Below are 72,089 nucleotides of genomic sequence, written 5' to 3' on the forward strand. Positions count from 1 at the left end.
CCAATCCATATATGTCATATATGTAAAATAAATGAAAACCTTTCCATAAACACAGAAAGTGCCATGTCGCAACAGACATCTCAGGAACACAATGTTGTGTAACATGGCACTGATTTACGTTTTTTGGTTCTGTAATTGACTGTAGCATGCCAGTACTTGTTTTTTTCTATTTGTGTAGTACTGTAATATAGCATTAACAGTAGTAGTACTAGTTTTATTTCCCACAAGGTAAAATTCCAACACTGAATACCATGGGATATTGTGTAGTATGCCAGTTATTTTTATGTTTTAATGTTTATATTTATGTGGTACTTTGTAGTATTTCTAGAAGTAGTAGTAACAATTGCCTGTATCATTATGTATACATAGTATAGAAAGACACCACAGATTTTTTTTAATAAATTGAAGTCCATAAAGAGTATTCAATCGAGTGACTTACTTTGCAGTTTAGACATTACTTATTTATATACACATGTATCAAATCAAGAAAGCCTCAATGCTCTTTCATATTATTTTAACCAAACAGAAGTTGATACCCCCCAACGAGTTTTTGCATGAATTGTCTAAATTGGTTCTAAATAGAAACTATTTCAAGTTATCTTCAGTGTCAAGGGGTAAGCATGGGAAGTCCCTGCTACCCCAATTATGCAAATCTCTGTATGGGGAAGTTTGAGAAGACTTTGTTTACAATACTAATCCTTTTACTACTCTGTTAAGATGTTAGTTCAGGTTAGTTCATGTTCCCGTTATTATACATTCAAAATAAAGACAATTCAATATGCTGTATTTGACGTAATGTCAACACTAGGGGGAGCCAATTACACAGAAAAACCAATAAATCACACTGAACATGACTAACATGCTATAAATATATGCAGTATAAAACAACGAAAACAACACTCCAACATTTCCTAAATGAACACTAACATGAATCCATACCCCCAATGCAAAAGACATTGGTGCATCAACAATAATAGTATTAAACTGTGATCAATCTTAACAAATACATAATAAGTAATAAGTGTTTCTTTTATCATCATCATCCCAACACATGGATATCATGCCCAGAAGTATGTGGATATCTCAACTCATGTTTACTTAGAACATTTTGAACCTGCACTCCATATTTATTTTACCATATTTCTCATATAAGAACATTTAAAACCAGTTTGTTATTGTTGTTGATCAACTCAGGACAATGAATACCTCATCCCCCTCCATTGTTCTGGAAATGCAATTATGAATAGCCATGGATAGCCAATTACCGTATGCATTACCATGCATCACCTGATGCATGAATTGTTAAACCATTTCCATATCTAGCCTTGTTTGGCCTTGACCTCCCTCTAACGCAACACCTCATGGCAGACTCCTCAAGTCGCCAACAACATCGGTGCGATGAATGCGATGTAGGCAACCACACTTTGCAATTTCCCAGAATTGCCTCTTTCTAGTTCAGCTTACTGTGGAGACACATGCTGGAACTTTTTACTTTGAAATGTTTTGTAGTTTCTGAGTTATTTAACTTTAACGCCCAATGCATTCTCAATGGCAATAGCACAAACTTTGGCATGCTACTAGTCCTACATACTTACACCTAGAAGCCCCATTCAAGCCTACTTAGGTTCATCTTACGGTGGACATGTTTGCCTGAAAAGGAATCTTTGAAATGTTTCATAGTTTTAGAAATATAGTGCTTTCAAATTTGAGAATTTTACAATGGGGCTCAATGGCAGATATTGGCACGTCAAAAAAGCACTTTCACCTAGAAACTCAATTCACACTTTTTATAATTCAGCTTACTGTGGAGACACATGCTGGAACTTTTTACTTTGAAATGTTTTGTAGTTTCTGAGTTATTTAACTTTAACGCCCAATGCATTCTCAATGGCAATAGCACAAACTTTGGCATGCTACTAGTCCTACATACTTACACCTAGAAGCCCCATTCAAGCCTACTTAGGTTCATCTTACGGTGGACATGTTTGCCTGAAAAGGAATCTTTGAAATGTTTCATAGTTTTAGAAATATAGTGCTTTCAAATTTGAGAGTTTTACAAGGGGGCTCAATGGCAGATATTGGCACGTCAAAAAAGCACTTTCACCTAGAAACTCCATTCACACTTTTTATAATTCAGCTTACTGTGGAGACACATGCTGGAACTTTTTACTTTGAAATGTTTTGTAGTTTCTGAGTTATTTAACTTTAACGCCCAATGCATTCTCAATGGCAATAGCACAAACGTTGGCATGCTACTAGTCCTACATACTTACACCTAGAAGCCCCATTCAAGCCTACTTAGGTTCATCTTACGGTGGACATGTTTGCCTGAAAAGGAATCTTTGAAATGTTTCATAGTTTTAGAAATATAGTGCTTTCAAATTTGAGAGTTTTACAATGGGGCTCAATGGCAGATATTGGCACGTCAAAAAAGCACTTTCACCTAGAAACTCCATTCACACTTTTTATAATTCAGCTTACTGTGGAGACACATGCTGGAACTTTTTACTTTGAAATGTTTTGTAGTTTCTGAGTTATTTAACTTTAACGCCCAATGCATTCTCAATGGCAATAGCACAAACTTTGGCATGCTACTAGTCCTACATACTTACACCTAGAAGCCTCATTCAAGCCTACTTAGGTTCATCTTACGGTGGACATGTTTGCCTGAAAAGGAATCTTTGAAATGTTTCATAGTTTTAGAAATATAGTGCTTTCAAATTTGAGAATTTTACAATGGGGCTCAATGGCAGATATTGGCACGTCAAAAAAGCACTTTCACCTAGAAACTCAATTCACACTTTTTATAATTCAGCTTACTGTGGAGACACATGCTAGAACTTTTTACTTTGAAATGTTTTGTAGTTTCTGAGTTATTTAACTTTAACGCCCAATGCATTCTCAATGGCAATAGCACAAACTTTGGCATGCTACTAGTCCTACATACTTACACCTAGAAACCCCATTCAAGCCTACTTAGGTTCATCTTACGGTGGACATGTTTGCCTGAAAAGGAATCTTTGAAATGTTTCATAGTTTTAGAAATATAGTGCTTTCAAATTTGAGAATTTTACAATGGGGCTCAATGGCAGATATTGGCACGTCAAAAAAGCACTTTCACCTAGAAACTCCATTCACACTTTTTATAATTCAGCTTACTGTGGAGACACATGCTGGAACTTTTTTACTTTGAAATGTTTTGTAGTTTCTGAGTTATTTAACTTTAACGCCCAATGCATTCTCAATGGCAATAGCACAAACTTTGGCATGCTACTAGTCCTACATACTTACACCTAGAAGCCCCATTCAAGCCTACTTAGGTTCATCTTATGGTGGACATGTTTGCCTGAAAAGGAATCTTTGAAATGTTTCATAGTTTTAGAAATATAGTGCTTTCAAATTTGAGAATTTTACAATGGGGCTCAATGGCAGATATTGGCACGTCAAAAAAGCACTTTCACCTAGAAACTCCATTCACACTTTTTATAATTCAGCTTACTGTGGAGACACATGCTGGAACTTTTTACTTTGAAATGTTTTGTAGTTTCTGAGTTATTTAACTTTAACGCCCAATGCATTCTCAATGGCAATAGCACAAACTTTGGCATGCTACTAGTCCTACATACTTACACCTAGAAGCCCCATTCAAGCCTACTTAGGTTCATCTTACGGTGGACATGTTTGCCTGAAAAGGAATCTTTGAAATGTTTCATAGTTTTAGAAATATAGTGCTTTCAAATTTGAGAATTTTACAATGGGGCTCAATGGCAGATATTGGCACATCAAAAAAGCACTTTCACCTAGAAACTCCATTCACACTTTTTATAATTCAGCTTACTGTGGAGACACATGCTGGAACTTTTTACTTTGAAATGTTTTGTAGTTTCTGAGTTATTTAACTTTAACGCCCAATGCATTCTCAATGGCAATAGCACAAACTTTGGCATGCTACTAGTCCTACATACTTACACCTAGAAGCCCCATTCAAGCCTACTTAGGTTCATCTTATGGTGGACATGTTTGCCTGAAAAGGAATCTTTGAAATGTTTCATAGTTTTAGAAATATAGTGCTTTCAAATTTGAGAATTTTACAATGGGGCTCAATGGCAGATATTGGCACGTCAAAAAAGCACTTTCACCTAGAAACTCCATTCACACTTTTTATAATTCAGCTTACTGTGGAGACACATGCTGGAACTTTTTACTTTGAAATGTTTTGTAGTTTCTGAGTTATTTAACTTTAACGCCCAATGCATTCTCAATGGCAATAGCACAAACGTTGGCATGCTACTAGTCCTACATACTTACACCTAGAAGCCCCATTCAAGCCTACTTAGGTTCATCTTACGGTGGACATGTTTGCCTGAAAAGGAATCTTTGAAATGTTTCATAGTTTTAGAAATATAGTGCTTTCAAATTTGAGAGTTTTACAATGGGGCTCAATGGCAGATATTGGCACGTCAAAAAAGCACTTTCACCTAGAAACTCCATTCACACTTTTTATAATTCAGCTTACTGTGGAGACACATGCTGGAACTTTTTACTTTGAAATGTTTTGTAGTTTCTGAGTTATTTAACTTTAACGCCCAATGCATTCTCAATGGCAATAGCACAAACTTTGGCATGCTACTAGTCCTACATACTTACACCTAGAAGCCTCATTCAAGCCTACTTAGGTTCATCTTACGGTGGACATGTTTGCCTGAAAAGGAATCTTTGAAATGTTTCATAGTTTTAGAAATATAGTGCTTTCAAATTTGAGAATTTTACAATGGGGCTCAATGGCAGATATTGGCACGTCAAAAAAGCACTTTCACCTAGAAACTCAATTCACACTTTTTATAATTCAGCTTACTGTGGAGACACATGCTAGAACTTTTTACTTTGAAATGTTTTGTAGTTTCTGAGTTATTTAACTTTAACGCCCAATGCATTCTCAATGGCAATAGCACAAACTTTGGCATGCTACTAGTCCTACATACTTACACCTAGAAACCCCATTCAAGCCTACTTAGGTTCATCTTACGGTGGACATGTTTGCCTGAAAAGGAATCTTTGAAATGTTTCATAGTTTTAGAAATATAGTGCTTTCAAATTTGAGAATTTTACAATGGGGCTCAATGGCAGATATTGGCACGTCAAAAAAGCACTTTCACCTAGAAACTCCATTCACACTTTTTATAATTCAGCTTACTGTGGAGACACATGCTGGAACTTTTTTACTTTGAAATGTTTTGTAGTTTCTGAGTTATTTAACTTTAACGCCCAATGCATTCTCAATGGCAATAGCACAAACTTTGGCATGCTACTAGTCCTACATACTTACACCTAGAAGCCCCATTCAAGCCTACTTAGGTTCATCTTATGGTGGACATGTTTGCCTGAAAAGGAATCTTTGAAATGTTTCATAGTTTTAGAAATATAGTGCTTTCAAATTTGAGAATTTTACAATGGGGCTCAATGGCAGATATTGGCACGTCAAAAAAGCACTTTCACCTAGAAACTCCATTCACACTTTTTATAATTCAGCTTACTGTGGAGACACATGCTGGAACTTTTTACTTTGAAATGTTTTGTAGTTTCTGAGTTATTTAACTTTAACGCCCAATGCATTCTCAATGGCAATAGCACAAACTTTGGCATGCTACTAGTCCTACATACTTACACCTAGAAGCCCCATTCAAGCCTACTTAGGTTCATCTTACGGTGGACATGTTTGCCTGAAAAGGAATCTTTGAAATGTTTCATAGTTTTAGAAATATAGTGCTTTCAAATTTGAGAATTTTACAATGGGGCTCAATGGCAGATATTGGCACATCAAAAAAGCACTTTCACCTAGAAACTCCATTCACACTTTTTATAATTCAGCTTACTGTGGAGACACATGCTGGAACTTTTTACTTTGAAATGTTTTGTAGTTTCTGAGTTATTTAACTTTAACGCCCAATGCATTCTCAATGGCAATAGCACAAACTTTGGCATGCTACTAGTCCTACATACTTACACCTAGAAGCCCCATTCAAGCCTACTTAGGTTCATCTTATGGTGGACATGTTTGCCTGAAAAGGAATCTTTGAAATGTTTCATAGTTTTAGAAATATAGTGCTTTCAAATTTGAGAATTTTACAATGGGGCTCAATGGCAGATATTGGCACGTCAAAAAAGCACTTTCACCTAGAAACTCCATTCACACTTTTTATAATTCAGCTTACTGTGGAGACACATGCTGGAACTTTTTACTTTGAAATGTTTTGTAGTTTCTGAGTTATTTAACTTTAACGCCCAATGCATTCTCAATGGCAATAGCACAAACTTTGGCATGCTACTAGTCCTACATACTTACACCTAGAAGCCCCATTCAAGCCTACTTAGGTTCATCTTACGGTGGACATGTTTGCCTGAAAAGGAATCTTTGAAATGTTTCATAGTTTTAGAAATATAGTGCTTTCAAATTTGAGAATTTTACAATGGGGCTCAATGGCAGATATTGGCACGTCAAAAAAGCACTTTCACCTAGAAACTCAATTCACACTTTTTATAATTCAGCTTACTGTGGAGACACATGCTGGAACTTTTTACTTTGAAATGTTTTGTAGTTTCTGAGTTATTTAACTTTAACGCCCAATGCATTCTCAATGGCAATAGCACAAACTTTGGCATGCTACTAGTCCTACATACTTACACCTAGAAGCCCCATTCAAGCCTACTTAGGTTCATCTTACGGTGGACATGTTTGCCTGAAAAGGAATCTTTGAAATGTTTCATAGTTTTAGAAATATAGTGCTTTCAAATTTGAGAGTTTTACAAGGGGGCTCAATGGCAGATATTGGCACGTCAAAAAAGCACTTTCACCTAGAAACTCCATTCACACTTTTTATAATTCAGCTTACTGTGGAGACACATGCTGGAACTTTTTACTTTGAAATGTTTTGTAGTTTCTGAGTTATTTAACTTTAACGCCCAATGCATTCTCAATGGCAATAGCACAAACGTTGGCATGCTACTAGTCCTACATACTTACACCTAGAAGCCCCATTCAAGCCTACTTAGGTTAATCTTACGGTGGACATGTTTGCCTGAAAAGGAATCTTTGAAATGTTTCATAGTTTTAGAAATATAGTGCTTTCAAATTTGAGAGTTTTACAATGGGGCTCAATGGCAGATATTGGCACGTCAAAAAAGCACTTTCACCTAGAAACTCCATTCACACTTTTTATAATTCAGCTTACTGTGGAGACACATGCTGGAACTTTTTACTTTGAAATGTTTTGTAGTTTCTGAGTTATTTAACTTTAACGCCCAATGCATTCTCAATGGCAATAGCACAAACTTTGGCATGCTACTAGTCCTACATACTTACACCTAGAAGCCTCATTCAAGCCTACTTAGGTTCATCTTACGGTGGACATGTTTGCCTGAAAAGGAATCTTTGAAATGTTTCATAGTTTTAGAAATATAGTGCTTTCAAATTTGAGAATTTTACAATGGGGCTCAATGGCAGATATTGGCACGTCAAAAAAGCACTTTCACCTAGAAACTCAATTCACACTTTTTATAATTCAGCTTACTGTGGAGACACATGCTGGAACTTTTTACTTTGAAATGTTTTGTAGTTTCTGAGTTATTTAACTTTAACGCCCAATGCATTCTCAATGGCAATAGCACAAACTTTGGCATGCTACTAGTCCTACATACTTACACCTAGAAACCCCATTCAAGCCTACTTAGGTTCATCTTACGGTGGACATGTTTGCCTGAAAAGGAATCTTTGAAATGTTTCATAGTTTTAGAAATATAGTGCTTTCAAATTTGAGAATTTTACAATGGGGCTCAATGGCAGATATTGGCACGTCAAAAAAGCACTTTCACCTAGAAACTCCATTCACACTTTTTATAATTCAGCTTACTGTGGAGACACATGCTGGAACTTTTTACTTTGAAATGTTTTGTAGTTTCTGAGTTCTTTAACTTTAACGCCCAATGCATTCTCAATGGCATTAGCACAAACTTTGGCATGCTACTAGTCCTACATACTTACACCTAGAAACCCCATTCAAGCCTACTTAGGTTCATCTTACGGTGGACATGTTTGCCTGAAAAGGAATCTTTGAAATGTTTCATAGTTTTAGAAATATAGTGCTTTCAAATTTGAGAATTTTACAATCAACATCAAAAAAACACTTTCACCTAGAAACTCCATTCACACTTTTTATAATTCAGCTTACTGTGGAGACACATGCTGGAACTTTTTACTTTGAAATGTGTTGTAGTTTCTGAGTTATTTAAATGATTTTTAATGCAAGAACAATGGCTTATATTTCAGCATTCTAACTTGCACACTTATTCTACATTTGTATTTATACTTGTTTGTCATTACAGTAATGGTACAGCATTTGTATGTCAATATAGTAGGCCTAATGCTGTTCTCTTCTGTCCTATTTGGGCGTTTACTAAATTGTAGGTATGGTATGATATGATTCAATGTATGCCCTGAAATCCTGAATAAACAAACCTGTGAAAGGAAAACCCTTCTAGGGAGAAAAAGGCTGTAGTTTCTGTTAGCTTGGAATTCCCATTGATGATGACAGGCAGGTTTCTGAACGTCCGTAATCAGTGCCATCTTATAATGAGCACGAGTGACGACCAATTATAAGATATGGTTGAAAATGGGCGAATTGCTCCTCTAAGGCCGGGATGAGCTAAGTCAGGTTAGGTTAGAATCTTTCAAAAGTGCTGTAGGTTGCAAAGCTGGCTTGGTTTCATTGCAACTCAGTGAACAAAGATGTCTTTGAGCCAAGGGGATTTGGGGAATCTGGACTGGCTTATCAGGGATGAAGGAGAGTGAATTGGGAAAGAGAGATGGAGCAGGAGGGGGCAGGAACTGGTGATGAAATAGCCCGTTGCAAGGTAAGATCACATCTCGGGTACTTTTTGGCTGTAATTAAGCGTATGCTGCGCTCTGCAAAGCGATTCTATCACTTCAGTGCCATATATGTCCCAGAGATCATTTCTCTCCCTTCTGTACTGAGCCAGAGCTCCCAGAAGGCCATGGGGTTTTGAACTCCGACTGGTCAAAGCTGTCGGCCCTGATAAAAGAGGACGGGGAAATCATTTCAACACGTCCTGCCCCATTTGTTTGGCTGTTCCCTGAAAAAATAAATGTCAAACGTGAAGGCTGCAAAACGATGGGTATCTATGAACTCTCCCACACTCTGGACTGTAAACAAACCAGATGGCGTAAAGAAGGCATCCTTTGTTTTGTCCTGTCTGCTAATCGAGTTAACGTGCTCCATTAAAGATGTTTTCTAATTCGTGGAATTTGTTTGATTTTACTTTGATTTCTTCGTGAAATTACTGAAATTACATTGAATTTGTTTTTAAGTCATGAAAGAAATTTAAATTTTTATCCCATGATTTTGTAACCCATTTTTTCACCCAGTGTCAATTAGCTAATGTAATCCTGGGCTCTACAATCCCTCTGCCAACCTGGGGAGAGCAACGGACTGACCTCATGCTTCCTTCAATGCATGATGAGTCCAAGCCGCTTCTTTTCACCTGACAGGGAGGAGTTTTCCCGGTTGAACGTAGCGTGTGGAAGGAACACGTTATTCCAACCAGTTCCTTTCCCCTCCATCAGGCACCAGGGGGAGGCAGTTTAGAGACCAGGATTACTGCATGTTTTTTGTGAGGGTACCTACAGTACCCGCCTAGGAGACACAGGGAGAATTATGCAAACTTCACAGAAAGGCCCTTTCGCCAACACCAATTTGCAATTTCCAACACTATTATAACTTTAGTTAGGCCTACTAGTAGTTTTACGCCTGAGGGCGAGAAACCACCCAGTCAAAGGCGAGGTCGCGTGCATGCATCCGCTTGGGCGACAGCAGACTGCTGGGCGAGCGCTGGCGCTTTGGCATGGGGGGTCAGATCAACATATGGAATTAATTCTGTACTGGCCATATATGGAGCGTGTCTTGAGTGTACAGGGTTTGATGAGGTCAGATCAACATATGGAATGTCAGAACAGGTCAGCTCCATATATGGAGACATATGGGTGGCAGCGGGGGCAGTGTCTTGAGTGTACAGGGTTTGATGAGGGCCCAGGTAGGGCCTTAATTTTCTGGCTTGTTGAGAACTAGTTTTCGCCGGCTGCCCCGTCTAGAGTTTGAATGGACAGTTATCAGTCAAAAGGCAACACAATTTGTGTTGCGATGTGACACAAATTGTGAACTTGTAGATCTGCTATTTTCAAAAGATATTTATACATTTGAAAACTTGAAATGGGCATTCTGTACGAGTACGTTTTGAAACCAATAGGCCTACTTTTGTACTCAAGTACATTTTTAACAGCGGACTTTTACTTGTAACAAAGTACTTCTACATTATAGTATTGATACTTTTTCTTAAGTAAGAAATGTGAGTACTTTTTCCATAACTGAATAATTTGTGGTCTCATAAATTGTGTTCTTACGATTCCCACCACAAGGGGGTGCTCAATATGGAATATAGTATAAAGACCATAACTTGATCATTTTGTTGTCTGTTCTATTCTAAGTGGGATGAAAATGTTTACATTTATAGGCAGCTCGGGCAGCTGACATACACTGGGCCTGCCGCCTGGCAACAGAGAGTTAGTTAGAAGTGAACAGAGAGTTAGTTAGAGGCTGTGTTAGTGTGTTAGTAGTAGTGCTATGGTTTAATTGACAGAGCGTGCAGACTTACAACACCAAAGGCGCTATGATTTACCCACTAAGCTAACAGCCTAGTGTATAGGACACATTGGTTTATTCACCGAGAACCAGTACCAGAGCTATTGAACCAGTGCTATGGTATGGTTTAATGATCACTGAGAGGCATATACGACTAACATTGTTTGGCTGGGCCCCTTTGGCCTTGTTCTAATCTACACCATCGACCAAGTGTGAGAGGATTTCAGTAACAAGCTCCAAGTTGTTCTGCCACCACGCCTGCCCTGATTAGACTTGTCATATTAAAACCATGTGCATGGCTGTTCTGGCCTGTTCTGTTCCTTGGGACTGCGCTGAGTGCCCATCAATAACGCTAATGACCCATAGCCCCCAGGGAGAAAAACAAATAGTGTAATGAAACCGCAAGCCTTAAGAAGCTCTGCATGCTCTCTGAAAGGGAAAGGAGGGAGAGCTATCCAATGTCTTGTCTACAGAGAGACTATTCGTCTTGGCTCTTCTACAGACCTCCACCACGCACGCACACACCGTACACATGCACACACACGCACGCACGCACGCACGCACGCACACACACACACACACACACACACACACACACACACACACACACACACACACACACATATAACACAAAAGACATGAGGCCATTGGAGAAGGTGTTGCCATTATTGTAAACTTGATTTGTTGGGTCTGCCCCTCCACCCACTAGCCTATAGCCCTACCCACTTCTCCCCAGTGCGTTGTGCCATGCCAACTGTTAGTTAGCACCATTGCCACCCCCCCCCCCCCCCCCCCCCCTGAAATCCCTCTGTGCCATCTTGTCATCTTGCGCACACACACCCACACACACACCCCCACACCAGTGACCCCACTCGTCCATGCCTCCCTCTGTCAAAAATGTTTCCCCTGGCATCTGAGTCAGCACGGATGCCAAGTCAATCAGTGTGAGAGCTGCCAGCTGTGATGGTGTCTTAGTCTCTTTTTGGAGGTGGTGGTCGTGGTGTTGGGGGGGTGGGAGGAGGTTCCAAATGCAACAGCATAGGTTATGCCACACGGAGATGGCTGCACGGAAGGAAAGGGTGGCAGAGAGGAGAAGAAAGCAGGAGAGGAGAGGAGAGGAGAGGAGAGGAGAGGAGAGGAGAGGTTGCAATAATGAGGCCTGATGGATTCTGAGGCAATGCCAGCTGCCCCATTAGCTGAGTGGCTCCAAGCCCCGAGGAGTGCTGCCCACAACGTGCCCACCCAACCACACACACGCACACGTGCACGCACGATGCGCCCGCACTCACATGCACACGCACACACGCACACACACACACACACACACACACACACACACACACACACACACACACACACACACACACACACACACACACACACACACACACACACACACACACACTAAGGGGATACTTCTCTCTGGGGACCCAGTCTGGCAGTCTCTCAGATACAGACACATGCTGCCATTAAATAAAACACACCATATTAACTAATATACACCCTTTGCTCATTAAACCCATGCAATTGTGAATACACTGTGACTCACACACACCTAGGCCTACTATACACTCACGCACGCACGCGCGCACACTCAGTGTCCCCCTTGGCTTTGCCAGCCCCACTCTAATACACACTGAGGTCTTTATGCAGAAGGCAGAGCTGTGGGATAATGATGTTAATAACTGGTCCCGACGTGTGGATTAAGTGCGAGCGGATACGTGGGCAGCACTGGCATGTGTTAATCCTCACTGATCAAATTAATAGAACATGAGTTATGCTCCCTTGCATGGCGGTGTCGCTCTCCGAAAATAGCAGACGTACAAGCTGAGTCAAGCAGTCACAAGGAGTCACATCCGCGAAGCGTTGTGATTTTTTCGACGCGTCACGCGCGACACCGTCGTTCAACTAAATATGAATGGGGCTAAAGAGCTGCCAAACCGGCCCTGGACTGGTGCCCTCTTCACCCCAGCTTCCCTGCCCACCCTTTCAGTGCCCACACGCACAATGCAATTCATACACACTGACTGCTTTCTATTCATAACATGTTGGAGGCACTTCAATGCCTCTGTATTTTGTAAAGGGAACTTCTCTGTTTAAGTGAGGTAATTACACTGGCAGTTTGTTGTCCAGTGACTCCAGTAGGGGGCGTGGTGGAGCAGGGGTAATGATGGTTGGTGGTGAGGTGACCCACTGTTTGTGTGAGATGCATTGATTGAGCTCAGTTCCCTCCAAGCAGATGCAGTCTGACTGTCTGCCAGCCACTCACTGTAGAGCTAATGCTGTGTTACAGACAATTACCGTAAAGTTGTTACAGTAGCTACTGTAGACTGTTACAGTAGGCCTAACTAACCACTGATCCTGTCAACTTCAAATGGTTTCAAAGGTGAATTTACCACTAATATGATATGAGGTGGTTCTGCCACTGAGGTGATTTGGGTTCTGACTCGGTTATGAGGTATAGGCTAATGGCTAAGGACAGTGGTAATCAAATGAGGTCTGGGGACCCCTAGGGTGTTCCAGGGGGTCCCCAGCCAAAATCAGTTTAGCCACTTTAATGAATTGGAAAAACAAATTGGAAACATTTTGGAGTAATTTCAAAAAGTTTTAACAACAAATTGTCTCTTATGGGGGCCACAGGCACTAATGTAAAATACAATTTAGGGGGTCCTTGACATGAATATGTTTGCGGACCGCTGAGATAGGAAGTACGTTAGGTCTCAGGGACAGAGAGGTCATGATGTTGTTCACTGTCACATGACTACGTACATGTACACTTTACTGTGACCTGAGAGGCAAACGAACCCATGATCACAACTCTTAAGACAACTTGGTGAATACAGCCACTGAAAGGCCCTCCTCAAGACCATTATCACCTCCACTCCATTATGACGGTAGCCTACACCACCACCGCCACCACTCCAGCTGACCTCATCAAAGCTGGACGACCCATGCTGACCTCATCAACATGGCCTGACCCCCCATGACCTCATCAAAGCTGGACGCCCCTCGGAGCCCCGAGGGCCGACGACAGGCCCTAAGAAAACACCCCATCCATTAGGGTGCCAGGAGCACTGTAAGTGTGGAGTGTCCGCGCCAAGCTATCTCCACTGTCATGCCCAATTCTCCAACAGCCCCCCTCATCCCGCCACCCCGCAGTCATTCACCGGACAATAGAACTGCTGAACCTCCATCCCCCCCCCCCTCAGCCATAATGTCCGCCCACGTCGGCTGGCAGCAGTGACAGGGGGGTGGGGGGTGGCGGGCGGTGGGATGGCTGACGGGGAGGCCTGCTGCAGGATGGGACTCTTATTGAGCGTTTGAGCGATGAGCCAGGTCATCACATCTACCCACCTCATCCATCATGCCCCACAAACGGACACAAATAAAGAGGACACATTCCTGCCTCCGCTCCCATTACCACATTCAGGCCCTCTCTGGCTCACTCTCTCTCTCTCTCTCTGTATGTGTGTGCCAGGGCCTGAAGAGAATGGGGGACCAGAGTTCAACGTCTCTCTCTCTCTTGGAGGCCATGGGAGCGCCAGAAGAAAGAGCCAGGTGTCTCTCTGACTCGCGGCCCTGAGCAGAACACTGACTGTCTGGGCTCACCATGGTGGTGGGCAGCCAGAAGGGCTAGTGGGAAGGAGGAGGAGGAGGCTGGCCTGGCCGAGAGAAAGAGAAAGGAGAGAGGAGAGGGTAAGTATGTGTTTGAAGAGGGAGAGGAGAGAAAGAGAGACCGTACTTAATCAGAGCTATTATTTCAGGAAAAAAGGGTGGCAAAAAAGTAGGCCTATGCATATTATTGCACATACATTTCAAAAATAGCAAAAAAATGCCGATCTACCAGCTCCAAACATGTAGTGATGCTATGCGACTGAGGTTTAAAAAATAAAATATATATTTTTGGAAATGCTTGGCTATAGCACATAAGACAAGCCGTCACCCTTCAGGTGTTTAAATCACGCCTCAAGTTTTATCTTTATTCTTTGGCATTTCCAAGCACAGCATGAGTTGGTATGGTATGGTATGGTATGGTATGGTATGGTATGGTATATGGTATGGTATGGTATGGTATGGTATGGTATGGTATGGTATGGTATGGTATGGTATGGTATGGTATGGTATATGGTATGGTATGGTATGGTATGGTATGGTATGGTATGGTATATGGTATATGTTATGGTATGGTATGGTATGGTATGGTATGGTGTATGGTATATGGTATATGGTATGGTATGGTATGGTATGGTATGGTATGGTATGGTATGGTATGGTATGGTATGGTATGGTTTGGTATGGTATATGGTATGGTATGGTATGGTATGGTATGGTATGGTATATGGTATGGTATGGTATGGTATGGTATGGTATGGTATATGGTATGGTATGGTATGGTATGGTATGGTATGGTATATGGTATGGTATGGTATGGTATGATATGGTATGGTATGGTATGGTATGGTATGGTATGGTATATGGTATGGTATGGTATGGTATGGTATGGTATATGGTATGGTATGGTATGGTATGGTATGGTATGGTATGGTATGGTATATGGTATGGTATGGTATATGGTATGGTATGGTATGGTATGGTATGGTATGGTATGGTATGGTATGGTATGGTATATGGTATGGTATGGTACAGGGCCGGATTTAGCCAGCCCCACTCAGGTGGGCAGACAGAATTGTAAGGGGGGCGACTCCGCCGGCACGGGTGGGGTGTCAAACCCACATTGGGTGGGCAGGACGCACGAAATGCCGATCTACCAGCTCCAAACATGTAGTGATGCTATGCGACTGAGGTTTAAAAAATAAAATATATATTTTTGGAAATGCTTGGCTATAGCACATAAGACAAGCCGTCACCCTTCAGGTGTTTAAATCACGCCTCAAGTTTTATCTTTATTCTTTGGCATTTCCAAGCACAGCATGAGTTGGTATGGTATGGTATGGTATGGTATGGTATGGTATGGTATGGTATGGTATATGGTATGGTATGGTATGGTATGGTATGGTATGGTATGGTATGGTATGGTATATGGTATGGTATGGTATGGTATGGTATGGTATGGTATGGTATGGTATATGGTATATGTTATGTTATGTTATGGTATGGTATGGTATGGTATGGTATGGTGTATGGTATATGGTATATGGTATGGTATGGTATGGTATGGTATGGTATGGTATGGTATGGTATGGTATGGTTTGGTATGGTATATGGTATGGTATGGTATGGTATGGTATGGTATGGTATATGGTATGGTATGGTATGGTATGGTATGGTATGGTATGGTATGGTATATGGTATGGTATGGTATGGTATGGTATGGTATGGTATGGTATGGTATATGGTATGGTATGGTATGGTATGATATGGTATGGTATGGTATGGTATATGGTATGGTATGGTATGGTATGGTATGGTATATGGTATGGTATGGTATGGTATGGTATGGTATGGTATATGGTATGGTATGGTATATGGTATGGTATGGTATGGTATGGTATGGTATGGTATGGTATGGTATGGTATGGTATGGTATATGGTATGGTATGGTACAGGGCCGGATTTAGCCAGCCCCACTCAGGTGGGCAGACAGAATTGTAAGGGGGGCGACTCCGCCGGCACGGGTGGGGTGTCAAACCCACATTGGGTGGGCAGGACGCACGTTTGGGTGGGCTATGCCCACCCCTGCCCCCCCCCTAGAACCGGCCCTGGTATGGTATAGTCACAGTGACATGGCCAAAATAGGGATACCGTGGCTAATGCATGCATAATAAAAACATAATATTTGCATGTCAGTGATGTCACATAGCCTAGATGGACGAGCACTGATTGAAATGCACTTAGTGCCGATCCAAAATCGGATTCATCTACAAAATAAATTCAGAGCTATAGATAAAATAATGTTGCATTAAATAACTGAATTTGTGGTTAAATGCAAATGACTAGAAGGATGCAATTGGCAATTGGCATCCCCAGGGACCCCAAAAGACACCTCTGGACTTCATCCACATTGTATTCTTTTATTTCGTAGTTGTTCCTCCCACAGTATTGAATTGAAATGCATTACAGTTACATTGTAGAAAGCATTAAAACAAAGTACCTCAACTTGCTTTGATTACTTTTTTTTCCTTTTTCTTTAAATGGATTATAAACAAAAAACAACAACGACAAAAACAAATAAACAGAAACAAAGAACAATCTGGTCCCTCAAAATGGGAGGATAAATGAAAATGATCTGTTATTTATCATAGGTTTGGCACAAGGGATTAACATGAAACCCAACGTCACACGAGCTTGCAGACAACCGTAGAAAATGTCAGATACAGATCTTTTCAGACCAATCATGCGCATATGAAGAAATTATACCTGGCATTTTTTCCATTGTTTCGTTCTTTATAATGCTTTTTCTTTTCATTTTTTACAATTGAATCAATAAATTGTCATAGAAAAAAACCCTAAGTAATATCTATTTGTCGACCGGTTTCATTAGAAGGATAAGGAGTGAATGGTATGCTTAATACTATCCGGCACTCAAACATAATCTACAAACCCCGTTGAACTCTGGGATAGGCCCAGCAAGGAATTTCCCCTTCACCTGGGCTAAGAGCAGTGCTATTCAGTAAACAAACTACAGTTTGCCAAGAAATAAATACAATTCTCAACATACAACAGCAAATAACAACAACAACACCAACCAAAAAAAAGTAAATAAAATAAAACAAAACAAAATCATGATTGTCTAAAAATGAAAGACACATGAGGATGGAGTAGCTAACGACTAGCATTCAGGCTATTTAGTGGTATCGTTGGCTGACTAGGATGGGTCTCAGGGGTTTTGGAGAAACGGATGCCCTTTACAGAACAACGATAAACTTCAGCACTCGCTAAAAAAAGAAACATAACAAAACAAAACAAGAACAAACAGAACATTGTGGTTTGTTTTCTTCCACTAAAAAGACAATCTATTTATATCCTTTCACAGATAGCACAGGCTGACAGGATTTAGGAGTGTGGTGGAGAACAGTTGGTAGACACTTGTGTACAGTGCTGTGATTGTGCAGACACACGCAGATATGCAAACGCAGGTGGGGAAACTGGCCTCATTTCAGTTTTACAATCACGCTATTCCTTTTTTTCCCCCTTCTTCTTTTGTTCCTCAATGACTTCAATCGTTGGTGTTCTTCTCCTCAGAGCACTAAACTAAGCACCGTGGTAACATTGGCAAGGTTTTCATTTGGACCAAGGCTCTCCTAGTCAAACCCCACCCTTCATTTTTTATCATCAAGTACATGTTTTATGAGAAACACCTGTATATCTTCAGGGGTTAAAAGGGAATTCTTGTACTACATTTTCAAAGATACTCCTCGTCAAATGAAGGAGACTGCAATCGACGGGGTGGGGCGGGGCGGGGAGAGGAGGGAGGTTATAACCTTTACATGTGGGATCATACAAGGCTGGAACACAACTGTTCTCGCTCCTTGTTCTTTCTGCTTCCTATGTGCAGAGAGAGAAACCTAATGCCTGATTTATACTTGATTGTGCACCGTGCGGTGCACTGCAAATAGCCAATCTACAAGCTTGCGAGCGAGCTTGTAGATTGGCCATTTGTAGTGCGTGACAATGGCACACAATTGAGTACAAATCACCCTAAATATAGCGCCGATGCATCAGTGCATCCCTGTTCACCAGCTGCCTTTGCTGTGCAAAACATAAAAACTCACCAGAATAAATACAGCTATTATTACTTAAGCATTATTATTTTCGCCATAATCATCATCATCATCATTATCATCATCATCATCATTATCATCATCATCATCATCATCATTATCATCATCATCACTATCATCATGGTCGACATTAATGTAATAATTAATCAATTTCTAGGTCACAGCGGGAGGTTTTGCTCTTGGAGTAGTGGGGTCTGTATGGACCGTGACCCTGCTTCTTGTGTAAGGCGCTCTGCTCAGCAGTCCAATGGGCCGTGGTACTGCTCAGCAGTCAGTCAGTCTGTGGAAGGTCAGTGGGCAGAGGGGTTTAGGGGCACCGGTGGGGAGGCCTGGGGGGGTGGGGGCCCCCCGCGGACGGCCTGACAACGGGCTCCCAGTGCCATATACGTCAGGGTTTGGGGAGAGAAGGGGTCCAGGGGGTGGGGTGTGATGAGCAGTGTCACCATCATACTTGGCTGAGGGTCTGGATGGCGCTTGACTCAGCGGCGGCGCGTGCCAGGCTGTGCCACATGGTGGCTGGTGAATGGGAGGCTGGGTGGAGAGAGTCCTTGTCAGCCAGCGACAGCATCATGGCATAGGCCTGGAGAGAATGGAAGGACACCACATTCTCATATAGGCATGTGCCAGTGGAGATAAATACTGTACAATGACATGCACACGTACAGTATGTGCAATTGTGCATATCTATACGGTACTGTATGTATGTGCATACATATGATTTCACATACAGGCATGCATGTATGAATGAATGAATTCACAATAACACACTATTAATAATTCACAATTCTTTCCACAAAAACGCACGCACGCACGCACGCACGCACGCACGCACGCACGCACGCACGCACGCACGCGCACACACACACACACACACACACACACACACACACATACACACACACATAATAGAGTAGGCCTATACAGTACATTGTTTCTGTGAGATTGTTACCTGGGACTTGGATTTCCTGTAGAGTGGCTGTTTGACAGCTTCGATCAGAGCAGGAGAACCAAAAGGCCCTCCATCCTCGTCCCCCTCTCCCTCACTAAGTTCACTCTCCTCCATCTTACGCATGTCTGAGAAGTGGCGGATGTGATCCAGGGCCGAGTAGCTACTCCGTTCCTCATCATCATCATACCTACAGAGGAATTTCACATACTGTATTAAAGTATGGTACATTGCAACAATTTAACAAAGTGTTTCTCAACCTTTTTGGAACAGTGCCCCTATCCAATATCCAGGCCATTTACCCCCCCCCCCCCCCCCCCCCCCCAGTCAGTATCACTGTCAGTATCATGGTCAGTATCATGGTCAGTATCATGTCAGTATCATGGTCAGTATCATGTCAGTATCACTGTCAGTATCATGTCAGTATCACTGTCAGTGTCATGTCAGTATCATGGTCAGTATCATGTCAGTATAATGGTCAGTATCATGTCAGTATCATGGTCAGTTTCATGTCAGTATCATGGTCAGTATCATGTCAGTGTCATGGTCAGTATCATGTCAGTATTATGTCAGTATCATGGTCAGTAACATGGTCAGTGTCATGGTCAGTATCATGTCAGTATCATGGTCAGTATCATGTCAGTATCATGGTCAGTATCATGGTCAGTATCACGTCAGTGTCATGGTCAGTATCATGGTCAGTATCATGTCAGTATCATGTCAGTGTCATGGTCAGTATCATGGTCAGTAACATGGTCAGTGTCATGGTCAGTATCATGTCAGTATCATGGTCAGTGTCATGGTCAGTATCATGTCAGTATCATGGTCAGTATCATGTCAGTATCATGGTCAGTATCATGGTCAGTGTCACGTCAGTGTCATGGTCAGTATCATGGTCAGTATCATGTCAGTATCATGTCAGTGTAATGGTCAGTATCATGTCAGTATAATCATGTCAGTAATCAGTATCATGTCAATATTAAACTCCCTCCCCTCCCAAGAACACCTCAGCACCCCCTGACCTTCCCTTGGGGGGCTGTGAGTTGTGACGCCCCTCGTTGGGTAACATAAATGTAACATAAGAGAAATAAAAAATAAATAAAGCTAGTGATTAGAAATACATTTCTTGTTTTACTCTCACCTTCTTGGAGACGTTTTGCAATTGAGGTCTAAGTCGTTTGTCTCGTTAAAGCCCATGTCGTCCTGCATAATGTCATCTTCCAGGCTGCCAGGAAGCACTCCATCTTCAACTTTGCCAGGGGTGTCAGTAGGCTCCTCCCCTTCCTCTTCATCAGCACCGAGCTCCTCCCCCTCCTCATCCTCCAGGTCATGTGACCCATGACTGGCCATCAGCGGCTTCTCCTCTTCAAACGGGCCGCCGTTCAACCTGTAGTCCATAGAGCGAAAAAGGCTGCTCAATAAGACATACTAAACAAGCTCAGAAATCATTAACCGCACACCCCTCAATTATACGCTTTAAGAGAAAAGCGAAGGAAACCAACAATTATCGTGCCTGCCAACTTGAAAATGTTTAAACCGAACGACAACTCACTAACTCTAAACACTATTGAATTAGTGAAAGTGAAACAGTGGTAGTTCCTCACAAGCTAAATTCCACCGTTTCAGTTTGAGATCCAAAAGAGAAATTTGGTGTCTCCGTGGGACCCAAACGTACAAAAATGTATTATGATTATGAACCACTTATGCACTATTTAAAAAATCACACTTGTGTGAAGTGAATCAGCTGAGCACATTATGTGAGCACATTCTGTGCTCATACACACAAAACACACAAAGCTGTTCATAGGAGGGGCTAGCGCCCCTCAAAAATACTGAAAATAGCAGAACGTGAATGTGAGCTTGTAGATGTTTGAGAGGCACTCCTATGCCCAATTAACTTTGAGGGTTTGTGTGAACACAGACATTGGCTGATGATTGGCTGATCACCCCATAGAGATTATTTGATTGGCTGAGCAAAGTACATGAGGATAAAAGTGAGGACAGAAAAGTGAAGACGCCGGAATGGCATTTGTGATGATTTGATTGGCTGAGCACGGAATGTGATATATGATGATGTATGAAGTGTGATTTTTATTATATTCCTGAAAAATCTTTTGAAAATAATAAATAAATAAATAAATAAATAAATAAATAAATAAATAAATAAATAAATAAATAAATAAATGTAGGTTAATTCAAATAATAATACAATGACATTTTTTAAGGAAAGGATATACTCGCATCCGATAAAAAGTAGGTGTCCCAAAATAGCTCACAACCCTCTATGTTTAGGAAACACAAGTTGATAAAAGAGTTTAGAAAAACAAAACTATGGAATGATGCAAATCATTGCATGGCACAGCTGTACACCACTAAACCTCCCCTGGAATGTGTTTTTGTGTTGTTTTTTCTCTGTGTCAGAATCTTTCTTGTCCAGCGCACTTCTCTAGCTAGAACAATGGCGCAAGAGAGAGGGACTGATGGACACCGGGACAAAGAGGGGAGAAAGAGAGGAACGGGGTCTGGAACAAGAAGGCCATGGCAGCTGGGGCAGAGCAAGAGCCGGAATCCCGTTTGTCATCGATGCATTGGGGCCCCTCTGGGCACAGCATCGCCAGGCTTGATCGCTGCAGCACTTAGCCGGAGCACTCTGCCTCTCTCCTTGTTTATTTTCCCTGCTATCTCGTATTCATCTAATAGGCAAAATATTTAGCTGACAGACCCATTTGGTGGGAGAGTTATGAGACCGTTGCCAACCGGCCCATTTCCCCAGGCCTGTGGAGGGGAGAGAGGGCCAGCTATCCAAACTGCCTGGGTCTTAATCTGCCCACTGTCTCAGCGCCACAGGAAACCACCATTTGGTAAATCATCTGGAACCACATTAAGACTGATTCACTAATTACACTCTGCGACGTCTTTCGTCAGCTTCCAAAAATGCCATTTCTAGTACAAAGGCTCCAGAGACAAGGGGGAGGAGAGAGAGAGAGAGAGAGAGAGAGAGAGAGAGAGAGAGAGAAATGGACAGCGAGCGGGAGACATAGAGATATGGGAGCCTTTAAAAACACATCAACCAAATCGCCTCGCAGATAAGTGGATGCTTACAAACAGGATATGATGGATTTGAGACGGGGAACGCTGAGTTTGCAACGACTCGAGAAAAGCAGAGGGAGGAGGCTAATTGCAGGTCATATTTTGGCACAATGGCGAAATCTGCATCATCTCTTCTCTTTTATCAGTGGCTGATAATGGTCATGCCTTAGACAGAGTTTAAAAGTCCCTCCCCCCGGGGTGGGAGGTCCCCCGGGGGGGTTGGGGGTTTACCAAGGAGGCAGCCATCGGGTGTCGAAATGAGAGAGAGCGAGAACGAGAGAGAGAGAGAGAGAGAGAGAGAGAGAGAGAGAAAGAGAGAGAGAGAGAGAGAGAGAGAGAGAGAGAGAGAGAGCTCTATGATTAAGAAAACAGATTCGCTAATTACGCTTTCAAACGTGGTAATTTGCTTTGGATAAAGTATCTATCAGAAGTAGTCAGGAGCGCACCACTTTGAAAGGAAACACGGGCCGACCTCTTGACCCCTCCCTCTCTACTCTTTTCCTGTAGGCGGACATGTTGGTTCCAGATGTTGCGGGGCTGACGGCTGAACCACCCCCCCCCCCCCCCCCCCCCCCGCCCCCAGCCTCCTTACTTTTCACCTCCCCAGTCCCCCTAATGTTCTGCCGCTTGGTCCTGTTCTCACCAAGCCTTCCACGCGGTCACACACACACACACACACCAGTCTGGGAGATCTCCACTATCTGTCCTTACAATCTGCCCTGTGATCACACTGAAGTTAGCCACGTAAAAACAAACCCCCACAAATGCACATGCACATGCACACACACACAAACACGCGCACGCGCACGCGCACACGCACACACACACACACACACACACACACACACACACACACACACACACACACACACACACACACACACACACACACACACACACACACCTCTAACTCTAACTGTTATCTTGCCTGATCGCAGCTCTGGGAATTTATTTGCATGATTGTCTGACATAATTGCGTGTGTGTAGTAGATATCAGTGCACATGTGCCGGTGAATGTCCGCGGTTAATAAAGTGGTCGTTGTGCGTTTGCCAAGCGCCGCGATTATCCTGAAAGTTGTCTGTGTTATGTTGCGTTCCCCATTCAACCTCTTTTTGGCGATAGTGGTCATGAACAAGGACTGGCTTTGTGATAACGGGAGGCACCATGCTGATGTATAGAGAGCTATTATAGAGCTGTTGAACTCTAACCACACAATATAGAATATCCTAATGTGTAAATATATCAAGTTTGTAATCGTGTTTGAAGGTATGAGGCATCAACAATAGGCACATTTTTCAAATAATTTACAGTCCACATGTGTAAATGGCACTGTCCCATAGAGACAGAGCATTAGTGGGAGGAGAGACCTTAATTGGTTCAATTTATCTCATGGGAGAAATTCTGTTTCAGATTCACCCAGCTGACGGCTGTTCAGATGGTCATGATGAAAGCTTGGGGGTGAGCTGTTAGGGGTTAAGTATCTTACTCAGGGACACTTTGAGACGAAGTCATGGGTGGGCTGGAGGCGAAACGGTGACGGCCTCTCTACCCACAAAGCTATGGCTGTGCCTAAATAATAAAAGTCAAGGACCCGTATGGAAATAAGGATGTTGAAAAAATAAAATAAAATAAAATAAGTCTTAAACGACTTGGGCCCTGGCATGGACCCAGAAAATAGCTGATATGCAAGAACTCAAATGTTGTGAGATTGCAAATTGGCTATTTTTGGCAAAAAAATATCTGGTGTAGAGGGAAAAAAACAGCCCACCAAGTACAGTGCAAACTAAGGTCTGTACAGAGTACAGAGAGTACAGAGAGGGTCTAAAGTGCTTAACTTACCCTTCTTCAGAGGGGTGGGGAGAGGTCTGGTTTTGCCCTGTGTTGCTGATAAAGTTCCGTATTTCATTGAAATAGGAGTCCTCCTTGTCATCCAAGATGGCACTGCTACCGTCCTGCTCCGACCGCGGAGAGGACATGGCCGTGCCTGCAAGACAAAACATTGCAGGTTAAGAGAGCTCTCCTCGTTTGTCTGCTTTGCAAAGAAAAGTATTCTTATGGTGCTTATAATTTGCAAGGTCATTAGACTGTCATGTTTACAGTAGAAATAGATAAGTATGTCATTGAACAAGAGCACTGCATCGTTGCATCAACAGGAACAATAGAAGTTCAAAGGTATTGCTGTATATTAATTGAATGTGCAGAAAGCTGAAACATGAATATGTTCAAGCTTGCATCCCTGTGTGGAGTTTCATTCAAATCACACCCAAAATGAAGGTGGGTGATGACAATCAATCTCTATTTTATAATAACAATGACCTTGAACTTTGACCTTGACTGTGGACGCAGAATGCTGATTCAATCTACGTACCCCTGGACCCCTGTATGAAGGGTCATTCAAATCAGAGCCCAAAATGAAGACAGTAGAGTGACAACAAGAACATTTGTACGGACTGATGGAAGGATGGACGGGCAGATGGATGGACAAAGGCCAGCCTATAATATGACCCATTGTCGAGGGTTGTATAAAATCTGGCAAAGTAATCCACTTCTGGCAGTTCCTACCACTGATAAATAACTGAATGAACGCTGTTGCTCGTAAGCACTGGATTAATTTCCCGTTAACTGAACATTACCACACGATTTCCAATGTATCAAGGCGTATAAAGAGCCTCCCCATGCAGACTCATGCTGACACAGTGACACGGTAGGGGCTCATCTTTTATGATATGCCTGATTAAGTGCCCATCTCCTCTGAGGACCGGCTCCAGTGGGCTGCCAGCCAGGTGATGATTCACAGAGCCAAGCTCACAAGCTGTGAGTGCTATTGCTATTCAGAGTTACACTTCTTGTTGTTTTTGCAAAAGTACAAAGACAAACTATTACATATTTTGAGAAAATACAGCCTACATAGTATACTGTATATCAATCATTAAAGGGAAACATAGTGTGGGAAAACATACCCTACTTCTCAGATAAATTAAAAACATGTATGTCCAATGAGGTCAAAGGACAGGATTGAGGTTCAAAATCGGCAACGATTCCCTTTAAATATCTTTATAAATCTATTTTAGTCGCGCGTTTCCAGTATTGCTTCCTGGTTCGCACCTGAGAGGTTACCGTTCTCGTGTTTCTTGAGGTGGCGGTCCAGGTTGGTCTGCTGGCCAAAGCAGCGGTCACACAGGTGGCACTTGAAGGGTTTCTCCTTGTTGTGGATGTTGCGGATGTGACGCTGCAGGTTGGAGGAGATGCTGAAGGAGCGGTCGCAGTACTTACACCTACAGGGAGGAGCCAAGAACACTCTGATTTAACCACCTCCGTCATCATTATAGGCGAAATATTAAAAAAAAATAGTCTAGGGCAGAGGTTGTCAAACGTTTTGGCTTCCATACCACCTTTAAACGACTGCAATTTTATAGCTGGCATTGCCACTATACCGATCATGTGGAAAGGTCTTGGGAGTTATCCAACGTGATCAGTCTGGCAATGCCAGACTAAGCAAACCACTGCAAAATAGTTGATCTACAAGCTCACAACACATCCCAATATTTTGTGTTGCGATATACTGTAGTAGATTGGCTATTTTCACCGTGCAATGCTGTCAAACAACTAACGGCTTATGTGGTTTAAAACAGTCAGATACAGAGATGGTCAACAAATACACACAAGCTGAGTATCATTAGTAGCAATGTGCAGCATTGTGAATCAGGAGGACTTGATGTGTTCTGTCCTGTCCAAGTTGGAGACATAATTGGATACATGATGTGATGTGAGACGCACGCAAACACACGCACGCACGCACGCACGCACGCACGCACGCACGCACGCACGCACACACACGCACACTTCCTCTCCCAGACATGATGGAGGAGCTTGTTTCAAGGTGAAACAGCTCTGCCTCTTATCTCCGGCCAGCCCAATGAAATCGCATTCTTCTCTCACAAAATAGGCACGCAACAGATTTGGTTGTAGAACCTTGCCAAGTTTCTTCATGCAAAATTATACGAGATGATTACATCTTTTCTTCTGCTGGAATTAGCTTGCACGATTGGCTCTCCCTCAGGACCACCCCCCCAGTTATCTCCCCCCAAAAATGTACAATAAACAGTGGCGATCTTTAATGGTGTGCCAGTGTGTGGAGTACAGCAGGGCCCTGTACCTCTCCATCTCGTTTTCCCTCGTGGCCTCGGGCCTAATCTTAACTTGCTTGGGTTCCACTACAAGTTCAAACAAGGCTATCAAGGGACTATAGTCATTCTAAAGTCCTGAGTGTTAATTTAACCACTTAAGGCATATTTTAATTCATTGTATGCCAGCGCACACTAAACACTAAACATAGATCTAATAGCAGGTATACAAGCAGATCTAATAGCAGAGATTTCGTCATACAATAGGTTGGCTAAGTGGATTTTACTGTGTACAGTACACAATATATAAGTTCCCTTCCCATTAGACACAGGGTTTCTTTGTCAAAATTGAATCTAATAAAGCAGAGACAACTGAATCAAATGAAAGAATCAGATTGTGATATTGATTGATATCATTTGGCAAGACCTGCTTGGCTCTGCAGTGTAAATAAAAAGTATTAGAGTGTAGACTAGAGTATAGTAGTTTCAATTAGGAACTAGGAAGGGTCACCCAGAATTTCCCACAACCTGTAGAAATAGTTCGAAATGGTCCCAAAAATGTGCATGGTTAAAATTAAGTTTGAAGTTATAATGGGTTTGCATATATTAGGTGGATTTTCACTTTTTGAAAACCTTTTGAGATATTAGATAATAATTAAAAACATTTGGGTAAATTTACTCATGACCCATAAAACATGGGTCCTGCGTCCCGAGTGACCCACTGTTTGGGAAACCGTTGGTCTAGTGCCTGGCTCCAGTGTCTTCAGCTCAGCTTGACCAATCCAGAGCAACAGGCACGGCTAGCTCCTCCCATGAGTTCCCAGAACTCAAGGTTAGCACCACCTCGCGAGCAGCACCCAAATTAGGTTCTGAGAACCGAGTAGTGCATGGAAACAAATCCAGAACCGATAAAATGTGTTCGCAACTTAACAATACTTGTCGAAAGAAGAGCCAGTAGTGAGTGTGGTCTTCCAGGCCAGCCCACACCCCCAAGTCCAGCTTCATCCACACAAGAGAACCCGTCCATGCACAGCTGCCGGCCGGGGGCCTGGACATCTGCCCTGGCGTCTTCATCATCATCAGACTTCCTCCCTTCCCCTCGTCTGCCCTCACCGAGCCCACTTCAAACCCCCCCGGTCCTGTCACCCGGGCGGCGGCCACCATTTTTCATCGGGGCAAATTATTTAGCAGCGGGATAATCGTTCCAGGCTTTTAGGAAAACATACATAAACTGTGTCCTAACTGCAGACTAGAATTCCCTGGGAAAACCGTTCCATGCGCTGTGTTGCTTGCGTTGCTGACAACATATGATCTCTGTCTGTCTGTCTGTCTGTCTGTCTGTCTGTCTGTCTGTCTGTCTGTCTGTCTGTCTGTCTGTCTGTCTGTCTGTCTGTCTGTCTGTCTGTCTGTCTGTCTGTCTGTCTGTCTGTCTGTCTGTCTGTCTGTCTGTCTGTCTGTCTGTCTGTCTGTCTGTCTGTCTGCACCCACGCACGCACGCACGCACGTACGCACGCACGCACGCACGCACGCACGCACGCACGCACGCACGCACGCACGCACGCACGCACGCACGCACGCACGCACGCACGCACGCACGCACGCACGCACGCACGCACGCACGCACGCACACACACACACACACACACACACACACACACTCACAAGTGGACACTCACGTGTATCATTGATGAATGTACACACTTAATGTCTGCACATGAAGTGCAGACCAGATATGCTTGGACACACGCAGGTACGTAGGTGCTTTTTGCATTGCTTTTGTTGTGAATATGCTTCTTACCTGTATGGCTGCTCCCCAGTGTGTGTCCTAAGATGCCGCGTCAGATTGGCCGAGCGAGGAAATATTTTACCACAATATCTGCAAATAAACCACAACAAATTGCATCCATTTACACTGATTAACATATGAGTAATATTATGGATGTACAGATGTGGTGTCAGAGGTAAGAGATATGCTGACACATGAGCACGCATGCCTACACACACACTGCACACAAACACACACACACGCACACATGCATGAGAGAGGAACCTACAGTACAACACACTAAACACTGGCAAGGTATTTGCCCCACTGTGAACCACAAGGGTAAATCCACCATGACTTTGATGTTTATCTCAGTTTGTATGCATAGTATATTCTGGCAAAATAAGGCATTTGTATTCTCAATGTCATTCAGTAGGTCAGACTGACACAAATTCACAAAGAATCATGACAAATGTCTTAAACACTTGAACCCCAGCATCCCATATTTTGGGGGGAACAGTAGCCAAAAATAGCTGATCTACAAGCTCACAATGTGTCGCTCTAGCACGTATTGTGAGCTTGTAGATCTGCTATTTTTGGCGAAGAGGTTTGGTGTAGACTGTCCAGTTGACTACAGGGGTTAAAGTGGTTAAAATCTCCACGGATAGCACATCCCACGCAAAAAGAGATAAAACACCTTCAGTAAAACCACCAAATAATATCCCAATATCTATGTGCATGTGTAGTCAAATAAATTACTATAAAGCAAAATGGTTGAAATTTAAATTAATTTAACAATAGACCCAAATGAACCCGTAAAGGTCCATGTGATTGTGAGGATTTTACTTCTGCGTCTTAACCCATTCTGGACGGGAACCCCTTTTGGTGTTTTAACTAAGCATTATGTTATACTTTAGCTATTGAAAAATAGCAGATCTACAAGCTCATAGCGTGCTATTTTTTGAAAAGTCGTGAAAATGCGGCACAAATCTTTGAATATACATTCTTTCAGAAGACTTGTTTTTTATTTCGACGTCCGGCCTAAATGGGTTATGCGTTGCCATGGTTACCTGCAGGTGTAGCGCTCCTTGCCCTTGCGCAGCAACGACTCTGGGAGCGTCGCGGGCGGAGCCCTGAAGTCGAACATGGACGGAACGGAACGCAGCAGTTCACCTGAGTCCGGCTTCAACGAACCAAATGTCTCCAGCTTCTCTGCCATGTTCTCTATGGCTGACATCTAAATGAGACAGAGAGGGAGAAAGACACAAGGCTCAAAAACACATCCAGACCAGGATAGATGTTGCAATACATTTTACGTTGTAGAATTCTACAACCAATGTGACAAAATTATTATTTTCATGGAAATGAGACTGGTGAGTGACTTGCAAAACTGCAATATTTAGGAGGATGTATAGTCATTAGACACAATCGACTATAATGTTATTCCTAGGGTTGGGCATGCTGGGGGATGGGGGTGGGGAACCATGCCTCTGGTCATTCATTTGTATCACCGGTGGGGATGTTTTATCCCTGTTTCTGGTCAGACTGAATTAAATACAGGCCTTTCCTTTTGGGAAATGTAAATAGTCTGATGTTTGATTAAATTAAAAAATGAATGTTAAAAATGTTGACCGCCTCTGTTTTTTCTTTTCTTTTCTTTTTACAAACCTCCCTAATGAAAGTGTACTAGTAATACTGGTAGGCTGCAGCTGATACAGTGTAGAAGTGTTTCACAATGACACTGTCCATATTAATAGTATTACATTCTATAACACTAAAAGTAAAAGCAGTGAAAGTGGCCAAAAAAAAATCTATTATATATAAATATAATAATGTAATAAATATGTCATAAGTTCACTCAATAACCAGATTGGGGTGCATGCATGGGCCAGTCTATTTTACAGTTAAAGTATATTTTAATCGCATATTATTAACAAAGCGCTCCATACAACTTTGCCCACAGCTTGCTTGATGAATGGATCTGTCTCTCTACATGCTTCATCACTGACCACACGTTTCAGCACGTGAACATATTGTGTGAATTCCTATTATGATATTCATCAATGATTCACAGCCACAAGGTCAAACTCCTGGCACATGTACCCGCCAAATACATTTCATCGTGATATACATCTTTATAAACAAACCCAAATATGCCACGACTTTTGGCCAATGAGGAGCAGGTGAGGTGGTTTTATGTTAAATATGATAAACTCTCTTTCTCTCCCTCCCGCCCTCCCTCGCTCTCGCACGCATCCATGCACACAAACGGACATAATACACACTCACACATCACATACTATATGAACAGACATAAACGCACAGGGACTGCGTTTATGTCACTGCAGCCAATCTACTAATGAAGCTGAACATTTGCTTTCATCAGATACCCTCTAAGGAGAGTGGAGATACATGTACTTGTCAGATGGCGTGTGCATATGAGCATATGAGCATGCACGTGTGGTGATGTGTGAGTGTGTGGTTGTGTGCGTGCATACATGTGAAAGACAAAGTTAATTTAGTAGGGTGGCCATAGCTGATTAATTGCAAAAAATGTGGTTATGAGAGAAAATGTGCGCATGCACGTACAGTATGTGCAATAGTGTGTGTGTGTGTGTGTGTGTGTGTGTGTGTGTGTGTGTGTGTGTGTGTGTGTGTGTGTGTGTGTGTGTGTGTGTGTGTGTGTGTGTGTGTGTGTGTGTGTGTGTGTGTGTGTGTGTGTGTGCGTGCGTGCACGTGTATATGATTATGTGTGCATGTGTGCAGCTCGTCTATTTGCCATAGTCCTGTGTCCATGTGAATGTTCTCTATTGTGATGTCTCTGTACGGTGTGTACGTGTGTGTCTGTGTGTCCCCCATTTGTGACTCTGTATGTGTGCAGTGCGTGCGTGCGTATGTGTGTGCATGTGTGTGCGCGGGGCAGAGGAGTGATTCATGTCCACTGCTGTGCTGTAAACCATTCCGTGCACAATGCGGGCAGACAGCACATTCGTCAATATGAAAGATGTTGACGTTACTGATCAAGGGCCAGACACGGGTAATAATGATATCGCTGTGCTGAGAGAGGGGAGGGGGTGCGGGGGGAGGGGAGGGGAGAAGGGAGAGGGAAAGGAAGGAAAAAGCAGGCGGAGTAAAGGGAGGAGGGGGTGAGGGGAGTGAGGATGGGAGGGGGGGGTCGGGGGGGGTCGGTGTCCCAGCAGGCCGCAGGGCCCTGTCAGCCTGTGTCACACGCAGGCAGTTTTTCCGTTCCTTTTTTTTAAGGGAGCCATACGAATTTGCATTATTTTGCGTGTATTGAATTTTCAGCCTGTTCCTTATTCTTATTTCAATAAGGCAACAAATCAATGGTGATTCGGGTCGTCCACCGGAGCCCTGCTCCCTGCAATGACATCCCATCTCCCTCTTTCACCCCCTGTCACTCTCAGCGGGCGTCACGCCAAGACGGAGACGGGGAGAGAGAGGGAGAGACAGAGAGAGAGAGAGAGGAATGAGAATGGGAGGGAAAGTGAGAATGATGAAAAGAGTAAGAGGATTGGAGAGAGGAGGAGAGGAAGAGAAATGAGAGAAGAAAAGAGAAATACGGGCCGATGAGGACAGGAGGAACGGGAGGGAGGGGGAAAAAGACAGAAGGAAATAAAGAAAGAAAGCCCAGAGACAGTGAGAGAGAGAGAGAGAGAGAGAGAGAGAGAGAGAGAGAGAGGGACACGCTGATAGATGATGAAGGAGCGTAGCGCCAGGAGCGTCTGATTAGGAGTGACGGCAGAGTGTAAAGTTCCTGCCGCAGCCATCGACGTTCCCACTGAGGGAGGATGTGGAATGTCAGGTCCGTTTGATTATGAATATGCCAATGCTGCATGCCGTGAATCAAAGGCAAGAGAGAGAGAGAGAGAGAGAGAGGGGTGGGGGGGTGGGGGGGGTGGAATGTCAGGGAGAGATAGAGAGATAGGCAAGTGGTTGGGGGGGGGGGGGGGGGGGGTGAAGGAGGTGAAATGCTTTCATATTTCTTTTGAATGTGCAATATGTATTTCATTGTGCTCTTTATGGGCACGGGGCTAAAGCTCAGTTTGTCTCCCTTGCTCAACGCGAGGCCATAACTCCTGGGAATATTAGGGGCCCTAAAGCTGTCATCAGTATGGAGTCTGTCTGATAAGACATTTTGGAGTTCTAGCTGTTAAAGCTAGAGCCCATGCAGCCCCAGCTCCATCTGCTGGGTAGCCCCTACTAGCTGTTAAAGCTAGAGCCCCTGCAACCCCAGCTCCATCTGCTGGGTAGCCCCTACTAGCCCGCTCTCACCCATTGGAATGTTTCTACTTTACTGGGCTGTACATTTTGTCAGCAGGGTTGTAGAGTTTTCAAAACAAAGTTAGGCCCGTCCCTTATAAATGTCTATGATATGCCTATAGGCCTACCTTTATAATTATCTTTGTTATATTTATTTTGCCTCTTTTCTTCAAACAATGGATAACCTGGCTACTTGTACCATCATTTGTGGTGACTGACATTAGGCAATATTTATATATTGAAACATCATATAATGAAACATAACATCTATATATATATACAGTATATATATATATATATATATATATATATATATATATATATATATATATACTGTATATATACTGTATATAAAATGAAACCCTAGACAGAGCGTTTGTAATTTGAAACGATGCAGAGGAAGTGCATGGCGACACTCAGCCATCAGCAAAGTTTTCCATGCAGGAGCAGCTAAATATTCCAAATGAGCTGAGTGGAATCACTGTAAACACCTTCTGAAGACCTCATTTCAGACCCCCACGCCTTCTGAGGATGGCGAGGACATCATCGGAATCATTTTGAAAGAGCAACGGCCAAATGAGAAACTCCAACACTTGGCCGATCGACAAAATGTGTAACTTCAGTTCTCCAACCAAAAACTACTAAAAAACAAAGTAACAAAAACTGAAGGTAATTAATTGCATGTCTAAAGTGATCCAGTGGAGATCAATGATTCCATTCTCTAACAGGGAGTCATTTATCTATAAAGTATTTCTGCAACAGACTGTGGCCTTTGAGTCATTACTTTTTATGGATGCAGTCAGGTTCATTAGGCTCGTGTTTGACAACGCTCCTTTTGAAATGTCCAACTCAGAGGGCAAAATGATAAACACCTCCACATTTCGCTCAAAAGCAATTTCACAAAGGCACCCCTCTGCACCCCTCCCCCTTCCCTTCTCTCCCTCAGATGTATCCCCAGTCCGGTCCAGTCCAGTCCAGCCCACCCTAACCCGCCCACCCGTGTCCTGTCCCCCAGGCGCTATGTGTGCATCTGTGAACTTGCTTGTTGCTGCATCGTCTCTCTGGGACCAGCTGTTGATTGGCTATCTTCAGATGTCAGTGATGCTGAGAGCGGCTTAATTAGCGAGATGCATTCTCAATTGTTGATCTTTATCGGGAACCAGATGTCTGGGGAGTGGACTGCGCCCGACCCCCACCACCCCCACCCCTCCTTCCCAACGTTCCTCACCCTTCTCTCCTCCCTCTCGGCGTCCCAAGGAGACTGTTATACCATTTGCGCTGATGCAGAGCAGTCCCCCCTTAACCGCCATCAGCTATCCTGCCTCCCACACACACACACACACTCACAGACACCCCATCCCAGCTCCCATGCCCATTTCTGACAGGCCTGCCTCACGCTCAAAATCAGCAAACATATACACAGAGACGCTAGATGGACAGGGTAAGGCTTGGGTGGAAATCCCCCATTCAACCCTTTCATGTGGAGGAGGGGGGGGGGGGGGGGGGGGTGTACATCTAAATTGTAAGAGGGATGTAAACAAATACATTTCTTCCAGGGTGACTCAGTACAAAATGGCACGTGACACGAATGCTGGTAAAACTCAAACAGGACGAGTTGTGTACATTATTGTCAACGCATGAGCAGCTCTTTATAGCAGTGTATAACCAGTGACTTGAAAATGCCTGGTCAGTGTGTGATGTGACAAAGCCATGTGGACACTGGGTGACACTCACTCACCTGAGAATATACTGAGAACAGAAATCATGCAAAAGCATAATGGAGTTATATGTTCAGAATCTACTATAATTGGTACAGTAGCTGCTATGGAGCAGGCTTGTTTTTGTATACCCATAAAGTGTATATATTAGTCTGTTATCATCTTGTGGATACAACTACGGATAAAACCACTGATAACCAGCCACATTATGTATTGTTACTGTCACAATAACTCTATATGGTTATACTGTCGCAATAATTGATTGCATTACGACTTTATAGCTCGTATTTATAAGAACATTAACAAACTGTGTGTGTGTGTGTGTGTGTGTGTGTGTGTGTGTGTGTGTGTGTGTGTGTGTGTGTGTGTGTGTGTGTGTGTGCGTGCGTGCGTGCGTGCGTGCGTGCGTGCGTGCGTGCGTGCGTGCGTGCGTGCGTGCGTGTGTTGGGGTGGGTGGGCTCTGTCTAGTGTAGCTGCACAGACACACATCAGCACAGTAGGTGAGAGAGAAACTTACCCAGGTTCGCTGATCTGGCATACGGAACTGAAAAGGACAGGATGAGAAGGAGAAGAGAGAGGCAGTCAGAACCAGGAACTGGTGCATGAATCAACAGGTTTTGATTGGACTCTCAGTCAGAATCAGGAAGTGGTGCATGAATCAACAGCTTTTGATTGGATGCACATGGCTATGACTGGGACAGCGGTGAACTTGGACGTTATTAAATTTAGATGAGTAACGAGCCGTCTCATATCTAACAGAATCACTCCACACCACACATCAAGCCCACAAGGTGTTCGATAAGCTCCATTCCACTGTTAGCTGCTCAGCATTTCCAGGCAGGAAGATAGAAAAGAAAAAGCACATTTTCTGTTTTATATATATAAAAAGAAAATACATAAATAATAATAATTGTGTGTGTATATGTATGTATGTGTGCTTGCATGCGTGCGTGCGTGCGTGCGTGTATATATTCACTTATATGACTGAGCGAGTCAGGTGAGTGAAGATAAGCCCCCCCCCTCTACTAAAAGTATACAGAAGGGCCCCTTTAGCCTGGCCCGGCTTAGGCCCAGTCTGGTTTGGTGTTCCTGGGAATGATTTGTGTGTCCAGACATCATAAAGTCATAAAGATGGCCTAAGCACTCTGTTAGTGTTTCCACTGATAGGACACCTCATTAAGGCATGTGGAACGGCCATGTGGCTGCTGAAGGCCTGAGCAGACTGGCCCGTCTGGACACGGGACATAAATCAGACAAATGAAACAGCCTGTAAAAAGCAGACCTGCAACGGCCTGTAAAAAAACAGAAAGAAAGAAAGAAACCCCTGCAGGCCTGACGGCCAGTGTGGTGTTTTCACTTTCACCAGTGGCCTGTTTTCACCCCACGCCACGGGGGGGGGGGGGGGGGGGGGGGGGGTGGACTGAATGAATGTACGCTACGTCAGTACAATGCGTCATAGACACACACGCACGCACACACGCACGCTCGCACGCACGCACGCACGCACACAGACCTGCAGTGCACATGCACCCACTCAAATACAAACAGACGTGTGTGTGTGTGTGTGTGTGTGTGTGTGTGTGTGTGTGTGTGTGTGTGCGCGCATTCATATAGACAGACACATTATGCACGCACGTTGCACGCGCACCCACACAGTATACACACCCATATAAAGTAAATCATATAACAGAAATACTGACGCAGTGGAGCCCGGGGGCAGAATTTAGTACTTTAAGAGCATATCATTTTTTATATTGTAATCAAAGACACATTATGTGAAGACGTGTCGATGTGTGCCCTTTGGTTCCCTGACATCTGGTTCAGATAGTGTAGAACAGCCTTTACAGGTGAAGCTTGGATAAGGGTTGGAGCCTGATTCCTGATCCCCGTCAATTTGGATCAGTCACCCTCGACAAGTCAGCCTGAATCGGAGCCCTGTAGAAACTCAGCCCTATGTGTGGAACAACGCCCCGACATGACTCCACACAGTGATATGATGTAAAAAGAATCTGCAAGATCCCGGTCAATTTAGAAAGTACAATGACAAATCTGTGAAAATCTTGGACAGCACCGGTTGCTGCAGCCCAGTGTGGAATGAATGACACACGGACAAACCAAAACATATGATAACTGATATATGCCTAAGAATTACCGGTCAGGTCACATGCCAACCTGGTCATATGGTGTTCATTACGTGACACAAAATTCAGGTTACCATGAAACAATAGGTTGCTAAAATGTAAAAAGCAGGATGATGGTTAACGTAAGTCGTAAGGGTATGGAAGGTACACAGACACAGTAGAATCCAGTGTTCATTCATTCAGTCTTATCAGACTGAAGCTTCAGTCTGTAAACATGTTTACATTATTGAAATATGACGCATATTGCAATAATGTAAACATGTTTACATTATTGAAATATATTTTGAGCGTGTGCCAAATGTTTAGATCCTATAGCCTGAGGGCCTGAGGGGATGTTCAGAAAAAACTAAAAATGTTAGTCAACTACCTTTTTTCACTGACGAAAACTAAATAAAAACTAAATGAAAAATAAGCTATTTGACAATTTCATCAACAAATAGACTAAAATGTTACGGAAGAGACTGGGTTTCAGTCCAGTGAGTGACGACGCAGCGCAGGCAGAGCTCCAACCAAGTACTGAACCAACTGCTGGACCAACCATTTGAATGAAACTTGTTTTAGTGAACTGTGCCGAATGATTCTGTACTGAAAAGAACGATAATTCCCACAACAACTACGTTAATATTATTCCTCGTCAGCACAATTGCCTGCAGAGCAGAGAACCAGTCTACTCATGCAGTGGAGTGGTGTGTACCCGGGCAAGACTATTTGTTTGAGAATTTTCAATAGCTAGGTCAATGTGGTTAACCCATTTAGGACAGGAACCCATTTTGGGGTTTTAACCTTTCAAGACGGGAACCCCTATTGGGGTAGTTCTTTTCTTTTTTCTTTTCAGGATCTAGAAGTCATTTTTAGAATCGCCTCAGGTCTAAATGGTTTTGAACATCCAGATTTTACTGTGTGTACATAACCTGAAATCTAGCATTAATAATGGGGAGGATATATCCCTCATCTAGATCATGGAAGTGGTTGCACATGGACTCACAGAACCTACCTGAGGATGGAAGAGAAAGCCTGGAGCTGGTCGCATGTATTTGTCTTTCAGCGCCTCGAACGGATCATTCATCTTCCTCTTCTCAACCCTGCTAATATTAGAATTGTATCAGCTTTAAACATGCAACACCAAATGTGACTTTACCAGTGTCAGTGTGTCATTTTGTGATTATGGGATTGGACACTAATATATTCTACTACATTAATCATTACTGCTTCGGGTGGGGGAAGAAAAACACATTTTATTTGATCGTTTTCCAGTATTTACTATTTACAATCAAACTACGTTTCAAATACTTCCAGTACAACTCTGCTGTTGCTATTAAAGGGGAATACCACTCATTTTCAACATTGAACTATGCCATTAATATACCTTAGAGTTGTGTAGAAATAATAAAAGGTCCCCCTCCCTTCAGTTTAGCCTAGAACCGGAGGTCTAGAACTTGGGGTCATGTGATCAGTGACATCACGTCGGTGTACTCTGCAGGCCAAAGAGTACACCGACGTGATGTCACTATTTAAATGATGTTCAGTTGAATGCAACCACCCTATTTTATACTTAAAAGAATATCAGATCTACGAGCTCACAACGCGTTGCTTACGCCACACTGTGAAACATGAACATAAGTAATGGAGGGCACAGTACCTGTAGATGGGGTCCATGAAGAAAGGTGTTGGCCTGGCGTGCTGTAGAGAGGCGTCGGCTTTGGGGACGTCCGCCAGTGCCTTCTCCTCCCTGTTCTTTGTCTCGTCCCCTCTCGTGGCACGGCCACGCCCCCTGGCGCCCATGCTCAGGTCTAGTGGCTGGTCCTGATTGGTGGAATGGGAGGAGGGCTCCGGCTTTACGGGGGCGGCGAGGGGGACGGGCTTCTCCTCCTTGCGCTTGGTCGTGAGGTCGAAGGGGGACTCGGACGACGTTCGGGCCTGGGTCTTCTTGGTGTTGTGCGGCGGTGACTGTGCCTCCGCCTTCAGGGCTGGATGTCTGAGGTCCCTGTCTGGGAAAGGATAGACAGGAGGGGAGAAGGCTGGGAAGAAAGGCAGCGGAAACATGGAAGGGTACGGCAAAGGCGTGACCTTCTTGTCCTGCAGGCCGGCCAGCCCAGTGGAGCCAAAGTACTTCTCAGCAATGGAGGCGATGGCCTTGATAGAGTCATTGACAGCCCCTGACACGGCTGTGTGCTCGTCCAGTAAGGGTGGGAAGAGGGTGGGTCTGGGGAAGTCCTTCGGAGTGCTACTGTCGGTGAGGTTTGGGCTCTGGGAGCCTCCTTCTGTGGTCTTCCTCTTGGGGCCTTTGCCATTTTCCCTGGCGGCCCCTCGCTCTCGCTCACTGTCCATGTCGCTCTCCAACTCGGAGCCTGACGTGCTCTCCAGGTCACTGCCACTGGGCGTGCTGACGTCGTCTAGGTCACTGCTCTCTGACTGGTCACTCAGCTTGTTCTGCTGCTTTGTGGCAGATGAGGAGCCCTGGTTCAAAAGCTCTGCCCCCAGCAGCTGGCTTCCGGGTGAACCGTTCTCCTTGCGAAGCGACTTGAGGAGTTCCCGGGCCTCCAGGGCCCCGGGGCTGGGAGGGAGCAGGGGACTCTTGCTCAGCTCGGTGCCGGGCATGCCGATCAAGCCGGGTCCCGGCCGCCGGATTGGGGAGGCCGGGATGAGGGGCGGCCGGTGGTACATTCCCGAGGGGAACAGGCCGGGGAAGCTGAAGGGAAATGCCGGGGCTGCGGGGAAGGTCAGCCCGGGATGATGGCGGTTGGCCCCAAAGTAGTCGGCTAGGCCGATGCTGCTGTGGCCCATGGCCCCCAGAGCTGCTTTGTCCATGCCCGGGACCCCAGGCAGAGGCATGCCGTGGGCAAACAGCCCCCCGGCCGTGAAATGGTTCTTCCCTTCACAAAAGCGCCGATGCTTGTTCAGGGAGGAGGTGGTGCTGAACATCTGCCCACAGTCCTTGCACTTGATCTGCGTGCGGCAGTCCGCGTGCATACGCTTATGACGGCACAAGTTGGAGAACTGGGTGTAGGACTTGTGGCATACCTCGCCTGCAGGGAGACAGGAAGACAGACACGCAACGCATCAGTGCACAACTCAGCACACACACACACACACACACACACACACACGCACAGTCGCACACACACACACACACACACACACACACACACATGCGCACACACACACACACACACGCACACAAGCAGGCACAAGCAGGCACGCATGCACACGCACGCACGCACGCACGTACACAAACACACACACACACACACACACACACACACACACACTCCATCACATTCCATTAATCATATTCACAAGTCAGGGAATTTACCATAACGTCTCAAATATACAGTAAAATCCTCAGTGTTGATTTATTTATTTGTTTGAACACTATCGTGAAAAACACGTTTGAAGTGGCCTTGCATGATAACATTACAGTATGCACATTGTTAAACACATAATAGGTCTCCAGCCTTGTTGGTGCCTGAACAGACCGGAGGATTGACCAGCTAAGCACAATGGATGGTTACAGTAACTACTGTCTATTCTTTCCTTATATACAACAAGATGTAAGCAGCAGACTACAGACAGGGAGACATACTGCAGCAGTGACAGAGTGACTGCTATACAGATCCATAATAAATGGCTGTGAACATATACACAGTCTTGCAGGCCGGATTGGACCCAGCCGGCATTTTGACTCACACAAGAGCATGATGGTGTGAACATGTTCCAATGGTAGATCAATCTAAGCATTGTGCTTTAAGACAGAAATACAAAATGCATGATGTACGCTACGCTTGTATAGTTGTGTTCTTCCCATCAATGCTCTGACAATAGTTTTCCTATGAAGTAAGTGGGAGATGAGTCTCCAGATCCTGGGATTGTCGAGGGGGGGTGGGGGGAGGGCGGGTTGTTTGTCTCATAGCGTGAGTCAGTCCCTGCCACCCATCACCTGCACATCAAACTACCTAGCCTAGGCATCTCAGCTCCATTGTCCTCCCAGGGCCAGTCCCATGGAATCCATAAACAATCACACAGACACCCAAACACACACACACACACGCACACGTACACGGTATACACACACACGCATGCACGCACACATGTACACGTTGCAGACACATTCACAGAGCATTCACATAATACACAGAGACACAGATACACATACACAAATACACAAACAGAAGCACATTCATAGCTTTCACAGAGAGATGGTTGTATGTGCACATATGCACATTCACGCACGCAGTGCCACGCACGCACACACACACACACACACACACACACACACACACACACACACACACACACACACACACACACACACACACACACACACACACACACACACACACACACACACACACACACACACACACACACACACTGCACAATGGCTCTATTTTAAGCTTGTGAAGGAAGTGGACATGAATGAATCCTATCCTGCAGGTCCGGTTCCCAGGGACAGGTCTCACGTCCTCACTGATCGCCCCCCACCCCCCGCCCCCCTCCACCCCCCACAGGCCCTCGTGACCTCTACTGTCCCCCTTCACCTTGTCCGCAGAGCTGTGTCCCTGTCGCCTTGCTACAAGCCATCTTCCCACAGTCCAGTCCCTTTGTGTGTGTAAATGAGTTATCTGTCTGTTCCTAGGGAATAAAACTAGATTGTCTGGCATTATGACCATTAATAGACTGTAAATATGATCTCCCATCATGGGTGCGCCAATGGGTTTGGTTCTATAGCAGTTCTTTGTGATCTTTTACATCTGGCGCCACTGTTTATGCATTTGTATGTGTTCCTTCCTCTCTAATCTTCCCTATTTTCCCACGTTTACCTAGTGTGTACATACATACATACATACATACATACATACATACATACATACATACATACATACATACATACATACATACATACATACATACATACATACATACAGTGTGTGTGTGTGGGGGGGGGGGGGGGGCACATGTGTGCACACATGTTGCAATCTTTCTTTTTCTCTCACTCGTGTGTACAGGAATGTGTTTTTCTGTTTAATGGTGTGTGTGTGTGTGTGTGTGTGTGTGTGTGTGTGTGTGTGTGTGTGTGTGTGTGTGTGTGTGTGTGTGTGTGTGTGTGTGTGTGTGTGTGTGTGTGTGCGCGTGTGTGCGCGTGTGTGCGCGCGCGTGTGTGTGTGTGTGTGTGTGTGTGTGTGTCCTTTCCCGTGCATGTTGTTACGAGGTATATCATCTCTGTCTCAGTGAGCTAATAGGGAGAAGGAACCCACTATAGTGTAAATCACAAACTCATGACGTTTACACACTAACAACACACACACACACACACACAGGACACACGGGGTGTGAGGGAACTGATCCACTACACACGTGTGTTTTGTCAGCTCTCCATAAACTGAAACTAAATATTATAAACACATTCTTGAGAGGAGAGCAGCGGGCCAGCCCCGAGACGAGTGTCTGAATTAATGACCCAGCAGGCCTGAGTGCCTCACATTTACAACCACGAGAAGCTCTATAACTCTGAGGAAAACACACACTCGCACGCACGTGCACGCCCGCACACACACACACACACACACGCACGCACGCACGCACGCACGCACGCACGCACGCACGCACGCACGCACACATGCATGCACGAACGCAGACAGATGGATGCACACACACCTGCGTTCATGCGAACACACAGACAAGCAGTCAACGCACACGTACCCACAAACACGCAAACTGGCACCCAAACATCCTCATACACACACAGCCTTACGATACAGAGCTCACAAACACACACACGCACGCACACAAACACACACACACACACGCACGCACACAAACACACACACGTACGCACACAAACACACACACACACACAAACATGTCGGACACACACATGCTCTGCAGGCAGCTGTCAGGTCTGAGGCTGTCTTTTTTACACGGCCATTAGTTGTTTTTTAACCTGCATATTTTCTGCTGATTACAGCAAATGGACTTCAATTCAGAGGGAGCATGGTGGAGAGAGAGGGCTGTACATGTGGTTGCTATTTGTCTGGAATGGTGCACGAGGAGGAGGGGGAGAGAGAGGGGTGGAAGAGGGAGAGAGAGAGGGATAGGGAGAGAGAGAGAGAGAGACATAGGGAGAGAAAGAGGGGAGGAAGAAGGAGAGAGAGAGAGGGGAGGGAGAGAGAGAGAGAGAGTGATAATGAGAGTGAGAGAGAGAGAGGGATAGTCAGAGGGCATACATAATGTGTGTATGTGTGCGTGCGTGCGTGCGTGCGTGCGTGCGTGCGTGCGTGCGTGCGTGCGTGCGTGCGTGCGTGCGTGCGTGCGTGCGTGCGAGCGAGCGAGCGTGCGTGCGTGCGTGCGTGCGTGTGAAAGAAAGAGAGAGAGAGCAATAGATACAGAGTTTGGTGAGTGCCAGAGAGAGAGAGAGAGAGAGGGAGAGGTCAAAGGGTGAAGGTCAGGAGGCTTTAGTTTAGGGGATATGAGCTGCAGTGTGAGGGTGGTGAGAGTGTGAAAGGTCAGAAGGAGATGGTTGTGTCTGCAGAGGACAGAGTTGTATTATGTCCCTATAGCTGCAACCACTTGAAACTACTAAACCCTCTATTCTTAATGACCTGAGTTGCTCTGCTCTTGTTTCCTTATACACCAAATGTCTTCACCAGAATTAGCAGATCTACAAGCTCAAGATCATGTATTTCTGGTGACCACCCCCGGCCGTTAAATGCTACTCATCACAACATCAGCATTGTGTCAAAGTGTTGCTGCTGAGGGCCATTCCGCCGCTCAATGCTAACCCTGTCCCTAACCCTACAACCCTAAACCTAAGCTCACGTGGAAGCCACGTAGAATGGCGGTGCGTCGGAATGCCACTCTGTTCCCGCTGCTGAGTAGCGGGCATTTGATGCTCAGCTTTCAACAGAGAAACAGAGACATTCTAAACAGATCTATAATAATAATAATAATAATAATAATAATAATAATAATAATAATAATAATAATAATAATAATAATAAATAAAAATCACGTGTCCTCATCAAACACTGGAGGCTTTTTTTCCTTGCAAGAATTCTACCAGTAAATATATCTTTTCCAAACTGTGCTGTTTGTGTCATTGTGTCACTGTTTGTGAATTTTCCACTGCAATAAAGCGATGCAGCTTTTTAATCAGAACGAGGTTGATGAATAAAAGCATCAACTACATAATGTTGATGCAAAATACTGCATGGCCAGTGATTTCCATATTGTTTATTAGTCACAGCCTCGGTGACACATGACATAAATACCTTTACTCTGACAGAGTACACTTGTAACCAAATGTACCCGTAAATGTACACTGTACACACTACAAATGGATAAATGAACACTGAGGATTTTATTGTGTACCTCTGTAACTCCTGTGAAACAAATCAATTGTTAAATGACTTATATAAGCATGCTGTGGAATGAACTGTGAATTATTAGGTTTTTTTTCTTCACATAATGAACATGGCATTTTACTCCATCAATAGCAATCCACAAGTGCATTCATTACAAGTGGGGAAATCTGATAAATGTGTAAAACAATATAGTTAGTATTAATGATAATTACACAGTTGTAAAAATGACAAAATGTCAAATGCACAAATCTAAAATGATCAATACAACTGTTCAATCGGTTGAAGACATTGAGAAGATCTGAAGGAAACATGTCACAATGACAAATGACAAATAAAATGTGAGATATCTTCTAATAGCCTATAAGAACCTAGAGTTCTTCTGTTATGGGTCCAGACCCAAAATGGGTCCATGATGTGTCCCTTTAAGGACAGTAGCACCCATACAAAGGCTACATTTTAAACGGCCTGGGTTCCTGTTGACACTACTGTACACAGTAAAATCCTCAGTGTGCATTTAAAGGTGGCGTAAGTGATATATATTTTTTTTGTCTATGTAAGTGTTTAATAGCTCTATATTACATTATCAAACATTGTAACAGACTGTTTGTTCAGTAAAAATGGTCTACTGGTCTCTTCAGCTCTTTAATAAACACATTTTCGTTGTTGGGGATACCAATTTTATCAATTCAGGAGAAGAGAGCACTCCTACAGGATATACAGGGTTAAACTAAATGCAATGAATGAAGGGATTCAACAAATCAAGAATCTCTGTGGAGTCTTTCTGAACAAACACTCTAGCAGTGCAATAATAATAGATTTTTCACAAAAATAAAATAAAATAAAGAATATCAGTTACACTCCTTTAACTCTGAGGATTCCACTGTGTCTTAAAGGTCCCAGGCCTGATATAGCATAATATCCCCTGGTCTACAAGAAGATGTGGAGGAAGCGTGCAGACTTACATAGGTAGGGTCTGAGAGACTTACATATGAAGGGCTTGACACTGCTGTGGATGTGCTTGTGCTGCTTGAGGCCCGAAGACGTGGCGAACGTCTTGCCGCAGTCGGGACAGGCGTGGGCCCGCGCCCCGACGTGCTGCGAGCGGATGTGCCTCTGTAGGTTACTGGGGTCTGTGAACACCTGCTGGGAGAGGGAACCACACCCAATCACACAGAGTTACTATCCGCACACTATAGACTGCCATGGATGGAATAACAATAATAATAATAATATGCATATTGCACGCACGCACGCACACATGCACACACACACGCGCGCACGCACACGCACACACACAGACACACACACACACACACACACACACACACACACACACACACACACACACACACACACACACACACACACACACACACACACACACACACACACACACACACACACACACACACACTACCAATAGTCATCACTGTACCTTTGAGCAGTTTTCACATTCGTAGTGCTTGCCGCTGTCATGGGACATCTGATGTCTGATCAGGTTGGACTTCCAGTTGAAAGCCTTGGGACACTGGTCACACTTATACTCCCTCTCCTCAGAGTGGGTCAGAGCATGGGCCTCCAGGCTGCCACACACACACACACACACACACACACACACACACACACACACACACACACACACACACACACACACACACACACACACACACACACACACACACACACACACTGTGGTTAAGAGAGAATCGTCACTAGAATCATCACTGACTGCATCACAGCAGTTTCATGTGATGGAAACATGATGGCCGGCTACACTGGAAAAATAAATAAAGATAATAACTGAAATAACTGAAAGAAAAGTGGAAAAGGAAGAGCTGGTACCAGACGCGAGTAGAGTCAAGTTAAACTGGTACCATGCGGTGGAAATGCAACATAATACACTGTGATCTCACACCCATTAGTGAACATGTAGTGGTACAGTAAGACAAAGTAACGACTTCACCGGACACACATTTAGAGTAAACTTGAGTTATTTCTGTAATCACACAAATGCTATTCATGCTTCAGTGGAATTATATAACCTGATTACTAGCAGGAATCTGGGTTGCAGTGTGCATGTAAACACAGGCAGTGTCTTCTTACCTCTGGATATCAGGGAAGACCTGGTCACACTCCTTACACTCCTGGGGACCTTCATGGGACAAGTGGAGGTCCTGTGGTTCCTGAGCCTCCTGAGCCTCCAGGTCCAAGTCACTGTCCCCTTCTGGGTGGACAAGACAAGACAAGACAAGACTCTCATTCACATTGCTCACATTTCTAATAAACCAGAACAGGGGTCTTCAACGTTTTTCAGGCCAAACGGAGACAGAGATGAAGCAGGGACCCCGCACATAGACTTCATAGACTTCTTTGACACACACACATGATATTTTCTATTCATATGTTAGCTTCATTTTAATGTGTATTTTCATTTAGTCAACTTGACTGTTGGCTCCGTACTTGGTATGTTCTTTTCCCCCTCTAACTCTCTAAACAGCTGATCTACATTTTGTAGATATGCTATTTTCGGCGCATGTTCCCCATCAGACAATGATTCAGCAGACCCCCTGTAGTTACTCTGAGGACCCCATAGTGGTCCTGGACCCCCTATTGAAGGGGTGCATGTGTTTGGTCTGATGTACTAACAGACATTAGTCCGACACCACTACCCTAAATGTAACCTCACGAGCGACAGTGCTGTCGGACTAATGTCGGACTGTTGGTATGTCTAACCAACGTATGCACCCCCTATTGAAGACCCCTGAATGAGAATAGCATTTTAATATGGCTAAGGTTAATGTCATACTGTGTAACATTCATTTAGTCCTTACACACAAATAAAACATTTGGCCAAAGTTTGGAGCTAGCGGAAAGTCCATGAAGTCACCAAATATACCTGTATTGAGGAAGGAGGAGGGCATCCCACATGGCTGCTTCTGGTGGTCCAACAGCTGTGTGTGAGACTCAAAGTTCTCGTCACAGTCCTCACAATGGTACTGTCTCTCCTCTGCATGGGGATGACAAACGCAATGTTAACATGGAACAAGGTGGGTGAGTGAGTGAGTGAGTGAGTGAGTGAGTGAGTGAGTGAGTGAGTGAGTGAGTGAGTGAGTGAGTGAGTGAGTGAGTGAGTGAGTGAGTGAGTGAGTGAGTGAGTGAGTGAGTGAGTGAGTGAGTGAGTGAGTTCAATAGTTACAGGTCAATTGTTACATTTATAAATTTAACACTCAAAGTGAGTGTGAGGTGCAGACCGTGGATATCGGGGGCCATGTTGTCACATGAATACTCCTCAGCCTTCATGAACAGCAGCAGCTCCTCGCCGGGACAAATCTCTCTGGTGACTCTGTAGAAGATCTGAAAAACATCAATGCAAACACACGCACACATTAATGTACTGTATAGGCTACTGTATGTCTGGACACTGAGTACAAAATATATCACAGCATGGACATACTGGACTTTACAGCTTACACATTGTTGTACGACGAATAGTGGAAATAGACGATCTACAAGCTCATACAAGGTCGTTCTCTTTGAACCTGAATGGTTCAGTAAACAAACTCTGCCTTAACAACACGCACGCACGCACGCACGCACGCACGCACGCACGCAGGCACGCACGCACGCACGCACGCACGCACGCACGCACGCACGCACGCACGCACGCACGCACACACAGGATGTTCTATGCAGGAGGAAGGAAGAGGCTGCCACTGTAATATGTGCAGATTGTTGTCTAACATGGTGACATACTGGGTAAATAGACTGGTAGACTGGGTTTGTGTTACTACCAGTGACATGGTGACATGCTGGGTAAATAGACTGGTGGACTGGGTTTGTGTTACTACCAGTGACATGGTGACATGCTGTGTTACAGTAATAGCACTGGTGGAACTGCTTTCATGTTATACCATGCAGCACCGATATGACCCAATGTGGAGTCAATAAACCCACTGTCACTACGATACTTTTTGGTAATAATAAGGCCCTAAAGCAGGGTTTTTTCTAATGTTTTTTCAGGCTAATGTTTCCCCGAGAATAGAGATGCTAGGGTTGAAATGGTTAATGTAAAATAATAATAATAATAATAATAATAATAAAAAAGGATTTAGCAGCCCCCCTGTAGTAACTCTGAGGACCCCCTTGGGGTTCCGGATCCCCTGTTGAAGACCCATGCTCTAAAGTCTAAAGCACAACTCCACATGACCCCAGCATTCCTATGGCCATGATATGGTACACAGTCAAATCTGTAGTGTTAATCATCTGACCCTGGATCCTTACAGGTCAAATGTTACACTCATTAACCACTCAAGTAGTCAAACTAGTGTGTGCAAAAAACTAAAAGAGGGAAAAAGTGCGTGCGTGCGTGCGTGCGTGCGTGCGTGCGTGCGTGCGTGCGTGCGTGCGTGCGTGCGTGTGAATGTACATGTGAATGTGCGTGTGAATGTGAATGTGCATGTGCATGTTTGTGTGTACATTATGAGCATGGGGGACCTGACATGGTGGGATTTTTGTGAATCAGTGGAGACCCTGAGAATGTATCTCTCTTCCCATGCGCAGGACAATGGTCTTTCTCTGAGACAATCACACAGGAGATTACGTTATTTTTGGCACGCCTCGGAGATTTAACAAATTAGCTTCCGCTGTCGCGCCACTCTGACAGTAATGATGCGGGAGTTTATTAGAAATATATTAGGGAGGGGAAGAGGCACTTCTGGGAAGCGACAGGTCATATGGAACAGCGCTCCAGGAGGCAGCCATTGGCTTGTTGCATCATCCCTCCCCGGAGACGCCCATGATTAATATCATATTCATAATAAAGATCACAGCGTCTGATCACAGTAGCCATTCTTCTATTATTCTATCACCAGTGTCCATATCGTTGTTTTTACAAATAACATAATACAGACTAATACAGAGACAGTCTATTCTCCATTATGTTTGTGGCCCTTCTGACCCACCCAAGTGTCCCTTGGGGAGGGGGACAAATTCAGACAAATTCTTATTTGCTCAGTCATTGCCAAAAAAAGGATGATTTATGGTCTGGTCTATAACTTCTATAAAAAACAATAGTGCTTTGAGCGTGGAGTTGCTCCAACCTGGCCCGCTAGTGGAGCGGTGGCTGATGGAATCTCTGGTCAGAAACAGCACTGCTATGCTTCCATTGTTCCAACACAGAATGTGAGGAACTGAAAGTCCCTGAGAAGTGAGAACACAGTCCCCCTAGGTACCAAGTACCAACTTTATACTCGATCTTACACACCACACCATCTTACACAATACACACCACACATACACACTTACGCACGCACTTACGCACGCACGCACTTACGCACGCACGCACGCACGCACGCACGCACGCACGCACGCACGTATGCACGCACGCACGCACACACGCACGTACGTACACACACGCATGTTGGTATTATACTTGTGAGGACATCAGCATTTTAGGACGGAGATTACATAAATGCCATTTTAACCATTTTTGTGTGTGCATTTTTAACCCTAAGCCTAAAGCCGGACTTATACTTAGTTACACGCTTGGGTCATGCACTTTCTCAAATTCTACAATACTTGGAGAAATTTGGCACTTACACGTATACCAGACAGTAGTCCAGTACACACATATACACTCACTCACGCGCGCTTGCAAACACACACGCACGCACAAAATACAAAAACACGTTCTGCCAATAACTGCAGCGGTTAGCCTTAGCAAGGCCACAATAATATTGTGAGTTTGACATAATCAAAGTCCGTTCAAACAGATATGTAGGTCGGCCGGGAGGGAGTCAGCCATGAGGGAATCATCCAGGCTTTGAGGAGGGGAGCTCACTGGAAAGCTACCAGGCCACGGCCGGTGAGCAGTGGACTGCATGCGGCCACGGGTCGTAAAGAATTATGTACACTCTACAGCCCTTCGTTTAGAAATACGAGAGCGCTAGTTCATGAGAAGATATGTGCAACTTAGAATGTCACAAATGTTTCACTTTAGCAGTGCATTAAGTGCATTGAAAATGTCTTCTGTGATTCCACTTTTACAAATCTGCACTCCCCCAAATGTGAGCAATGTGGGATATGAATATGGAAGTGGTCTCAAGAGTCATCTTGAATGGCTCGATATGTTTGTACGTTTACTCATGTCAAATGTAAGCCTTATTATGTAGTATTTCTACATTGTGGTATTGCTACTCTTACTTATAAGTAAAGAAAATCTGCACTTCTTCCACCACTGCTGAAATGTGGCCGGTGCAGGAGCTGAATGTGGCAGTGGTCTCAAGAGTCATCTTGAATGACTCTCACTGCTCTCATTGAAACCAAGCAGAATCTGGCAGGCAGGCGGGCAGGCAGGCACAGAGGCACAAGTGCAATGGAGGGGATTTCCCAACAGTACCACCCCTTCCCTGCGGGCCACCGCAGATAAACAGCGAAAACACACACAAACAAACAGACTGCAACACACCCCTGAACACAGGACACACTGTTTGCTTTAACCAAGGTGTGTTCTGTTCAGTCTGTCTGAACCTTGGGTATGCACATGCACACACCCACTCCATGCACGACGCATGACGCACGCATGCGCTCCATGCACGCATGCACGCGCACGCATGCACGCACATGCACGCACGCACGCACGCACGCACGCAGGCCCGCACGCACGCACGCACGCACGCACGCACGCACGCACGCACGCACGCACGCACGCACGCACATGCACTCATGAACACAGTGGCTAGAAATAATGGTGAGATAAGATAATGTTAATCTTTTAGTTCACACTAGTGTGCGCCAACCACACCTTGAAGGCCATTCATTATATGCAGATAATTCTCATTACACATCTAGGCACATAGAAAGTGTCAAATTCAATGATAATGTCAGATGTCAGTTCAAGCTGTCCAGCATTTTTTCCCACCCAAAACTATGCTCAAATTCAAAATATACTTTTTTCATTGTGGATCTGAATGCTCACATTAATGTGCTGTTTACTCAAGCAGTGTTTGTGAAATGGCCAAAGCCTTGACCCTTATTGGCAGTCAGGACACACACACTCGCCTCTCTTTATGACCAGGGGTTATATTGTATACAACGTACATACATACAGAGCAGACATGGTTGAAATCATCCTCCATAGTGCATACAATACTTTTACATTCTCAGTTGTCTTTGAGGCAGTATGTGGAAATATCCATACTGGCTGCATTGAATGGTCTTGATAAGAACATGCTGGTGATTATAGGTTGATAACATTCTAAGTGGGTGTTTTTTTCTTTTTACATGTGCTGTAGTATATTCATCAATGTAGCTATAACCAATCTATACTTTTTTGTATGATGGTGTTGATGGACAATTTACAAGCTCACAACACACGTTGTGAGCTTGTAGACTGGCTATTCTAGCTATTTTGGAAAATTTGGGGAAAGTTCACTTTCTCCTTCCCTCATTTGTGTCCTTTCTCTTTTTCTGACTCTGCCAGCCCCGTCCCCCTGTCAGAGGTCATGATGACCACCAGACGACCGGAGGCTATGATCTGTACTTGGTTTCCTTGACACCATTAGTCATTAGCAGAGCAAACACACAGTCACCTTTTCCCAGGACCCACCCAGTTGGACAAGAGCGCTCAGTTCACACCTATGTCACTGCTGCCGCTACACTGCTCAAATCCTGCACTCACTCACCAAATAGGACAAACGTACGTGCACGCGCGTGCCGCACACATGCCCGCACGCACACACACAATGCTGTAGCAATGCCTCCCCGTGTGAACCTTTATCTTTCAGTAGAACCACAGCGGATCTTGACATTGCTTTGGTTATACTACTTTACTTGACCAAAGTAGTAACAGTACAGCAGCATGACGAACAATGCGCACAGGCAACATTCTTTAACTATAATTTATAGTTTAATGATATGAGCTGGGCGTACCTACTGCTACTGTACCCAGCAGGTTCAATCTCCATACAGTATACGTGTTTGGCAGTCAACATCAGTTGGCTTGTATGCAAAAACATTTAGCGGCAGCATTTGTAGTAGCTGTTCCACTTATGTCTTTATACTGCTGTTGCCCAGGTCACAGCTGACTCCAGTGCATTTAATTGAATGGGTAAACAGAGCAGCAAAGTTCAATTCAGTTCAGTTTAGTAGTTAAAGCTCAAGGAAATGCAGTCCCTATAGTTTCAAATATTAGAATCTTGTTTAGGTGATGCTCTGAAGCAAACAAACCACATGTGATCATGTGTGTGCAGTTCGATATATCAGTGACTGGAACAGAGTAGTGGTTTCCTGTGTGGACCAGGGAGCTTAACGTACTGTCAACTCGTGGCTAATATTCCTCACAGTCACTTCATCCCACTCAATACTGAGTGAGAATCAATAGCCTTAATGAGATTAGCACTCATATCCCTTTGCACTGTCTTATGAAAGAGTCTTTAGGGCCTCGTTGGCTGATATTAATTAGACTTCTAATCCATTCTCCCTTTAAATGATTCAGTAGGGTGAGGAACGCGACACAGGCATTTCACTACTAATTGCCCTAATTATCCTAACGACAAAGCATGCTGATCATGGGAGGATCTATTGGGGGTAAATAATGCTCAGACTGGGGTTGCTCAGTGCCTCAGCAGGCAAACGAGTATACCAGGGATGCCTGGAGCGGCCAAATGCTACAGTGCCAACTGAAAATGGGCAGCGGGCAGTGAGTGAAAAATTATATTGTGTGACACTCAGTAATACCAGAAATGTAAGAAGCAAAAGAAAAAAAAGAAAATAAATGTTAGTGTGTATATACATAAGCACGATGATTAAGAAGACTTAGAATGAGATATTTCTTCTCGGAATAACTTCTTAGATGTTTCAACACTGGATCAAAATCAGTCAAATAAAGAATATTTTATGTATTTTGGACCACAGAGCAACATTTTACATTTTATTACGTTTTTGTGGAGGGACAAACTTGGCCTCAATTTTGCACAGACATGGACAACACCAAGTACTTGTTATACAGTGGAATATAATCACATGTCTTCTGTCCCAATCCATCTTTCCCGTTACATTTCATTATGCCCCATAAACCAGTGGTTTACCAAACGGACGGACCCAAACGGACCCTAACAGGTCCATTTGGTTCCATTTGTACACTAGACTCTCAGAGTTAAATTAACATTGATTTCACAATATAAATTTGGGGTCCCAGATATAGAAATGCCATTAAATGGGGGTCTGTAGACTAATGCGTGTCAAATTGGGGTCCTTGAAATCAAACGGCTTGAGAATCACTGCTAAAGCTGTGAAAAAACCCTTCTCTTATGGGGGTCCCTGCATATGTTTTCAAATGGGGGTCCGCAGGCTAATTAGTGTCAATTTAGGGGTCCTTGACATGAAAAGGTTTGGGAACCACTGCCATAATCTATCAAATCTCCCTAAAGCAATAGAGAAAAGGATTAAAAAAATAAAAAAATAAAACATAGTTGGCATATCCCTATATCATATGTCCAACTACATCTTGACGTATAGAGGAACTGTATACCTTGGAATTAAATCAGTAATTGTGCTATGTTTGAAAGCTTAATTGAGTTTCATAGCGTTTTAATATTGTCTTTACTCTTTTGTGAATGGTATCATTAACAGACAAAAGAAATCCATCCATAACCAGGAACCCACAATGATCCTTAACCGAGATCCCGTAAATTTAAGTCAAACCCACAACTTGGACATTACGACAGAACAGTGTAAGTCACTCATCTGTCGTAAACTTCAGACTCAGAGAGAGAGAGAGAGAGAGAGAGAGAGAGAGTTGGACTCCAAAAAGGTTCCTGCAGGCGAGGTAAAGCTACAGTCTTTCTCTCTCTCTCTCTCTCCCTCTCTCTCTCTCTCTCTCTGTCTCTCTCTCTCTCTCTCCATAGTCCATCTCTCTCTCCTCCCTTCGCTCTCTAGAGATTCATCATAAAGTTTTATGATAAACAGAACTGGGTCAGGAATAAGAGGATGGAGGCCAGGTTATTCCACAATGTGGGATTGAGTCGCCCCTTTCAACAGCGGGACCACACTGCAACAATAAGATCCCAAGTGTTCATTTCATTTAGCATTATTTATTTTTTTAATTAACACTCTGGGGTTTTGCAGCGCAATCTGTGGCCAAAGCACCAAGACAGTAAAAGTCCTCTGTGGTAATTTATAACATCTGTACATTCTGATAGTGTAACAAAAATGGAACCAAATGGAAGCATTTTGTTACACTATCAGAGCTAAATTAGGCCTACTGTAACGCTCCAGGATTTTGCAGAGTGTACACTGCAGCCTGAAATCACTATTCCGTTGGCCACATAGCCGTAACTCAGATGACAAATCATCATCTCTGCTGAGCGTGTGATGCAAAAAAGAATCACGTCGCAAATGTGTTCTTTCTTTTATATGGGGGCAGGGGGTGGGGGCAGAGGGGGGGGGGTGCGTGGGGGCTAGTAAGTACTATGTAAGATACGTCTCTGGTGGCGCCCGGGCAGTGCTGTGGAAACGCGGGTGATTGTGTGCGTTGGTTGTGTGTATAATGTGGCTTGTGCGTAATATGTGGTTTCAGGCTGGGCTCCGACTCAGCACTTCTCTGCGGCAGTAAAGAGAGAGAGAAAAGAGAAAAGAAAAAAACCTGTTGGAATCAGGTAGTGGTATTTTATTTTATTCTTTTATCCTCCCCCCCCCCCCTGTATATTTCCAGCTCAGAGTGAGGAGCATGAACCGCACTGAACAATTCACACAGCACTGCAGAGGACATGCATGCTGTAGGAGTAGTACATTTACTCAAGTACTGTACTTTTTGCTTCACTTGAGTATTTCCACGACATCTGAGAATCAAATGTACTTTTTACTCCACTAAGTTCATTTGATATAGCTTTAGTTGCTAATTAATTTGCAGATTTCGACTATTAATATTGTGCATATATACACACAAACATGCACAAACACAAATTTGAACCACAATGAAAAATGTGCACACAATTTTTACACGTACGCAGACTTTTATTATACGCGCACGCACGCACGCACGCACGCACGCACGCACGCACGCACGCACGCACGCACGCACGCACGCACGCACACAAATGATGCACGCACATACATTATTACACATGTTCTGAATCATAATGAAAAACGCACACAAACACACACAAACTACAATACAAAGAAACGCATGACGGACTTATACACACACACACACACACACACACACACACACACACACACACACACACACACACACACACACACACACACACACACACACACACACACACACACACACACACACACACACACACACACAGTACATGCATGTATGCACATATATTCACACAGGCTCACACAGCTCTGACAACAACTGACAGTGGCTTTGCAAGACCACCCTATTTAGGCCTTTGGGGCTGACGCGCATACAGACAGGCATTGTGAGGCGCTACAGTGTGCTTTTCAAAAACACACCGTAGTTGTCCGGAAGGCTTAAAGACGGCACATTGTGCTGTGTTGTGACAGAGTGTAATACTTAACAATCGCCTCATCAGAGCCATGTCTGTGACCTGCAGGAGCCTTACACAGCCACCCGAGCAGAACCACAGCGATGACAGCAAGTCACACCTCACAGAGAAACCTCTTCCCTCTCTCTCTCTGTGTGTGTGTGTGTGTGTGTGTGTGTGTGTGTGTGTGTGTGTGTGTGTGTGTGTGTGTGTGTGTGTGTGTGTGTGTGTGTGTGTGTGTGTGTGTGTGTGTGTGTGTGTGTGACGTGTGTGTGTGTGTGTGTGTGTGTGTGTGTGTGTGTGTGTGTGTGTGTGTGTGTGTGTGTGTGTGTGTGTGTGCGTGCGTGCGTGTGTAATGCGTAAGTACTATTTGAAAGCTCTCTCTCTTTAGCCTACCACTCACTACAGTATATAAAGACGGTGCAGACTTTGTGCACTCTTAACTGATTTATACTCCGTTGTACGATGCTGTCGCACAGCGAACATAGCCGATCTACAAGATCATACATAGCCGATCTACAAGATCATACATAGCCGATCTACAAGATCATAACGCATCACATTACACGTTGTGTGCTTATAGATTGTAATCACCTCCTAGAGGACAATATAGGGACACCAGGTTGAAAGTGGTTGAAAATGTCAAACCCTGACAATTTAAGACTACACTAAATACAAAAAATGATATAGGTCAAATGTGTAATATTAATAACACATACTCTTATGTACCTGTACACAACAGGCATAAGAATAACCTTAATGGTCACTACAATGCACTTGAGTGTCACTAGACATGTAAGGAGTTGAAAATAATAATAATAATAATAACAACAATTATTTTTCTATTATAATTTTGACTGGAATTACACAACGAAGAACACCAGACAGACACACCAGACCACCAGCAAGCACACTCTACAGTGTCAATTTAACTCTGAGAGTGTACAAATTGACCCGCAGAGGTCCATGATTATTTACACTCTGAGTTAAATCGACACTTAGGACGTACAGGTCCATAATTCCTCAGACTCCGAGTTAATTCAACACTTAGGATTTTACAGTGCAGCGATGACAAACACATGACCTGATTACCAATGTGCTCTGGGGTCTATACGATAATGGAATGCTCAACACATGTCAAATAAGGTTCTCCTCCCTCCCCTGCCTCTGCCCTATGCCCGCTGCGTGTTTCTGTGTGTAGTCTATTAAGCCCATGGAGGAGCATCTAACCACGCTATGACGGAGGTGAACGTGCCCCCATGTGCACGGCAACACATCTCTGCCTGTATCTCCAGGTGAGGAGAATGGGGACTGCAGCATTCCTGGCATATCTGGGAGTTTATAGCTTGGACGAGCAGTGGATGTGAAGAGGGCAGAACGATCAGGCCCGGCTTGGCGCGGTGCGGCCGCCTGTGATCCAGCACTGTGGTCCCACGACACGGCTGAAGCCAGCGCACAATTACAGAAACAAAACACGGCAGATAACGAGGAACCTTCTGTGTGTGTGTGTGTGTGTGTGTGTGTGTGTGTGTGTGTGTGTGTGTGTGTGTGTGTGTGTGCGTGTGCGTGTGCGTGTGCGTGTGCGTGTGTGTGTGTGTGTGTGTGTGAGTGAGTGAACCGGAGGCAGGGTGGGCCAGTTGCACAGGGGACTATCTGACTCTGGATCACAATAACATCTTTTAACACAACAGCACGCAGACAGACAGTCCATGTGATCAACAAGGGAGGCCTTCTGGTATAACAGACCTTATACACTGTCAAAATCCTGGGTTATAATGTAACTCTGAGAGTGGACAAATGGAACCAAGTGGACCTTTACATCACAGTTACGCATCCGCAAAGGTCCGCTTGGTCCCTTTTGTACAATCTCTGAGTTAAATGAAAACTCTGGATTTTACAGTGTATAGGCTGGAGGGGGAAAAAAGAAACAAAAACAATTTACATCTGCATACAGTTTCAGACATCTGAAGCACCTACAGGTGCGCTTCATTTATCTCGCCAGACACGCGAACAGCAAAGAAAGGTCCACCAGATCACCACTTACAAGATAACATCAAGCACGCCTCCAGGTGATTTTATTTAGTTTTTTTCAAAACTCTTCAAAACGTTGTTTGACTGACTACTGTTTCTGCTTTCTGCAGGCTAACCTGCCAGGCTCATTGCACGGGTCTCCTGCACCAGAGACACAGAGCTATTAATAATTATTAATAATAATAATTTGGTCCCCACTCCTTGAGGTGTTTTATTATTATTATTATTATTATTATTGCCACTGTAAATTTGCACAATATGTGAAATGTGTCTTCTCACCAGCCACTGGTGTAGTGCTCGGATTGTTAAAGTGCCTTGCTCAGGTACACTTCGACACATCGCTGAGGCCTTGAATCGAACCTGAGACCTTTGGCTTCCCAGGCGGGCCCTCTTATTACCATTCAGCTATGGCTGCACTCTCCCCCGCCCCCTCCCAACGTACCTGCTCATGGATCTGGCACGCCGTCAGGTTATGCTGCCTGGCGACAGGGGCAAACTGGATATGCTTTAGCCAGCTTCCGATATCTGGCTTGCTGGCATCCACGCAGAATTTTACATGGCCAGACCCATCCAAGATCTGCACCAGGGGGGGGGGGGGGGGGGGGGGGAGAGAGAGAGAGAGAGAGAGAGAGAGAGAGAGAGAGAGAGAGAGAGAGAGAGGGGGGGGGGACAGAAAGAAGTAAAAGGAAGAGAAAGAGAATCATACTTTGATCTGTATCAGACTTTCAGCACAGGTTGATGTGTCTACATACTGTAAACACTGACTGACCGCATTTATACCTCCCACAGAGAAATAATAACACTGCAATGCTAGGGTTCGTCTGGTGTGTGTGTGTGTGTGTGTGTGTGTGTGTGTGTGTGTGTGTGTGTGTGTGTGTGTGTGTGTGTGTGTGTGTGTGTGTGTGTGTGTGTGTGTGTGTGTGTGTGTGTGTGCGCTCGCGCGTGTGTATGTGCACGATGCACACAATTTAGATAACCATTCTTGTATTTTTTTCTTTTCAGCACAATATAAATTCACATTAAATTCAGATGAAACATGCTTACAGTTCGTGCAGATTTAAGTTTATCAGAAGCTTAACAATAAGATTGTGTCAAAATGCATGTGGTTGACAGATAACTCTCATCATATGCATACCTTAATTAACACAAAGACTTCCTAAAATGTTAATTGTTTGAAAAACAAATAGATCAAATTAAAACAGATTGAAATTTGTATCTGTTTCGTTTAAAACAGATAGAAGTGTTGATTATGTATACATGTATGTATTATAATAGTGGACAAATATGTTATAACAGCTTTATAATAGTATTGCAATAACACAAGGTTAAGATAAATATATTGGTCATCAATGAATGAATGTGCCCTGAGTGCAAGTATTCTATTAAATATATGTATGTAATGGTCCAAAATAAAACCTCTGTTTCCTGAATTAAAAACAAAACAATAAATAAAACAACAACAAAATTAATGGAATTCGTTGAGTTTCTGAAAATATTACCACATCATATAATTTAGAGAAAAAGAAAACAAAATGTTTTGATTTTCTAATTGCTTAATCTAAATAATTAGTCCAAATCTCAGTAGGCCTATTAAAAAATATACAAATGATATTATTGCATAGCAAATGTTGCATGACAATGTGCAAACGCCATGAATATCCAGCAAGAAGCCGAGTGAACACAGCAAAAAAAGTAGAAAGAACCAGCTCTAACAATATATACAAAGAAGTGAATTATTATGCAAATAATATGATATCCTATTCATTGACGGCGACTTCTATAGCATAAATAAAGCATTTCTCCCAACGAATTCTCCAAGGCTGACATTGTTTCTGATATTGATATTTATTATATAGCTATTGTAAACTTTCCTCGGAAATAAATCAATTGCAGGAAACAGTAAGCGATAAGGGTTATGAAGACACAGCAGCGTATATTGTTGGGATAGCCTACAAGACGCAATATCGCTGAAGGTCACAAATCTGTCTTTGTATAAGCTCCGACTGAATAAATATTTAGGTTGGATAAACCCCTTTGTCTTGCATAATACGAGATCTACCATTTAGCCTGCACAAAACCCTGTCTAATGCATGTTTACATCGGAACACATGACACACACTGGCGAGTGGCGACTTTACAAAACAGCGCACTTAATTTTGTTTTTAATATAAGACACGTCAATTCGATAAAACAAATAAAGACACACATTTAGAGTCTTTTTTTCATCTTACCGTGGGAACTCTTTATAGCACAAGAGTGCAACAACAAAACCTCGTGGTTTGCGTGCATTCGTTGTAGAACCAACGACAACAAAAAGTGGTGATCAAAAACTCCAGCCTTGTGTCGAAAGTTAAAATAACCACAAAGCAAACATATTTAAAAAAATGAATGGAAAATAATAAAATCACAGCGCGTCACCGGCGTTTTGCTCCAAACGCGTGATGATGTCCCGTATAGTTTTCCCCGTTAATAAAAACACCAAAAGGCTCTCCGCTCGTCTCCGGTGTGCATGTGTGGAGCCTCTAGCTGCCGGACGCTTCGCTCGCTCGTGTCTCGGGTCTGTCTGTCGGTAATTGTCATGAAGACACAGACACCGTCCGCTCCTCCGCTCAGTAGTAAATCCCTCGGTACATCAAGTCGCTCCAACTTGCAGCCGTGTGAGCGTCGCGGAGCTCGTCTCGTCCACTCTCCTCTCCTCTCTGTCTGTCTGTCTGTCTGTCTGTCTGTCACCCTCTCTCATGTTCCCAGGTGTCCGCTGGCGACCGTTCAACTTTTCATGTTCGTTCCTCCTCAGACAGACTCTGCTCGCCTTGATAGTGCAGATTTCGAGGATCGCCCACCTACTTTGCTGTCTCTGTCTGTGCGATGTGTGTGTGATGTGTGTGCGCGCGCGCGTGTTTCTGTTTCACACACACTTGTCTCTTAAAGGAGGATCTTGCTCGGCCATCCATATAGAGAGCGATGCAAAGCCAACTATCTCGCCGTGTCTTGGGGTCGGCAGTATATTTGAAAGTGACAGCAGGGCCGGGGGTTGAGAGGAGTGGGGTCAGGGAGAGGTCGGGACGGGCTTCTAAAGCAGTGCTTCTCAAACATTTCCATGGCAAGGACCCCCAACTTGATGTATTTTGGCGGCCGCGGACCCCCATCTGAAAATATTTGGTGCCAGCAGTGAAAAATTACTGAAGAATTTCTACATGATTCCAAACTTTTCAGATTTTTTTTCTTCAGGATTCTTTAAAATATATCAAAAATAGATCGACAAGCTCACAACACATTTCATTGTGATGAGTTGTGAGTTTGTAGATTGGCTATTTTTGCGAATAGGCTACAATAGGGTTAAAGTGGTAGGCTAATACTATACTAATTTTGCATGAAAACCCCCTCAATGACCCCTGGGGGTCCCCGGACCCCACTTCCAAAGGATGGACTATAAGACATGCATGTTTTACCGGGAATTATGCAGTAGCAGTTGCGTCTTGCAGACTTTCACACTTTATCCAGAACAACATAAGAACTTGAAAGGCGCACAGTCAAAACCCATGCACCAAAACATTGTTTTTGCTCAATACACAATAACAATACATGATTCTCCAAATAATAACGCTTTTGTCAAGGAATTACATAAATTGACAGAGCATGGTTTTAACCTAATGCACTTCACTTGCCAAATTAAAACAATCCCTTTGCATTGTTTGTTTACTTTCCTTAAACAATATAGGCTAATGTAAACCATCACGTGGAAAATATTTCAAAAATATAGATTTCGATTTTTACACCAATGGAGAAAAAAAAGTAAATTTTTCTGGAAGTTTTTTTTTTCTTCCCATCTTGTCTGTAGATTAAAAAAAACATCTTGCAGGAGGTTTGCAAATAAAACAACTATGTTGGCTTTAATACCGAGGCGGGCCCGGTTATGTAAATAAGTAGGCTCCTTGTTGTCAGTTTATTAGGCAGCTCATAAAGTGGAGAGGACAGAGGGTTGGCTGATGAGAGCAGATGATGATGGATCTGTCTCTCACACAGTGGCCATGCTGCCTGCTTGTGACATTGACCTTCCATCCCAGATAATGTCCATTGTTTTATGAAATCGCAGAGCAAATGTGCAGGAAGGACAGGAAAAATCGTGTGTAAATAAGCCAAGACCCCGCCACCGATTCCCATCGTCTCCACCGCTCCTTGAGAACCGTAGAGAGACCCCGGTCCGCCGGCCATTGATTTCCTGCCTCCCCCCTCAACTTGTCCATTGTTGGAAGCCTTTTTAATTTAGCCATAAATTGGGAAAGCTCAAGCCCGTATGAGCTGTTCTATTTTCTTCCTGTCAGGATGAGGGATTTGTTTTATGATGCATTGTGTATTAAATACAAGTAATCTGGGAAAGTGATTGCTTCATGGCCTCTCCGGGTCTGATCGAGGATTCTGATAGAGAGAGACCTATGGGCTCTTTTCTCAAAAGGAGGAAATGTCGGTGGATAAACAAGAGGGCTTGTGGTGGTATCACCAGCAGGGGTAAATTGGGGTAAAAGTGCCAGCAAAAACCCAGAGGCCGCCCACATCAGGACACGGTGCACTCCTTCCCCTCGTCAGAAGATGGCGTGCTCAACTGAATAAACTTTTCCAACAAGTCATTAATAAATAAATAAATAAAAACAAATAAATGTGCCATTTCACTAGCATGTGTTCGTTGAATGCTATTTAAATTTGAGCAGTGCGCTTCACGAGTTATAAAGAAAGCCCCCTCCTCCTCCCCCACTGCTCCCAGTCCATATGTAGGCTCGAGCCTCTGCTGCCTGTATCTCTCTTCAGCAAAACGCATCAGTCAAGCGCCGAGACGCTGAGTTATAGAGATGGGGGTCATTGCTTTCTCGTTCGCGGGAATTGCACCACAGAACACCATCTACATTAAGTCGTCAAATTGCTAGCCGGGACATGAAAGATTCAGCCGTGTGCCCGAATATATAATCACCTGAACGACCTACAATAAAGCTGTAGGATTTCCACTGACAGAGCGATGGCTGTGAATTTAAAACACTTGTTCATTTTGTTAATAAACCACAAGAGTGATTTGCAAAACACACCCCTAATTTATGTTTATTTGAGCAATTCGCCATAAACACCATTCTGATATGGCGAGATTAAATAGGTCTGTTTTATCTGAATTATGCCACGCTTTTGTCATAATGATTTTGACATACCAAACTGAGCACGGTGTGGGGGAAAAAGGCTGTTTATCAACAAATTACAAACCAGCACATGCACGCTTCAGGGTATGTTAGCTCCTACTATAGCCATATCATGCCACACACCATTTCATACTGATTTAAGGGACTCTTAAAACCCACAGCATCCGGATAATGTTTAGTGCATAGACTTTAAAGTGCTGTGAAATTCCTTAACGGGGGTTAGGCTACAGCTTTGAGCTTGAAGAGGCTTCATGCTTATTTTGCTGGTGGCATATTCGTTGTTTGCTTTAGGAATTCAATCACGCAGATAAAAAAATACACACGAAAATATTTTTGTGTGTATTTTCACATTGTACATAGGCCTAATAGGCTATAATTGATTAGGGATTCGGTTCTTTCACGGGGTGCCAAGCAGCAGTGGACTACTTTTTCCCCCCCTCTCTCCAACGAATTAATAAAAGCACAGTGCCTTTGAACATGTTTGGCTTGGTTATCATCAAGAGCCATCTTGCATGCGAATTGCGAACTCAGATAGGACAGCCGAGTATAGAGAGGGGATTCCCGGGTGGTTTGCAAACTGACCCGGCTAGCCAGAGAGAGAGCTGCATGTGCAGAGCTCACTGCTATGATGCCGAGGGGCCAGCCAGGCTGCAGACGCGCAAATGGAAACACTGTGACTGACTATAAGGTGCATTCCACCACATCCTCCAGGAGAGGGGAGGAGAGAAGGGGGGGAAAAAAGAAAGAAAAAGAAAAATATCGCAGCCAAATCCACATGAAATAGTTCCACCATTCATGGTCGAGACCTCCCATTGACACCGTCGAAAAGCTGCATTAAGTCTCCATCATGACTCTCTATGCAGGCGGCCCCCTGCGCAATTTATTTTGGTTAAGTGTGGGGCGATTCAATCAAGTGGCAAAAACTCATTTAAAAGCTGAAACCGTCAGCATACATTCGTATGCATCTAATGCATGCAGTGAAAGCCTATCACCAAGATTATATATAGGCCTATGCCTACTGTATTTAAAACGCATTGCAAAAGGATCTTGAGTAAAACAATAATAATAATAAGTGAGAATGAATAAGGCTTCGTATCTATATCTTTGAAGTCACATAAGTATAAGTCCCTATTTTTGGGGGCAAAATACGGCCCAATTACCATTAAAGGAGAGCAGAGGAAATGAAAAGGGAAAAATGTAAATACAAAATTTCCTTGGGTCTGGAAGTAGGCCCGTTGCGAGCGCGTGTTAATCTCCACCTCAGTAATTTGGTTCTGCGGGAGAAGACAGAAGCCCCGCTGCTGTGCCCTGCACTTCATAAATCACTGCTTTATGTGGACAAGGTCAGCGGCCCCCCTGGCTCCGCCCGGCCCCTCCGAGAAACGCAGTGCGCCCGGCCATGTTTACCCGGCCGCCCGGGGGCTCTCAGGACCAGACCAGCTCACTTCTAATTACTTTGGATTATTTTCATTTGCTGGGGTCAGCCAGGCATTCCGAGAGAGAGAGAGAGAGAGAGAGAGAGAGAGAGAGAGAGAGAGAGAGAGAGAGAGATGAGTTCCTGGACCTGTAGCCCCCGTGCGAAGAGGCGGTCTGCGTGTTTTCTGAATTAGTAGCCTATCATTTTGGCATTGTCTGCTCTCTATTAGCGGTCCTTCCAGCTCACTGCCGTGACAGGTCGGCGAAGTCCACTTTCATCCCCGAAAACAGACAATTTTCCCCTCTGGAGAGGGCTAGACCGCAGCCGTGCACGCAAAATAGCTAGATTAAATGGTGCTAAAAAACCACTTCCATAGATTATAATTTATGCAATAATGATTCAATAACAATAATAAAAAAGAATCGGGGGGGAAAACGCGTTATTAAGCTGTGATCTGTAACACCTCATCTTTGTGCATAAAAAGCTGTGAGTAACTTTGGCGGCTGCATCATGTGCTCAATAAACTCCTTTGGGTTTATTATTTATTAATCCTGGCATTAGAACAAGTAGGCATGATGTTCAAGAGTTCCCACGTGTGAATGAGATACATTGTCTTCTGTGCTGAAATGAAGTTAATTGCATTGACAGCAGGGAACGGCAGGACGTGACGACGCATTGCCGAACAGGACCGCTCGTTAGAATAAGTCTCCAGTGAAGAGACAATGCGAGCTACTATGCAAACTGTATTTGGCCATGCACGAAAGCTGCAGGAGGAGGCAGTAAATGTAAAAATCAGAGGGTTGAGGGCAAGCAGCTATTAGAAAACATTCATGCAGCAGTTGATTTCTGGAGCTACCCGGCGTGTGCCCCAGCTCTGCTGCTGAGGAGCAGTCATGGAATGCGCCCGTCGCGGGGGGGCCTGGGAGGCGCGCGCCTGTGTGTGTGTGTGTGTGTGTGTGTGTGTGTGTGTGTGTGTGTGTGTGTGTGTGTGTGTGTGTGTGTGTGTGTGTGTGTGTGTGTGTGCGTGCGTGCGCCGGTGCGCGTGTGTTAGGTTAGGGTCGGGAGGTAGGTGGGGGCGCAGCAGTGTTAGAAAGGCGGAGAGAAGTACAGGCTGTGGTAATCACAGACACTTCCTCCGCGGCGCGGAGCCTCCTCAACACACACACAGGGCCACACTGTATGTGGGCCACGGGGTGCGATAAAGCCGCACCGGAGTCAAAGGTAACGTTTTTCAAACATAAATTTAGCGGGCACAGAGCGCCTGTACGCACGGGACAGACTGGAAACTTAAACAAACCAGTCAACCTTCTCCACCCCGCCCCGGGAGAAAAGGGGAGGTAATAATTAGAGCGTGTTGCTGGTCGCTACAGGGTGAACAAATTGGTTCTTAAACGCTCATAGATATCATCTTTAAAAGGGGCTTTTTATGTCCAAGAGCCGAGGGGTGATGCAACTGAACACGCCACTTCTAATCTTCTAATCTTAGAGGAGCGACTGTCACACATTTGTTACATTTATTGAGCTGTCTGCTCAGCGTTTGAAGTGCTGCACACCCGAGGAAGCAACACTGTGGTCTTTACATGCCGTGTCAAATTGGAAGGCTAATATTTTAATGTTTGACGATATCAGAATACACTTATCCGGTGTGGGAGGGACTGGGAGTATCAAGAATCCTGCCTTGCCCCCCTTGGAAACTATGACAAATGAAACTTGTGTTGTGGCAGATTTAACCCCCATGCAGCATTCTTATTCTGGGGAAAACTTTTGCAGAAAATAGCAGATCTACAAGCTCACAATGTGCGGCTATTTTCAGCAAAGATACAGAATTTAATGTAAAGAGAAAACAGAATTCACTAGTAAAGCGCCCTGAGGGACTCCAATCAACAAAGTAAACCCCCTGACCATGTTGATTTATCAACAAAGGTGTCGAGATGCAAAGCATTGTGAGATTGTATATCTGCTTCTTTCAAGGAGTACAGGCTAAATTAAGCATCAGAGGGAATGAAACAAACATGTGGTCTGTCTGATGTATGACTAAAAGGCTGAAGTTCAGTTGATGAAGTTCTTTGAACAGTTTTTCTTGCAAATTATGAATTATGCACAGCTGCTGTATAACATAATCTGCACTCTGTGTATAGCCTATATAGCTTATATTTGTATAGTAATGCAATACCAGCAAACAAGGGGAAGGCTTATTAAGAAATGCTCAGCAAGAATGATGTAAATTTTGACAGAGAGGCACCTGGTGTAGACATTGAACCGCGTATGTGCAACTTACTTGTTTAGACAGTCAGAGGTTGATGACTCACAGACAGGCACCTCTTTCTGCGTAACCTTTATTAGGTGTTTTGTGTGAATACGCCACTGCATACCCCCGTTGAAGGGGAAATAGGCTATAGTGAGAAACATGACAACATCTAATGGGTATTTTGTATAAAACATTTACAACTGGTAGAAATGTGACTTGAGAAAGTAAGAAAGTGCTGTAGAGAACGTGCAAAGTGAAAACGGATTGAGAAACTGTGTGTGTGTGTGAGTGTGTGTGTGTGTGTGTGTGTGTGTGTGTGTGTGTGTGTGTGTGTGTGTGTGTGTGTGTGTGTGTGTGTTTGTGTGTCGTGCGTGCGTGCGCGTGTCCGTGCACGGACGCTTCCCGCCCGCATATAGCCCATGCAGTATTTTAGAACTTGCTAAGTGTATAGCTTAAAAGTTGCACGAACATGATCAGTGCTCTGCGAAAGACAACCAATCTATCGCAACAACCTAAAATACCTATAGGGAGAGCCATGAACCATCGAACCCATAACATAGGGACACCGACCGGGCCCTTATTTAAAGCTTCACTGGTTTCCAGTGGCATCAAAGGGGCCCGTGAGTAAGATCCAGGATTATATTTAACCCGGCAGCTTGCTTGTCGTACTGCTGAGTACAGGGCAGCACGCTGATGCTGCATGCCATGCCGAGCCGCCATGCTTCTGGCTGAAAGACCAACGCTCTCATTACAATTTGGCTTGAACATTGTTTCCGACAAGAACACACGCATGCATGCACACACGCACGCACACACACACTACAAAACATTTTCAATATGTTTCTTTCTCCAGTACTTTACCAGAAGAAACCAATAAAAGGGACTCTGAGAATTAATTAGCTGCCTGTATGGGTGGCCATTGTCAAAATCTGCCCCTGTACTATGTGTGTACTTCTAGGTGATGCGTGCACAAGGCTATATCCTGAGATAATGCAATCTCACTGCAGCACATTGGAGCAGTCAGACTTGATTGAGCCATCAGACATGTGCGTCAATACTTTCAAGGTTTATTCAATCTCAAACCAATCATTCTGTTGTCATACACTTTTGGGTTAATATCCTAACTGTGGGGCCCAGGCCCGTGCGAAGATAAATCAGCTTTTATGATGGGTTGTTATGGTTTTTACGGCACTGGAGTTGTGAGGGAGTGATTTGGGGATCAATCACCTGAAGGTGTCTGCCCGGAGGAGCTTGGGGCTGCTGGGAGGATCGATTGGGGATCCGGGGCAATTGTGATGGAATGGAGGTGTGTGTGTGTGTGTGTGTGTGTGTGTGTGTGTGTGTGTGTGTGTGTGTGTGTGTGTGTGTGTGTGTGTGTGTGTGTGCGCGTGTGCGTGTGAGCGTGCGTGCGTGTGTGTGTGCGTGCGTGCGTGTGCACGTGTGTGAGAGAGGGAGAGAGAGACAGACAGACAGACAGATATAAAGGTGTGTATATATATATGGTGAATTTTATTATGGTTGTGTGTCAGCGAAAAAGAGAGAAAAGGACATGTGAAAGATATAAGGTGTAGTGATGGAGGTGAGGGTATATTAGTCAGAGAGAGAGAGAGAGAGAGAGAGAGAGAGAGAGAGATCTGGACTGCAATGGAAGATTGCTGGACTATGACTGACCCATCTCATGTGAACCCCCCCCACCCCGCTCTCTCTATCCACTTCTTTATCTGGATGGCACTTTGGAAAATCTCATTGTCACACAACATTTAACAAAGACAGGAGTCCTATTGGAGATGACTAACCTGACAGAGGATGATGGGACAGCGTGCAGTAGCAGGCATATCCCTCACAAAGTCTCCCTCACTGACAACTTGTGTGGTTGTTTTTCTCTACAGGAGAGGTGAGTATATGAATGCATGCAATTCAATTCAATTCAAAGGAGCTTTATTGGCATGAACATACATTTACATTGCCAAAGTGTCAGAATACAACAAAAACATGTTGAAAATGGGGAAAGTATATACAATTGGAGGGGGTACAGCATTTTGTAAACAGAGTTACAGTATGTCACATTGCATCAACCTTTTTTTAAACAAATAGCAGCATTTTTTTCTCAAGACTATTTAAATAGTATACACTCTCTGTAGCAGCTCTGTTTACATATGCATTAGGTCTACTTGGTATGGTACAGATAGTAATCTGGTTGTAGTAGTAGTAGTAGTAGTAGATGGTCCGCCTACTTCCACCTCAGAAATATCAACCGCCTCCGCCTCTCACTCACTCTCCACAGTGCTACAATCCTGGTTCACTCTCTCGTCACCTCCCGCTTGGATTATTCTAATTCCCTTAGCAGCTCTGTTTACATATGCAGTAGGTCTACTTGGTACAGATAGTAATCTGGTCGTAGTAGTAGTAGTAGTAGTAGTATAGTAGTAGTAGTAGTAGTAGATAGTAGTCTGGTAGTAGGCGGACCGGATAATTCCACCTCAGAAATATCAACCGCCTCTGCCTCTCACTCACTCTCCACAGTGCTACAATCCTGGTTCACTCTCTCGTCACCTCCCGCTTGGATTATTCTAATTCCCTTAGCAGCTCTGTTTACATATGCAGTAGGTCTACTTGGTACAGATAGTAATCTGGTCGTAGTAGTAGTAGTAATAGTAGTAGTATAGTAGTAGTAGTAGTAGATAGTAGTCTGGTAGTAGGCGGACCGGATAATTCCACCTCAGAAATATCAACCGCCTCCGCCTCTCACTCACTCTCCACAGTGCCACAATCCTGGTTCACTCTCTCGTCACCTCCCGCTTGGATTATTCTAATTCCCTTCTTTTTGGTCTCCCCCACAAACTCCAACTGGTCCAAAACGCTGCTGCCCGTATCATCACTAGAACCCCTGTCATCAGTCACATCACCTCTGTTTTACACCGTATTGACTACAAGATCCTCCTACATACATTTAAGGCCATTCATAACCTTCCCCCCCATACCTGTCTGACCTTGTCCACGTCAACATTCCCACCCGGTCTCTTAGGTCTGCCTCCTCCATCACTCTGAAAGTCCTCCCAGCCCGTCTGTCCACCATGGGGTCAAGAGCCTTCAGCCGCTCTGCCCCTCACCTCTGGATGTTTAGGCTGAGGAAAGTATAGTTTTTTTGTGTGTTCCAGTGCCGTCATATTTAGAAAGAATTGTTGGTTCAGGTGGTTTTGTCTTTTTTGGAATATCATAATTTCTGTCTTGGTTAGATTTACTGTCAGGGCCCATGTCTGTGAAAATGTGTGCAGGAGGTCAAGGTGCTGTTGTAATCCTTCTCTGGTAGGGGACAGTAACACCAGGTCATCTGCAAACAGTAGGCATTTGACTTCTGTCTGCTAGCGGGATGCCTGGTGTTGTTGACTGTGTTTTTGCCAATTTATTGATGTATATGTTAAAGAGTGTTGGAATCCCTGTCTCCTCTGCTTTGGTGAAAGAAGGCTGTGTTTTCCCCCAATCCTAACAGCGCATGTGTTGCTTGTGTACATTGATTTTATGATGTTGTATGTTTTTCCCCCAATTCCGTTTTCTAGCAGTTTGTACAGTAGACCCACACACACACACACACACACACACACACACACACACACACACACACACACACACACACACACACACACACACACACACACACACACACACACACACACACACACACACACACACACACGTATGCATCAACAAATATTCATATTCATACACATAACACTATGCATTTTGTAACACAAAAGTTACTGTCAACGGCTCTCTCTCTCTCTCTCTCTCTCTCTCTCTCTCTCTGTCTCCCTCTCTCTCTGTCTCCCTCACAGTCTCTTTCCCTCTCCCTCCCTGGGCACTGTTTACACACACTCACACTGGCCTGGCCATCAGACGGCTGTTTCCTCCATGCTGTCAGTGGAGCCCCGCTGAAACAAAAGATGCGAGGAGCAAGGCCCATGGTTTCTGAATTAGAGGAAGTTGGTGCTGATTACGCTGCCCATGCAGACGCATTCTGATCCCGTTAACCCACAAACTAGCTGCCAGGTCCAAACCATGCAGCAAGACACGGCACGGCACGGCACCGCATGGCACCGGGAGAGCAAACCTCAGATATAGTTCCACCCTGTATGCCTCTCCTCTCCTCTCCTCTCCTCTCCTCTCCTCTCCTCTCCTCTCCTCTCCTCTCCTCTCATTCTCGTCCCTCTTTTCCTTCCCTATACATTTCCTGCAACCGCATATGCTCCCGAAATGTAATATTATGCAACCTCAAAATATTGTTGTTGTGGTGGTGTGACGTATTATCCCCCACCCCCAGATGAAGGTTCTGTTTATACACACAGTAAGTGCCCTGTGAGCTGACAGTATAGGCTCTCTGTATGGAAAGTGGGTGATGTACGGTAGCTTGGAGACAGAGTGGTGACATCGATGAGCACTGCTACGCCGACATTCCAGCACTTTCTGCATGTGTGATCTATAAATCGGTGACAGCTCAGTGTTTATTATCCCATCTTTCTCTCTTCTCATAATGTTTACACCATGCTGGTGTCCTTGCTGTGTTAATTAGCTTCAAATACAACATAATGATTTCCAAACTGCACGTTATACTACACTAATGGGCTCTCAAAGCGAACAAATAAGAAGCACAGTTGAAGATGTAAAGAAACAGTGAGGGTCCTCGGAGACATTCGATGCCGCTGTCTCAGTGAAGAGATGGATGGAAGAGGGACAGAGAGCCAGGAGACCACATTTTAAATCCTGGCCCCAGGATATTGCATAACGGCCCAGTGGTGTGCATTTTACGTCTACTTTCACCGTTTTATGTTACTTGTAAACCATACTGTTTCACCGTACACAGAAACATATATTACATGCTGGTGCTCCACACGTTGTGGTGGTCGTGCTACCAAGTGAAAGAAAGTTGATTTCGAGCTCTGACTCGCATTCTTTTTTCATTCCTAATTTCTCTACTCTCAAATATTTTGGTTGCCGGTCTCCTCTCTTCTCCTCAATCCCACGACTGGTTCCCCTCATTCGTGCTCGCGCAAACACACACACACACACACACACACACACACACACACACACACACACACACACACACACACACACACACACACACACACACACACACACACACACACACACACACACACACACACACACACACACACACACACACACACACACGAGAGAGCAGAAGGCTCTTGTTGGCCTGCAGAGGAGAGCATTCCACCTTCTTCACACCCTCACCTCTCTGTCCTTGATGAATGTCTTCTCTCCACTTGTTTATAAGATTGGGGGGTTATTCATAATCAAGTAGAGGGAGTGTATACACACCCAGGACATCCCGGTAGAAGGCAACATATTAAATTTCTGTTTGTTTGACAGCAGCGCTGTCTCTCTCTCTCTCCCCTGACGGGAAGACCCCCATCCATTCACAGAGGGGTCGCGACCCCTCGCAGCTCTCCCCTCTCAAGTGCTAACACATACGAAGTAAATGAAGAGTCTCTTCAGGCCGGCGGAGAGACAAACGAGCTTCTTAAACACGCGGGAGGAGTGGCGGTTTGATCTGGTGCCGGCCGGTGTTTACGACGCGAGCGCCGGCCCGCGGCGTGCTTGTGATGTCACCCGTCTTAAGTGTGTTTATACTGCGGTGGCGGAGATGGCCCTGCGTGTTCCAGCAGCAGCAGCCAGGTGTTGAGGCTCTACTGTATGTCTTCTCTTGGAGCAGGAGAGAGAGGGGGAGCGTCTGTTTGTGGCTGTGTGTGTGTGTGTGTACTGTATGTGTGTGTATGTGTGTGTGTGTGTGTGTGTGTGTGTGTGGTGTG

The 72,089-nt window shown here is 44.2% G+C and overlaps 1 protein-coding gene across 2 annotated transcripts; it reads right to left on the reverse strand.

Moving 5' to 3' along the window:
• Positions 1-16,721: 16,721 nt before the first annotated feature.
• mecom (MDS1 and EVI1 complex locus) lies at positions 16,722-59,784 on the reverse strand. 2 transcript variants are annotated; one of them, XM_079514223.1, is made up of 17 exons: positions 59,645-59,784; positions 57,856-57,990; positions 47,130-47,232; positions 46,775-46,885; positions 45,982-46,102; positions 45,314-45,461; positions 44,865-45,021; positions 38,157-39,543; positions 37,512-37,599; positions 34,894-34,920; positions 29,448-29,614; positions 28,411-28,488; positions 25,594-25,763; positions 24,328-24,472; positions 20,539-20,784; positions 19,401-19,587; positions 16,722-19,031 (listed from the first exon to the last, which is right to left on the reverse strand). In XM_079514223.1, the coding sequence occupies exons 3-17, from the start codon at positions 47,176-47,178 to the stop codon at positions 18,897-18,899; spliced, it is 3,216 nt and encodes a 1,071-aa protein (XP_079370349.1). In that variant the 5' UTR covers positions 47,179-47,232; positions 57,856-57,990; positions 59,645-59,784; the 3' UTR covers positions 16,722-18,896. The 2 variants fall into 2 exon arrangements, with proteins under 2 accessions (XP_079370349.1, XP_079370348.1); XM_079514222.1 differs by having other exon boundaries at positions 25,606-25,763; positions 37,512-37,602; positions 44,841-45,021.
• Positions 59,785-72,089: the final 12,305 nt, after the last annotated feature.

This window comes from Electrona antarctica, assembly GCF_951216825.1.
Source record: "Electrona antarctica genome assembly, chromosome: 11".
NCBI lineage: Eukaryota > Metazoa > Chordata > Actinopteri > Myctophiformes > Myctophidae > Electrona > Electrona antarctica.

Coding starts and splice junctions, on each gene's coding strand:
- mecom (XM_079514222.1), bottom strand. CDS start 47,178: ATGAAGGCTGAGGAGTATTCATGTGACAACATGGCCCCCGATATCCAC. Junction 46,886..47,129: donor CATGGCCCCCGATATCCACG/GTCTGCACCTCA, acceptor ATCCCCATGCAG/AGGAGAGACAGTACCATTGT. Junction 28,489..29,447: donor AAGGAGCGCTACACCTGCAG/GTAACCATGGCA, acceptor GTTTATTTGCAG/ATATTGTGGTAAAATATTTC.